Source organism: Seriola dumerili, unplaced genomic scaffold (assembly GCF_002260705.1).
Source record: "Seriola dumerili isolate Sdu_G_001 unplaced genomic scaffold, Sdu_1.0 BDQW01000138.1, whole genome shotgun sequence".
In the NCBI taxonomy this organism is placed as follows: domain Eukaryota; kingdom Metazoa; phylum Chordata; class Actinopteri; order Carangiformes; family Carangidae; genus Seriola; species Seriola dumerili.
The window spans coordinates 705490-769805 of NW_019174393.1; the positions used below are offsets into that span (position 1 = coordinate 705490).

The 64316-nt window shown below is 40.6% G+C and overlaps 4 protein-coding genes across 4 annotated transcripts; 3 read left to right on the forward strand and 1 right to left on the reverse strand.

Moving 5' to 3' along the window:
• The first annotated feature begins 10559 nt into the window (after positions 1-10559).
• myrfl (myelin regulatory factor-like) lies at positions 10560-22030 on the forward strand. The gene is made up of 23 exons (XM_022749085.1): positions 10560-10632; positions 11216-11309; positions 12101-12162; positions 12290-12725; positions 13737-13952; positions 14062-14257; positions 14367-14443; positions 14568-14678; positions 14775-14865; positions 14968-15168; positions 15320-15428; positions 15522-15631; positions 15759-15904; positions 16599-16760; positions 16870-16941; positions 17765-17811; positions 18222-18383; positions 18516-18563; positions 18645-18729; positions 18833-18907; positions 19576-19687; positions 21254-21325; positions 21938-22030. The coding sequence occupies exons 1-23, from the start codon at positions 10560-10562 to the stop codon at positions 22028-22030; spliced, it is 2850 nt and encodes a 949-aa protein (XP_022604806.1).
• An 8561-nt stretch (positions 22031-30591) lies between these two features.
• On the forward strand, positions 30592-36854 carry cct2 (chaperonin containing TCP1 subunit 2). The gene is made up of 16 exons (XM_022749760.1): positions 30592-30645; positions 31568-31642; positions 31783-31848; positions 32137-32248; positions 32745-32821; positions 32965-33077; positions 33307-33509; positions 33600-33700; positions 34006-34133; positions 34227-34330; positions 34832-34951; positions 35047-35175; positions 35494-35597; positions 35875-35974; positions 36189-36330; positions 36426-36854. Exons 1-16 carry the CDS (start codon positions 30643-30645, stop codon positions 36454-36456), a joined length of 1608 nt encoding a protein of 535 aa, XP_022605481.1. The 5' UTR covers positions 30592-30642; the 3' UTR covers positions 36457-36854.
• A 1306-nt stretch (positions 36855-38160) lies between these two features.
• On the forward strand, positions 38161-42168 carry LOC111224749 (cathepsin E-like). Its single transcript, XM_022749372.1, has 9 exons — positions 38161-38234; positions 38563-38743; positions 38971-39088; positions 39336-39454; positions 39718-39917; positions 40616-40741; positions 41035-41179; positions 41308-41406; positions 41990-42168. Exons 1-9 carry the CDS (start codon positions 38161-38163, stop codon positions 42164-42166), a joined length of 1239 nt encoding a protein of 412 aa, XP_022605093.1. The 3' UTR covers positions 42167-42168.
• Positions 42169-43140: 972 nt separating this feature from the next.
• On the reverse strand, positions 43141-52533 carry best3 (bestrophin 3). The gene is made up of 13 exons (XM_022749086.1): positions 52382-52533; positions 51453-51547; positions 49433-49520; positions 48855-49000; positions 48172-48326; positions 46596-46673; positions 46279-46431; positions 45252-45332; positions 45008-45159; positions 44662-44752; positions 44152-44287; positions 43744-43999; positions 43141-43516 (listed from the first exon to the last, which is right to left on the reverse strand). The coding sequence occupies exons 1-13, from the start codon at positions 52531-52533 to the stop codon at positions 43141-43143; spliced, it is 1959 nt and encodes a 652-aa protein (XP_022604807.1).
• Positions 52534-64316: the final 11783 nt, after the last annotated feature.

A 64316-nucleotide genomic window follows, 5' to 3' on the forward strand; every position in this document is an offset into this window, starting at 1 on the left:
ATTAATGAAAATATTAGGTAGAAATGCCTTTAAATAATAAAAAACATTCATTTATAAATCCTTTATTGATCAGATCATGCCAAACGTCTTCTGTCAAAGGTGGAGAACTTGTCTGAAATGACCCTTTGTGAGTGTATGTATGTAAAATGTGTTGATGCATATTGTTGTAAATACAGGCAACTGTGACAATCTTATCTTTCTGTTATGTCGACTGTGAGAAATATCTTTGCTGAAATAAGGTTTTTAATGTTTGTATATGGTAAAGATGCAGCCCAGAAAGGTTTTTCTTTTATCTTTTCTCTTTTTGTTTTGTTTTTTTTATTTGAAAGTTTTTCATCCGCATGATTCTGAAGATTTAACTGAAATGAAAGACCTTTATGAATTTTGTTGCATGAACATCATCCACAATCTGCATGAGCTTTTACACAAACCTGATGTGCGCTTTGAACAAGTAGGTTGACAAATTAAAAAAAAAAAGTCTTAACTCAAGTTCTACTTACTAGCTTTCAGCCACATCTTATGATCTTCATCTGTGGATGGAGTTTGCTCACTAACACGTGACCAAATATACTGTGACTTAGTGATAAGAACTGAGCTGTCAGCATGACACCTAAACATCCACTGAGGAGGATGTGAGATCTGGTTGAAAGCTCCAGGAAAAAGTTAATAAGTGGACCTTAGGATAAGATTTAGTTTGAAGAAACAAACTTGTGAATTTGTATTTGTAAAAGCACATTTACCGTGTTGTTGTTTTAGTTTCTAACAAATTATAACAAAGTTATCATGTTGACTAGCAAAATGTGGGGGCGGAGTCTTTTTCTGAGGCTCCGCCCACATATGCAGCCATGGCAACAGGAAAAAAAAAAAAAAAAACATCGACTGCTTGAATGTCCGCTGTGTGTGACGGTTTAACTGCTGCACTTTCTGTGATCAGCACTTACAATCTTTAAAAAAAAATAATACGTTCATAAGCTTTTGTTAAAACCTGAACAGTGCAAACGTCATCCGTCCATCTGTTCTCTGTCTCTGTTGTAAAACTTTTGTAAATTATCTGAGTGTTTTGAGTTCTTTTAGTTATTTGTAAAATCCAGAGTGAAGTTTTAGTTTGTGGCGTATATAAAACAACAGCGTGGCTGTAACCGCTCTGTGTTCTGTCTTTTATTTCGGCAGCGACGTAGGTTTGATTTCAGAATATATATGAGCCAAAGCATTACGACCAGGTAGGTGACCAGCACGTGTAAAGACGAGCTATCACCCACCGCCCCACCCCCCTCAAATAAACTACTTAAAAAGATTAAATAATCAGATGTAGAATTGAATTGAGATTTTAATAAAATGCTATCCAATCCCATCCCCACAAAAAACACAGTCATCCTCCATCTCTTGAAGTGAAGTGAGAAAATTAAAGAAGCTATTTGTAAGTTCTGCTATTGCTACATAGCCAGCGTTAGCATTAACAGCTTTACTTACCACTCTTGCCAAGAGCTTTAGCCATTGTTGCGTTAACAAGACAAGAGGTTAAAATACGTCTTCTGAGCAGCTACTTCTTCAAGGGCAGACTGGACACTAGAAACTCAGAAAGTGACAAGACAGTCCAGCCTTGGCTAGCTGGTTAGCATGCTAACGTCAGTAGAAGAAAAGAAGCGATAGAAATAGAGTTTGTGTTTCTTTCCACCCCTGGAGACAGCTCTTGAGGAGCGAAGGAACGAAATTTGATGCTGAACTTGCAACATTTCTTCTAGACTGGTGAGCAGACAGCTGCTAATGCTAACGCTAGCTACGTAGCAATAGCAAAACTTACAAATAGCTATTTTAGCTGTGCAATATCTAATAGAAGAAAGAAAAAAAATGTACTTTTAACCATAAAACACACAGGCATGTTTAGGGTTTCCACCTTCGACTGATCATTGATAAACTTCTCCAATCCACTGGTTTGGTTTTACTGGACTTTACATTACATTACATGACATTAAACTTTGAGGACATAGTTTGTAAATTAAATGACGTGTACACAAATACGGGGCTAATCGTGTCTGCAGCATTTTATTTTGAAATATGGGATCGTCCCGTAGAGCAACCATAGTTATAGTGGAAGTACTTATTTGCCCTGAATTGTGTCCGCAGGTTTTACTGTCAGGCTACATACACCTCCAACAGCCTCTGGAACCAGTACAGGAAGGCAGGGTAAAGCTCAAGCAACATTTGATAATAACAGAAGACGACTAAGGCGACCCTAGTACTGTCCACCACCCCTCCCTTCCCCTCCCACCCCTGCAGAAATTACACCCTTGACAGTGAGTGTTATGATTCATCCATATCATCATCCATCAGTCAGTTTGAGTCTGAATCCTTAAACACTGCTGTGAGTCATTGTGGCTAAAAAAAGGTTTGAATTTAAACAATTGCACAGTGATCCACGGCGACATTGTGCGCTGAGCGGTTTCCGTTGTCGGCGGCTGAGTCATGAACTCATCGTTCCACATCAGCGGACACTGACACGTGTCTGAGGATTTAAAAGACGTAGGTACAGACGCATCATGAATATGTGAGGGCATCCCGACCTCTTTATAAGCTACAGTAGCTTCAGTCTCATGTCAGCGCTCAGTAACATTTAATTTTCTTCAACAAGGTCTTGTTCATCTGTTGGTGCATCAAGGAAGTTTACGTCAGCTGCACATTATAACACAACACCTGTAAGTGTTTAAGCCACGCCCACTGCACTGCAACCAAATGACCTGCAAATGAACAAGCATTAGCCAACTAGCCGGCCCAGATGTTAAAGAAATGGTTTGACATAAACTATGCTTATTTGCCTTCTAGCAGAGATATTAGATTGTATGTTTGAAGCTACAGAGAGCAACTAGTTAGCTTAGCTTAATAATATATGACAAAACCAGCTCCTATTCAAAGGCAAAAATATCCATAAGTTTTTGTGAAATAAAGTTAGGTGTTGTCAAGGTTGCTAGGCAATAGGAGCTGCGCTTTGTGAAGCAACATAAAGGCGGGCACAGCTGTTGATGTTGATGATGCCCTTGAATTAGGACACAGCTACAGACTCTCTTCAAATTAAGCATGTCAGTTTGTTTAGTGTTCACCTGGACGTAACAAACTGGTGTGTACACGGACGTCCACACCAGAGCCTCACATACTTCCTCAGATGACGAAATTTACTTTTCAACACTTTTCAAGCAAAAGTAGGACATCCAAAGTGCTAGCACAATTTCCAAAGTTTCTCAAAACTGGGATAAGGGCTTATCCAGGTTTCTGAAATCAGGACCCTGATCATAGCCACGATCCTCATGACGAACTGACTGACTAATTACCATCCCACTGGAGGTGATGATCCACCTGTGTGGCCTCTCATTAGAGACCAGCTTCAGGTGTTGAAGAGTTCTGGTCTCTGGTTTCTAGAAGTTCACCATGAAGAGTTCTTGTTGTTTCTTCAGCACGACAAACTCTGAAGTTTCCGTCACCGGTGACTCAACCGTCACCGAGGAGGACGCCGGCTCAGTAATTCACTTCCTACTCGTGACACATCCTTGAAATAAATTCTCCGAAGGCTCGGATTTTAACTAGTGAACTTGAACTTTTTGTCGCTGGAGCCCAGAGGAGCAAAACCAACCTGAAGTGAGTCACACTGAAATTATTCTTAAGCAATCGCACAATTACCCAGAACAAACCAGAGCTCTGACTCACTGTTCGCTTACGTTGAGGTGAATTTGTTGAATGTTAATTATCTTCAACGACTGTACATGACTCAGTGACTCTCACATGAACCAGAAAAGACTGAAGGTCTCTGTGCTTCTTCTTCTGTAGCTGCTGAAAAGTTTTAAGGTTTAATTCGATGTTTTAACAATGATCATTTAAGCAATATGTCCAATGTTTTCTCACTAATTCCCCTTTTACTATATATATCTGAAATCAAAAATCCAAGTAAAGGTCAATAATCTTAATTTTTTAAACCTTATTTATGCATTTATTTTTAAAATGTAGTGTTTAATTAATGGAAAAAATCCTTTGTGAACCATAAGATTTTAAGTTTGATGTTTTGCTTTGCTGAAACAATGAAACTGGAGCTTTTGGAAATTTTACACTCTTTGTTTTATCTGCAGCTCTGCTATCTTGGTCACGAATGCCTTGGAAAATAGGAAAAAATAAATAAGTGCATCGGGTCAGTCTATATCAGCTACACATTACAATAAAACACTTGTACGTGTTTAAGCCCCGCCCACTGCATGAGCACTGTTTGCTGAGGAGAAAAACTGTGAAAAATAAATAGATATTGATATTTTTTGAGGAAAAATTCAATCAGGACTGCCAGAGAAGTTAAGTGATGCTGAAAGACAAAAAGGACTTTCTCCAATAACTTTCTGAATATATATATATATATATATATATATAATGATGCGCTGCCTATAGAGTGTAGGTTGTATCACTGTTTAGATGGGGCTCTGGCATGCAGGTGGTTGGCACGGTAACGCTGTTGTTGCCGTAATCTGATTTCCAGGTCACTGATAAGAAACTCAACAATGATACAATGATAACAAAGACAATGGTGTGTGTGTGTGTGTGTGTGTGTGTGTGTGTGTGGAGTAGAGAGAGAAGAAGAGAGAGTGATGTGAGTGAGAGAGATAAGAGCAGACAGAAGAGTTATTGTGAAACGGAAATCATTTTTATGTTTCTGCTGCAGCTGCTGTAAGGCTGAACTCTCAGAGGTCAGAGGTCAAGGGAACATCACAAAAGATGGAAGCCACAAATATTCGGATGCTGTCGTCAGTAAGAAAAAACCACAACTTTGTTTGTTCATTCGCAGAAAAATGTTAACATTACATACGCTTATATTCAGAACTGAGACCTGAACCTTTCAGACCCAAACCCCAGTTTTTATTTTCTTCTTCAAAGACACAAAGTTGCGTGTCTTCTTTCTTACAAATATGAAATACATAACTAGTCTGAAAACAACACTAATTGGTATTTTTGCAAATTCAATTCATACTGATTTTACTCTGGTAAGAGTCTCCAGGAAATGCCTGTGGATATTACCCCTGATTCCTGCTTCCTGTGGACTTCAGAGAGACAACTTCCAGTGCTTATTAGTGTTAAATAACTATTATTTAGTTATTTATGTTTGATTTAAATACTTTTATTTTTATTTTTATTACAATAATGGCTTGAAAGATACAATACTCACCTTATAAAGTGTAGTGGAGTTAAAGTCATAAATTAAAAAAAGAAAAGTAAAGTACAGATAGTCGGATAATAATAATAAATAAATACTTAAGTACAGTACTAAATACAACGCACACTGTGGCCACCCTTGCCCAAACAAGACCTCTGAAGGTTCCCGTGGTATCTGGAACGTCTGGAAGACGTCGGCAGCAAATCCTTCAAGTCCTCTAAACTGCGATGTGGTGTCATTACCTGATTTGTGTCGGTGCCCAATCTGATACGCTTTTCATAAATGTAGGTCGAGTCTTGTTTTCTTCCACTGTACCTACATTTAAGTACCAGTAAAGACCCGATTCATGGTTGAAATTACTCTCTAAATCACATTGGTCATTTATTAAAATTCCTTAAACAATCTATGTTTTGTTTTCCTGGCATATGACACCGTGGCCAGGATTCAGCTCTCAGACATGTAATTATTTTATTTCTAGAGTGACCTGTTCAATTAAACTTTCTGCAAGTTTTAATTTCAAATGTAGCAGATGTTTTAAGAAACTCATCTGTAAATCAACATCGTCTTTATAAACTGACCGGCTACAATAACATTCTCTTTCTCTCATAATTTGTACCAGATTACAAAGTTCTTTCCAAGAACTTCCTAGAAAATTGTTAGTAGTTTTATGGGCTCGTAAAATGAAGCATTACTGCTCATTTCCCAACATAAAAATATACAAGCTGTTTCAAAGCTTTCTACGCACTGCCAGGAATTAAATTCTGGTGGAGAAATATTAAATGCATTTTTTCTTATTGTGTTGGACTTAAAGTGAGTAGAAAGGAGATCAAGGTCGATGACCGGGTCAACAAGGCCACAGCAGACCGCTGCTGGCATTTAGTCTCTCACCAACAGTCGACGGCGGTTTCTTTTAACCGTGGCCGTAATATTTCCCCCGACACTGACCGAGTACTTCTTGTGTGAAAACCTAACCAGACTTAAACTGTAGCAGCGTCAGGAAACTGTCATGTGAATCATTTTTCTGACTGCTTTGTGAGGCAGTGACAGATGACTTATTTTATTGTTTAGTTTGGAGCATGTTCTTTTTTTTTTTTTTGGTGCCAAAAGCAGTAAAATGTCAAAGGGTCTTTTTTTTTTTTAAAGCTGCTATAGTGGATATTTTTATAAAAACATATCAAATGACAATGACAAGGGATGAACCTTCAGAGAATTATCAGCTGAACCTGCAGTTCCCCTCGGCTTCACAGAGCTTTAACATAGTCGGGTTTCCATCGCAGTTTTGTGCAACATAAGATTCTTTTCGAAAAAGTCGACAAAACACAGTTGCTAATGTTTTGTGTTTCCATTGAGTGATGTTATGCAATTAAAGAGGGTTTTTTCCCTGTGTGATATTGTTCCAATTAAGCATCACAGTGGATTTGCAGCCTCTCAGTCAGAACAGCTGGAAATGGCAGACGCCACCAATTAAATGCACTTTTCTTACAAAATATTTGTGGAATTTGTGGAATAGTCTTAAAAAACCACCTGATGCAAGCGTATAAACTTTTTTGTGGAATTTGAGAATTGTTTTGAAATTCGCGTGTTTCCATTATTCGTTTTTAAGTTTGCGATTTTTTAGACTGTGCATTAAGCAGGTTAGGACTTTCAGCTCATTGTTTATCTGTTTGGACACAACTTTACTTTTCTGGTTCACTCTCACCGCAGCAGCTGTTTTCAGAGAAACAGCTGTAACAGAAAGAGCCACTGTCCTCAAAGTCAAACAGAGAGAAGCTGGTCAACATGCTGGAGCGTTTAGCAGCTAAAGAGTCGGACATTTCCCTCAGGAGCAGGTGGAGACCAAACACTGAGCTAAAAGACACTGGACTTAAACACCACAACACACTCTGTAACTGCTGGAAGTGGAAATGAGCAACATTTCTATTATCAAAGTGTCATTGATTGTATATGTCCAGTCAGGGCCCAAATCACCCATGAGGGGCAAATGAGGACAAGGACAGAAGAGAGGACTCCTGTCATGTTGCACCATCTACTGGACAGACGGAGACTCACATTCACCAAGTGGGAGTTTTATTTTATTTAATACTGTTGTTTTTACAAAACCAATTCTTACTGGATTAGCATATTTATGTATTTATCTCGTTTTACTTATATTTTAATTTATTATTCTGCATTTGGCAGCAACAGGTTTCTACCATTCAAGTCAATGAAGAAACGGAACTGAAGCCTGTACTGCCACCTGCTGGCTGAGGACTTCATGACATGCTTCACAGTGAGAGGAAAAAAGGGAAAAGATTAGGCCGTGGATAAACAGAAAATAAACACATGATTACATTTAAATCAAATTTCCCCTCAGGACTAAATTAGATGACCTGAGTGCTGTCTTGTTGCAGCTGTAATTACATTTACATTCATTGAGCTGTTATACCCTCGGGAATCATTTCATTTATCTTTAAATGAAACGGAGTAACTGCTGGATTGACTCATCAAAGGCAGTTGTGTGCAAGAGTTATATTCTGTATTTTTGAGGTGAATCCAACCTCTGCAGTCTTTATTCAATTGTTTATGTTTCTGTTACTAGCAGAGATTTTTATATTCTTGATGTAGGAAATCTGAGCTACTTTGACTTTTTCCCGGCCGTCCTGCACACAGCATGTTTCAGGTGACATTTGCTGATATTCAGTGGAATCTGTTCCTCCCACTGTCTGTGCGTTGTTTCCTGTGCCGCTGTTTAAAGTTAGGGATAGGTTAAGATCAGGTTTAGTGGCTGGGGGATGTGTTGTAGAAATGAGAGTGTGTGTGTGTGTGTGTGTGTGTGTGTGTGTGTGTGTGCACTTCCAGTATGATGACAGCCTGGTTTATGGCTTCACCCCACACACACAGGTGTGTTATATGCTTGTGTCAGGTGTGTGAATGTCTTTCGCCTTTTCCTGTTCAAAGCTCAAAGTCCAGGGGACAGACAGAGACAATCCACGGACGCCACAAACAAGAAGAAGAAGAAGATTTAGCTAAAAGGAAATAATTCTCTCATTTGAAGCTTTAAAACGAAGAAGAAGAACAATCGGACATATTCGGAGAAACTGTTGGGATCTAAAATCTGACTCTCCCTCACAGATGGATTATACCTGAGGACGAGCTGCTCGTGTAAATCACATAAATCACTGCTGATCGACTGACCGGTGGCCATCTTGGAGAGACGCACAGGTGAGTTTGGACAAACATGCCTGCTGCTGTTTGTGTTGAGCAGGTCTGAGCTGCTGTTTCTGCACAAATCAGATCCTGAGTGTCAGAAACAAAGTGTTTATTTCATCAGACGTGTTTTAGTTCAGGTGTTTACAGGTGGATTATCAAGAAACAATGAAGAAAAACAGCAAAACTTAATTCAAAATAATATTTAAATGTGTTTTTCTCTGATGTTCCTCTATGAGTTGACGTGTCTCTGGAGGAAAAGCACAGGTGTAAAAACTGAAATGAATGATGGTTGAATTCCATTTAGCTGCTTCAGTTTCATTATTAATGTTATTAGTGACACCTATGCACTTTAAACAACATGCAGGAGTGAGGTGGAATAAACTGATCTTTTCTTTAACTTAATCTAAATGGGTAAGTTTCAAGTTAATTCAACTGAAAATGTCTAATTTTACTTTTCAGGCTTATAAAGCTAGCGCGTTGTTAAATTTGTTTTTTGTGACAGAAGAGAGGACCGTAGGTTTGTTGCTAAGCTAACGAGGAAGGTAGTGTAATATAGCATAGCATTTTAAAATTATACATCCAACCGAATAAATCCACTGTGCTAGCTAACTTGTCTTTGTGGCTTTAAAAGCCTTCACACGTTGTTCGGATAAATACCGTGATACAGAGCAAATGACGAAAATAGCCAACTGTTGCTACAGCTGCTGTTGCTAAGCTAACATACAGACGAGCTACAGACAGCGTAACAGTGATTTAACATTATCGTACATACAAATGCGACTTGCTTGCTCACTAACCAGTTGGGGTTAGTTTTCACAAACATGAGCAAACAGGACAAAACAATACTGACTTCCTGGCTCTGGGGAACGTTACCCACCTGTTGAGCGGCAACCTCTGCCTCCGTCTTCATGCCTTTAAACTCTCTGAGGTCTCTCCACCATAGTCGGACTCACCCTTCACTGTGACCGGTGAAGTTTTAGAGGTTTCACCGGCCTCATCAGTCTCTGTTTGCGCCATTGGCGGTGTAGGCCAGTCCGATTAGCCGATAAGTCCAGGGCTGAACAAGTCAAAATGTCTGCCGTGAAAAGACCAGTAACATCTGTTCACTGTGGAAATGGCTACAGTAACTTGTTGCACAATAGTTATAAATTCCAGAATTTCAGTAATTTGCAAAGGGAGTGTCAATGCAAAGGGCATCATTTTTGTTTGCTTTTTATTTAATGTGTGCTGATTTTTCGAACAGTTTGAATCCAATCGTACAAACACGGTGGGGAGAACAACTTGTGGGCTAAACATGCTGCCAGAGGTGAACGATGTCTTGAGTCTATTTGATTTTATATTTTTTTATCTTATGACATATTTGGTTTCCCCAAGAGATCATGTGACCCTGGTTTTATATTACTCAGATTAAATGTAACATGCCTGCTTTTGTTATTCACAAGCACGAATGAATGAATTCAGAATATTTCTTTTTCAAATGTAGGTGACATGTAATTTTAAAGCCTCTGTAGTTTCTTAATGACTTCCTAGGGAGGTTTGCAGGACACAAAAACACATTTCTGAGACATTACATAGAGCATTAGCACATAGAGTCTGTGAGCAGTTGTTGATTTCTAGATTCATTTAAATGCATCTGTAGGAAATGTTATTCTCTATATTTGTTTAGTACTGAATTGTTTGTTTGCCTTCAACCTGCACAAAGGCAAGTTAACTGGAATTAATAGAAAGTAAACAGTGTCTCCATTACAACCAAATGACTTCTTTCTAGGAAATTAAAACGACCCAAATAAATAACATATCTTTGTGTGGCTAGGAGGTTTTGAGTTAAGCTTTCTTTCCTGTGTGTAGTCGGTGGTTTTGACCTTGAACTTTGTATCAGTATCAGATTTGACGCTAATTCAGCATCATAAACCTGTTTTCTTTCCTCGTTTCACCTACAGTCAGCTGTAGGACAATTTAAATAAAGAAAACAGACCTGTTTTACTCATTTAAATTATTCTATGTATAAGTTATTTTAACAATATTATAATTAAATAGTCTTCAAAACATCTCTGTATTTATTAATTTATTAATTGTTCCTGTTGTTGTTCATTCCATCAGTGTCTGTCTCCAGCCCTGCAGCAGCTGCTCCAGCCAGGGCCCCTCCTGATCCCTCCACTCTCCCCAGCCTCAGTGCCCCCTGCTGGGCAGCATGGAGCCTGGAGTCAGCCGGCTGCCTCTCCAGGTCCTGGGAGAGAACGAGGCGCTGCAGCAGTTCTTCAGTGGTGAGCTGTTGCATGTCGTCAGGGTCTTTAACATCATATCATCATCTTATACTACAGACTCTTGTTTATACCTTTTTATGGTGTGATTTGTCACAGCTTTAAAATCTGAGAGAGAATTACCACTTACAGTGAACAGTTCCTACACATTTTATATTATATTGTACATTCACATAGAGAATTGGCGCCTGATCACAGAGGACATACTTTATATGCTTGAAAAGATGCTAGAAGTGCATTAATCTGCTTTTATTTTGAAAAGCATACATCAGCAGAAGCACTAGCAGAGTTTTGTGGGTTTATTAAAGATGTTCCTAAGGATGTTTAGGAAGATCTTCAAGTGGTTTCAAAGTTCATGTCATCCCTGAAGTGGTCCTTCGGGTAGTTCCACGGATCCTAAAGGATGACATGAGTGGTACTTGAGGAGGTTTTGTGGTTCATGGGGAGGTTCAAGAGCATATTTCACATGTCCGAGTTGGTGAGGAGTTTCTTGGTGAAGGAGTCTGAATACTTTCTGAAGCCTCTGTATTTGAGTCCTGTGGATTTTGGCGGATTCAGAAACAGTATTTAAAATGTGCATGTGCAGGTCAGGATGTGAGCGGTGTGTTGGACAGCTCTGTCGCTGTGGATACGAGCATCCTGGAGCAGTACCTCAGCAATGACATGGATCCCAACAGCTTGTAAGATTCACACACACATACACACCCCAACCATCACCTAACTCCAATTCTTACCCTGACCTTAACCTAAACCTGATTCTAACCTGAACCTTAAAATCCATAAATTCCTGCATTGTATCCTTATTGTTATTGATCAGTCGAATCCAATTTGATCAAATCCAGTAAGACAGACTAGAAGATGAAACATTATGGAAACAACCTTAAACAGCTCACTCTGCTGGAAACAAATCCTTGTTTTAACATTTGATTTTATATTATATTATTATTTTATATATCCAACACAAAGATTGTTATAGTAGGTGAACCAGGAGTTGAATTAAATATGTTTTACAGCTTTAAAAGCAATTGAAGCAATAAAAGTAATAGTAAGAGAGGTAGAAAGAGTAATAGTAGTAGTAATGAGGAAAATTTCCTGTTATCTTCATTCGTTGACACACATACTGTTATATAACATGCATAAAAACAGCATTGACCTAATTGGTTATCAGCTAACCGAAGGTTGTAATTACTGAGCACAGAAAGCAAATCAAATCAGTCTTTACTGAAGGGAACTGGTTCAAACTAAGAAAATCACAAGAAAAAAGGCAGAAATCTAAAAACATAAATTTGTGATGATTATATCAAAGGTTAATCAGAATAAATCAAATGGCAAGTAATCAATGAGATTAATCACATTCAGTGTGAACACTAGGCTAACCATGTATTTCACACCTCTGTCTTATGTCCAGTCGTGTCCAGCTAACCAGACCGTGCATCGTATCTTTTGTTTGTTTCTTTTCTTTTTTTCCCAGCATGCTCCCTGAGTCTCCTCCTGACTCGAGCTCGGAGGCCTGTTCACCTGCACGGATACCAGGTACTGTTCACATCTTCAACCACCGAGTTTGTCAATGGTGCTGATAAAAAATAAATGACATATACACCCAGTGAATAGTTGTTTATAAAGTGTGTCTGTTGCTTATATGATATTTTCTAACTAACAGACTTCCATCACGAGCCGCCATATTGGTCCAACCAGCAGACCACCCAGGAGGTTTTCCAGCCCGCGACACAATCTGCTGCTTCTTCATCCTGTAGCTTTAAGGATCGAGGCTCTACCCACACCCACTCTGACTTGCTGACCCACAATCAGCTCCGCAGTTTGGGCCTCACTAACACTTACATCAAGACTGGGACACCGCCCATCCCACCTGCTGCACCTGCTCCCCTGCACCAGCATACGCACCACTCACCTGAACACATACACTACCTGAGTCCACAGAGCTGCTCACAGGTTTACACCCCACCCACACCTCCCTCCCCGCCCTTACCTCCCACGAACAGCTACGTTGCACCCTGTGCTGGCCCAGACATGGGCCCCCATTTAACTACGCCTCCTTCGGCCTGTTTGCTGGGCTCCGCCCCAACGCTACACCCCTGGTAAGCAAGACTCTTACATTGTCACTTTACTAGTTCACCATTTCATATTTTTGTAACTGTCTGAAGAAATACATGATATGAAGGGACTTATACATTGACACTGATGTAGCAGTCTGAGATCCTCCTCCAAAGCAAGGGAACTTTAATAGCAAGGACTCTGGTCCTTGACTCTAACTACTAACCTGGATCCAAAAATAGCCAGGAGACCCTTCCCAGAGGACCTCGAGTTTCCGTCCAGTTCGTAATTGGACAAGAGTTCACAGATGTATTTTGCATATTGTTCGGCTTGAACATAATCAGTAATCAGCTGCAAGAAACTGTGGGCCACCCAACGCTCACAGTAATCTCATTTAGGCACTTAATGAGCAGAACAAGACTTCAATTGTCACCAGGTACTATTGGTAAATACAACAGGGTATCATAAGCATAAAAAAGTAAATTGATATTATATTTGAAACTAATGTCCTTAAGAGGAAGCATGACAACAGAAAACAGTAGTGGACCTACGATTGAGCCTTGTGGGACACCACAATATGGGCAGAAGAGGATGAAGCATTACAAATAGCACCAGAGATCACTCTTTGTGGCTGAGGTGGAATCCAGAGTAGAGCTATTTCAGAAATGACTACCCACCCATCTTCAGATGAATGAGCAAGATGCTCCACTCATTTTAAGTCCACTGTATCAAGGTTAGTGCAAAGGTCCAATAATGACAAATAGGAGTAAACATTAGATGCAACCAAAGGGTCATTGGTGACCCTCAGGGTAGTGTAGTTCTTCACCAGGAAATCAGAATAATCTCTCTTGTCCCGAAATTATATCTTATTTATCACAGCTCCTGACATGCCTTTGAATCATATCTACACCTGCCATAATGATGTAAAAAACAGCTTTCACATTAACAAAGTTTGTGCAGATTTAACTTTGGTTAAATCACATAAATACACAGAACAGCAACTCAGTCAGTAATTAGTTATTGGGTCTGAATCCTTTTGTCTTGTCGTGCTTCAGCTCCCCGCAAAGTAAAAAGAGGAGGAGATCAGAGTGTGAGGAACCAGCGGGAGGAATGGATGCTTCCTGCAGTGATGCTGATGGGACTTGTGGTGGCAGTGCAGGGAATGGCGTAGGTGGTGGTGGACTAAATTTGGGATCCTTCCAGCTTCTGACCTGGGAACAATATAGGCTGGGACACTGGAGCACTTTGTACGACAGCAGCTACCAGACACTGTGAGTAAAGAAACCAGCTGTAGTTTTAAATTTTAAATCTGGACGGTACTTGTTGAGATATCTGGATGAAAAGTGTTGGACACCAAGAATGGTTGTTTTTGGTTTCCAGGTCTCCTCCTGCCTACCACGTCGACACAGATAAAGGCTTCAACTATTCCACAGCTGACGAGGCTTTCGTTTGCCAGAAGAAGAACCATTTTCAGGTCACCATTCACATTGGCATGGCTGCAGAGCCACAATATGTCAGGACACCCAGCGGGTCACAGCAGGTGGACCACTTCCTAATAAAAGTGTTTGGGGTCAAGGTGAGTACAGGACTCTCAAACCTCTCATAGGCACTAGAAGCAGGAGGAAATTGTTAGTTACTTTTTGCACTGCACACGGTACCTTTGGTTTCCTCCTATATACTTACAGCTGGAAGCTCCAAGCCACCAGGTGACCATCGAACAGTCCCAGCCCGACCGCAGTAAAAAGCCCTTCCACCCTGTCAGGTAGGTAACAGATGAAGAGTCCCTGCATGCACCAGCAACCAGCTGTACCGGCTCAAACTTTGTACATTTAAATTAAGCTTGTAAATTTACAAAAGAAAAATAACAATAACTTCTGAACATCCAGGGTCAACCTTCCCAGCGGTAAGATCACAAAGGTAACGCTCGGCCGGCTGCACTTCAGCGAGACGACGGCCAATAATATGAGGAAGAAAGGCAAACCCAACCCTGACCAGAGGTATGTGAGAAAGGGTTATTCTTTATGAATAGCGTATAAATGAATGAACCGGTCAGAGAGGGGCTACATGCTAACTGTATCTGTGTGTGTATGCAGGTATTTTCAGATGGTGGTCGGTCTATACGCTGCAGTGGGAGAGGACACCTTTCTCCTGACAGCTCTGGTGTCAGAAAGAATCATTGTCAGGGTAACAACACCAATTATGAACCAATCAACTATAAATCAATAAGTCAGCGACCCTCATTTCAAACATAGATCTTTGAGTCTAATAGTCATCTCCTTCCGCCAGGCTTCAAACCCCGGTCAGTTTGAGACAGATGGGGATCCCCTGTGGCAGCGTGGGGGGGTGCAGGACGCTGTGGTCTGTCAGGGTCGGGTGGGCATCAACACAGATTCCCCTGATGAGGCGCTGGTCGTGTGCGGTAACGCCAAGGTGATGGGCGCCATCATGCAGCCATCCGACTGCCGTGTCAAAGAAAACGTACAGGAGGTAAGACAATTAAATTATGAGGAAATGATGAGTTTTTATTATTGAATTTTACTCATTTTAAATTCTTTGTCAAATTCAGTTTTCTGATTCTGCACTTTATCAGTTAATTTACCAATTAATTACCTGAAATTCTCTCATCTCTTTGTTTCAGGTTGACTCTGAGCAGCAGCTGAAAAGAATCACTCAGATGAGAATAGTCGAGTTCGATTATAAACCAGAGTTTGCCTCCACCATGGGAATGGACCACACCCACCAGACAGGTAACTGTCATTTATTATCCCAACAGGTGAGTGTGATGATGTGTAAATTGTGATTAGTTTGAATGTATTATAATAATAATGTTGATATTTCAGGTATAATAGCTCAGGAGGTGAAGGAGCTGCTGCCGTCAGCGGTGAAGGAAGTCGGAGACGTCACCTGTTCCGATGGAGAGAGGATTCCTAATTTCCTCATGGTAGACAAGGTAGTCCTCTTCCTTTCTTCTTGCCCCCGGACTGTGTTGTGTTTATCTTTATTACTGGTTAAAGTTATCAAGGAATTTGTTTAGAATCTGTATTCCCTCTGATGGCTGCTTCCTCTTCCTCCTCCAGGAGCAGATCTTCATGGAGAACATTGGGGCGGTGCAGCAGCTGTCGAAGCTCACCGACAATCTGGAGACTCGGATCCAAGACCTGGAGGTCTGGAACCGCCGATTGGCTAAACTGAAGAGCCTGACGGGAAGCCTGCGATCCACAGAGTACTTATCTTTTCATTTTCCACCCCTATTATAGATATAACATCTACGGGTGTCGACAAAATAACAATTAAGTATTGCAGCAGAGTTGGCATCATATTTAAAAACCAACAAAAGAAACCTATAAACGAACATAAATGTCTCATTACAACCACACAGAATACAGCGCCATGGAAAAGTACTGATGAAAAGTGTGTGTGTGTGTGTGTGTGTGTGTGTGTGTGCGTATGTGTGTGAGAGTGTGTGTGTGTGTGTGAGGGTGTGTGTGAGTGTGTGTATTGCATAATAGCGGAATTATTGTGTTATGCAAATCACAGTTCAAGGACAACCAAGGTTTTGAAGGCTACTGTGTGTGACCTAAGCGCAGCGGCTTTAATTGACCAGAAATCGTTTCCACTACAAAAACAGGATAAAGTTATAAACAAAAAACACAAAATGGTCACCTGCTGAGCTGTAGTTTTACCTGTGGCTTGTCGAAAGGCGTTGTGATCTGAACTGTGCTCAAGATCACAGACTGTTTGAAAAGTGTTGAAAGTTACTCACTGATAAATCTTTGGTTAAAACGCTTCACAAAGCACATAGGAATTAACTGCATTAATTTAGTTTTAGTAAAAAAACAAATAGAAAATATCACTGGATCCATAAGTGATTTCAAAATAAAAGCTTTAATTCTTGTCCTATGTGTTTTCTCCAATAGGAAACCCAGAAGAAACAGCAGTGTGTCGACAATGCCGAGTACTGACACTTGTAAGACTGGGAAAGTCCAGAAGGAGGGCTGCAGTCAGAAATACAGCCACTGTCTGCAGCATAGGGTCTTCCAGGCCAGCGCCTACAGCCTGCTGGCCACCATGGCTTTCTGGTGAAGCTTGATGCCACTTACTGATTTTACTAAATAGTTAAAAAGTCAAATTGAGAGAGAAACATTGATTAATATTAATTTAAAACAATTATGGTGTGTGTGTCTGCAGCATCATCTCTATCACTGTTCTGTACCTGCTAAATTTGAAGGAGGAAGACTTGAATGGCTTTCCCGACAACAGGTAAACAACCATCGTTTTTACTGTAATAAGCCACAGGACTTATGTAGACATACTAAAAGCCCAGCAATCACCAAATTACACTTAGCAACCACCATCCCCAAGCGAAAACCTAGTAACACCCCTACAACCATTAAGAGTCTCCTAGCAACCCCTGACAAACACCTTCGCCACCACTCAACCATTAGACAAACAAACCTGTTTCTTGTTAAGAAACACACAGTTACACAACATCTACATGGTATCTTCCTAGTAACAACAGACAGTCACCTGGCAACCACTCAGCAACACCCTATTTTTTCCACCTAGTAACATTTTAGCAACCACTGTCAGTTGCCTGAAAACCACCTAGTAACATCTTACCATTCGTATTCCTTCTGTAACCAATGGTAGTCATCTGGTAACCACCTAGTAACATTGTGCCAATAGTATACCCTTAATAACTATTGGTAGAGGAACACTTCAGCTACTAGGCCCCTAACAACCATCTAGTAACATCCTAGTCACTACCTAGTAAAATCCTAGTAACCATTGGCAGTCAGTTTTGTTGCAATTATCTAGCAACGCTCCCTTTATAACCACTGAGAGTCACCTCGCAACCACCTTGCAACACCCTAGCAACCATCTGGTAACACCCAACCCTGTAGGTTCCTTAGCAACCACATAGTAACAATATTATCATTGCTCCATTCTGGAATTTTAAATGTACACTTTTTATCAAACTATTTCCTAGCTTGGTGCGTGTTCAAATTTTATGATAACAACTTAATTACATGACCTCAGTGTTCTGTGTGTTGTTGTGCTGATTGGTGTTTCTGTCTGTCAGTAATGGGAGCGTGGTTCCTATGCAGTCCACAGCTTGGACCAGCACAGGTAAAGTACAGCCTCACAAAACTGACTTGTTTTTACACTGCCATAGTGACATAGAGGATGTAAAGAAATGCTGTTCCATTCATGCTCACAGGTAATATGATAATGATTATTTGAATAATGATTATTCAGTATCCCGTGTACATGGATAACCAGGAAAATCCAGAGTCCAAAGTAATATTAGATAACCTCTGAGTAAAAATAGCTACTGATAATGAATGAGTTCATTCATTCATTCATTCATTCACATTCACTTATGCTAACTTCTGTTCACCCCGTAAATATTGGTCGTACTGAAAAATAAAAGAATCACTAGAATTAATTAAATGCTAAAATTAATCTCATAAATTTGATAAAATTCCAACTTTTACTTCACAACTATTATTTTTCCATGTTCCCAATCTTTTTTCCAGTCCGGCCAACCAGCCCACCCGGCCCCTGGCCCCCAGAGGTTGACTTCTGTGACCTGTTTTACTGTGACAGGGTGTACTGCTGCCCTTCACCAGCAAAGGGCAGCACTGACTTCAATGCCACCGCCATTGAATCAGGTGGAACAGAAAAGCCTGATATTGCAGGTAATCACGTGCTTATTGGTGTTAACACATTATTGAATACTTTAAGTTAAGTAAATTTATGCATGACATGACATAACATGAGTTTGTGTTGCTAATTTCTGGCTTAATGTTTGGTGTGTTTTTCCTCCTCAGAAAATAGAAAAGAAAAACTTTATCGCAAGCTGAAAAGTGCCAAAGACTGTAAGTGTGTCTTTTAATTAATTAACAATTTAATGAAAACTTTGGAACATCCATATCATTCACTGTCTCCCTCTCTATCAGGGACAAACACCACCATCCATTCTTTCAGGATCAAAGAGAACCAGCAGCTGATTGACAGCAAATATTGTCTAAGAGATGAATGTGGGTAAGTACAGAAAGACAGAAAAACTACACCATAATTACTGTATTATCAGTATGATACGATGGGTTGAAAACATTTTTTTATCATTTTGTTGTGTCTCCTTCAGGCCTGGTAGATACGCCTACAGAGTTCCCATTAGCCAGTTTGTCCCAGTCAACATGAGAGTTACCCTGCTCATGAAGTAAGTGTTGACTGACCAATCAAACTATTATCTGCTCTAAACACCCCCACTCAAACCTAAAAGTATGCAAAACAATATAAATCGGCTTTCAGGTGAGCCATGGTTAACATGTAACAATTTAACATCACCATTACGACCTTGGATTATTTCATTTTTCTTTTAATTTTAGTTATATATATATATATATATATATATGTATATATATATATTAAATGTAAGAGTAGCTAGCTAACAGTAAAATGTTCCAGCTGCTTCATACATACAATTTCTAGTTGTGTTTTGAGTCTATAATGCTAAGTAGAATCACTTGTTTACAAGGTGTGCTAACTAACGTCAATATTCATCACACTTTCTGAAATACTGTACATTATAATTTCTTGTAGTCACTGTTAACATGTAGTTTATAGTATTAATACACAATATATGTAACTGAGACACAGTAAAACCATTTTTTTTCTCACTTAAGCTCTAATGCAGCTGATTAGCACACTGGCTAATAGCTCTTTGAAACTTCTGTTAGCATGTAAACATGAGTCTGCTGGCTCCTGAGCTAGCTAACAGTTTGGGTAAAACAGAACTGATTCTAATCAATTGTGTTTTAAGTAAAGACTAAAACTTAAAATATTAAAGTAAATGAAAATGTTTCCATGTATTTTGTTTCTGTGTAGCTCTACGGAGCTGCTGGTGGTCCATCTGTGTAGCTTCGATGAGTCAGCGGCCTGCTCCTCTCTGCTGGATGTTAACACTGTCACAGGGAGCGTATACCCGTTAAACACACAGGTAAACAGATCAACATGACCAGTGATTGATTGATTATTTAATATGTAATCCAGTAATGTAAACTGACACTGTATATACACATTTTGCTGTTTCTGATTAATTAGACATGGTTGTATAAAGCAAAACCATGCACATATCTTTGATATCTGATTTTTGTTTGTAGCAAATAACTTCATTAATTTTATCCTGTATTTAATTCAGAGCTTCTTTTTTTTTGTCGGACAAAAAAATATACATTTTGCTTATGTTGTTGTTAAATGATAGAGTTTTGTAGAAAAACATACTCTTACTCAAGTATTTAAAATAGATACTGTATATTTTGTTTTTGTCATTAGCATGGATAGACAACACTTAGCATTAAAAAAGCTTTATAATTTCCCATCCCACTTATTCTCCAATTTGACAGTGATTTCATAACAGCAAATTAAACATTAATGCTTGATAAAATGATGGAAAACACACGCACATGCTTAATCAATTTGAAGTATAAAAAGAGGTAAATTTGGGGTCTTTGCTGGATTTGGGTGGAACTTGGGTTTTGCAGGAGTCATTAGAAAACATCCCCAAAAACCTAAGTTGATATCATTGTTGTAGCTGTTCTACCTTTGTTTGTCCATATGTCTGTGTTGGTTTGAGAGTCACTGAGGTTCCAGTCCACTAACCCAGTTACCATTACAGTTAATAATGCAGGAAGAGTGGGGAAACATTAATAATGGATGTGTGGCAGGGTTTTCCTCACATTAGGATGACAACATGCTAATCACAGCCACGCTCACACTAATCCAGGACACAGACACCAATCACACAGTGACCCACATGTTAACAGACTGTACATACAATGAATAGCATCATAGACAAAACACATATATAATAGGGATATTTTTTTAAGGCAAATTTGATTGTTCTGTTTTCCATAATACTATTTTGTCTGTCCCAGTTTCTGTAAAAGTGCAGATTGTATTCTGATTTTACAAATATTTCTAAAGGACAGAGCTGCCCAGAGAGCAAAAACAATTCAGCACTAAAACTTTATGTCTATGGTTTCAGTCTTGATTTTTATTTGTAAAGTTAAAAGGACAATCAGTCGATAAATAGAAAAGTTTTGACAACACTTTAAATGTAATGTCTTTAAGTAGAAGTGCCAAACATTTTCCATTTCCAACTTCTCATTTGTGGGGATTTGCTGCTTTTCTCTTTCTTATGTAATATTTTTATGTTTTGGACAAAGCGTCACTTGGGCCTTAAGAAAGTGTGATGGATGTTTTTCGACGTATTATAGGCCAAACAAATAATTGAGACAAGAATCTGTGGATTAATAGATAATATAGTTGCAGCCCTACCATGTATTATGGGTTTGGAAAGGGGAGTTTGACAAGGATGTGTCTGATCTGACAGATTTTAATGTAAATTAAATAGCCTTAACAAACAGGCTGTGCAGCCAAATATTGTTCAAACCCACAGAACTTTGTTTTAAAATCTAGCCAAGATCCCAGAGTTTAAGTGGAAAACTGTATGTTTAGTTAGACATGAGACCTTATCGGTTTGTTTCTTTGTCTGTTTCTACAGGGAGAACATGAATGGCCTCTCCACGTGGCTCGTCTTTACCACAGCTCATATCACTTCCGCTCCACAGTGGCTGTAAGAAGCTGAAAACTATTTTTCTTTCCTCCTGTCTTTTCCTTCTATATAGGAGGCTGTCATATGACTGAAGTAGATATTGATATTATTGATACTGAGTCTGAGATTTTTACAAAAGTCCTTAAGGATAGGTCTGGTGATATTCTATATTTTTCTCAAATCAAAACCAAGAGAATTTTACTCAACACTCTCTGACTTCACCACCATGTTTGTTGCTCTCAGCTCGAAGCCCATTGGTTCCTAGCGAAGATGGAAATCTTTAAAAACAGTTCACAAATTTTTATTTTTTTAATTTTTTTTTAAATGCTCAGTAATTTCCACAAACATCTGGACACAAGTTTTTACTGAACAAACAGGGGGAAATAGCACATTTGTTGGGGACTATTTTGAGCGCCGTATTAATCCACATTTTGGAAACAATGGAGCTAAAGCCAAACAAACTCTGTCATTTTGTTAGCTAATAAAGCTGAGTTTACTGAGTTTTTAAGCTGCATTTGGAAACATTATCTCATCCACTCTTACCTGAAACATTACTGATTATATCTACAGACACACAACAACCTTTATTTTGTAGTATTTACTATATTAATATAAGTGTATGTCTTTCTCCAGGGTCAAGCAGACTGCAGTACTGACCATCACTTCTCGGGGGCGCTCTTCACTGACTACATTTTCCACTTCTACAGACACTGCACAGACTCATAGACAAAGTAAACATTAAATTTGAATATATTAAATGTAAATATATGAAATATTTGCTTTGTCCTCACAAAGATGATAATCAGAGAAACTGAAGCGGACTGCTACTGAAGAACATCACTTCTGCTGTTGTATTTTGAAGATGCAAATACATTTTTTATTGTGATATATACTATACTACATCATTTTGAAAATTGTTCAGTGGAAGTTCAGCTCAGATCAGATAACACAATATTTCCTTTTATGTTCTTCAATTTACTGTATTTTATTCTCATGTGTTTCCTGTTTCATTAGATAGTGTTAAACTAGTAGAGACAATAGACAAACAGAGCAACATCACGATGGAGACTGAACTGATGAAAAGATTAGGTCAAAGTTTACCTCTAATAATTCAAGACATCAAAGATTAATTTGCAGCACATTGAAATTCACTATATTGACAATTATGTACAAAAATCAGTAAATGGAGCTCTAATTTTATTCACTATAATTGATATTAATGTAATTAATTAAATTGAAAGTTTTGTTAGTCTTGATTTTTAGTTATTTGCTAGTTTGCTGACATTTGTAGACTTTTTCTGTGAAGCAGTATATCTCATTATTACGGAATAGGATTGTATCTGTGTGAAAAACACAATGAATTCTGAGATTAATCTCTGAACTCTAAGAAAACTTTGAGAACTTCATGAGATTTCTCTGGATAAAACATGAATTTTGATCTCATCATTTTGGCGTTTAAACTTGTAATTTTGAACACCATGTTTCTAAATGTGAAGCCCAAAATTTAATTTAAATTTAAGACTGAGAAAATTAAATCACAGTTATGGACGTTAAGCTTTTCTTGTGTGAACTCTGATAGTAATCACCGAATTTAATTAAAGAGCAGGTTAAGAAAATAATGCTATAAACTCCAGCAGTAACAACAGTGGTCTGACTGAAGCAAAGTGTTAAAGTTACTTGTTAAAAACTAACATTGATATGGTTTGTGTGTGAAGCTGTTAAAATGAATATTTTCTATGTGACTGAATCCTGACTGCTCTGCTTTATGTGAAAAAAGCTAATAAACAGTGAGGTAGTTTAATAAAATATTTAAAATTGCATCATATCTTTGTCATATGCTTTATTTGACTCTAACATTTTGATATTTATCATTTTACGTAGCAACGAAGTGACTTCTTTTGCTAGCTTAAGGCGATATTAGCTGAGAGCTAGTGTTAAATTGGTAACTTTCCAAACATGAACTCTGGTGGTAATAAGATCTTTGGATACAAGATTTGGTAGCCAAACGCTGTCTTTTAAAATCAGTAAAAATCAGCAATGTCCTTATGGGGACTTTATCTATCTGTCATTAATAGTTGACAGCAGAAACATTAGCTTGATGTAGCTGCTGTTCCTACTTCCATAATTACTTGCTCAAGACCCAAAACACAAAGTTAACGACTTGGCCTTGATTCAGGACTTCATTGCAAAGACTTGAGACTTGCAAGTAACTTGCTAAACAATGTTTTTTTTTAATTTAAATTCATTCCCCAGTGTCTTACCCTGAGCGTAATGTAAATTTCATTCTAACCATAACCCTAAAACTCTTGTACACACGAAAAAATTAAAGGGACATACTCTTTAATCCCCAGAATCGTGGTGTGTCCCCATAATTCTGTGTAAATTCAGTGTCCCCACAGTGCTAGAAGGACTTGAACTTGACTTGACTTGGTCTTTATTTTTGTTTTCTTGCACCTCTGTTTACCTTTCAGAATCTATTTTTTTAATGTCAAAATGTTCTCATAAATGAACTGTATCACCAGAGAAGAAGGTCCATCTTGATATAGATTCTGCATGACATCACTGAGGATTTGTTGTATACGAATGCAGTTTTTAGGAGATAGGTCTGTTTTTTCTTTTTCATGTGTGGTCCTTCAGCTGACACAAACACACTGATGACTAATTCAGGTGGAGGAGGTGCAGCAGAAACACCAAACTAATTAGGTGTCAGAGACAAACAGATCAGCTGCAGAGAGGAAGGTAAAGTTGCAGGATGGAAACACAAACATACACAGAGCAGCAGACAGAGATGGACGCTCAGCACAATGTAAGTACCTGCATGCAATACATATTACTTCATACGACAGTGAGCAGCTCAAGAATTGATTTTATATTACTGAATGGAGATTTTTTTTATTAAGAAACATCTAATTTCTTGATGGTTTAATTACATGTTTTTATCAAGAAACTGAATAAACATTGGTACCAAATTTAACTGTCAGATTCTTTTCAATTTTGTACATTAAAAAAAGCACATATAACTCAGCCGTGAAAGGATGGAAAACTATTTCAATCAAATTATTTGCTGGGTATTTGTATTTGTATTTGTACATGTTTTGCATGTTTTGCATGTTTTTACAGGTTAAAACCAGTGGTATAGCCATTTTAAATAAATGGCTGACACTTGTATTCAACCTAATTCCTTACCCTGAAAGCTGAAGCTCGTGAGCTGGTTTAATGTTTTCTCTGACGTTATGAGCTTCAGGTCTGAAAGGGATCACCTTTACTTAGACGGTGATATCATAATGTCATGATTTAAATGCAAGATTTATACCAGAGGAAAAAGTACATATCAGGGGATGTATTTTAAGATAAAGCTTGTGCTTTAACAATTAAAGAATAATTGTACAATGGCTAACATGCTGCGGCAGTTAAGTTCAGCATAGGGAATCATTCTGTTTTCAACTTGTGAGTATTAAACACTGCACCACATAACTTCAAAACTGTAAAGAATAAAAATTGTCCACTTTTATCTGGAATGCCTAATGCATTTCCCTTTAAATTGTTTTGAAAAAATTCAGAAAAATTAAAAAGTGACCCCTGGCATGTTCTGTCTTACTTGCGATTTCAGGTCACAAACAACAATTACATGAGACGTGTTTGGCAAATTTGCCAAATTTATACATGAAATATGATTTTCATGGTGGCGCTTTGATTAGTTGAGACTCAGTGAAGGATTGGTTGGTGGTCACCTGGAAAAAGAGGATCACACATTAGTGGGTGTTTTTCTTCACACGTCCCTGAGTGAGAGGTGACTCATCAAAAACACTGATACCTGATGGGCCATATGAAATGCTTGTTGGATGGTTGGATACCTACGGAAATCCCCCCTCCCCATATGTTTCCAACATCGGATTAGAAGGGTCTAGGTCCAAATATTTCTGTAAGTTTCTAAAACATTCATGCCCATTTCACTCAGTGGTTGGTTACCTGTGAAAAAGTGAGAAATTGGTTTGAATCTTTTCTCAACTCAATGTGGCCATTCGGGAAAACTATCAAAACTTGATTTCGAATATGGTCGGACAACAGGTCGTACCAGTTTAAAAATGTAAACTATAACGGTCCACACCGTCGTCTGTCCAAGATAACTCTTAAACTATTGAAAAAACCTTCCATTAAATTTGCTGTGGATAATTCTGATGCCACCTTCAGGACAAACATTTTCCTTTTTTTGCTCTAAGAATACACAAGTTATCAGTTTGCTTTTAATGTTAAGGGCTGTAATTAACATAAAAGTCTGTGGGGGGCGCTAGATGAGCTTCATATTGTTTATCTAAGTTTATATGAATTTGTCAAATAAGAAAATACACAGAAACTTTCTTTATAAACTTGGTTGGATCTTTGTGGATCTGATGGAAACTGACAATCCAGACTAAACTACAACCAGGTGTAACGTTCCTAAGCTGATACAGGTAACTAATCTCTACTCAGTTGTCACAGTGTGTGTTTGTGTGTGGTGTCATCTGTCAGCCCGGAGACTGACAGATGTCTCCTGTCACCACGGTAACTGTCGTCGAGGGAAACTGTCTTTGTCCGCCACTTTCCAGCTTCCGTTTGTCCACTGAGAACATGTAATTAACTGACACTCTATCCTCTCTGTGTGTTGTGTGTCTGTGTGGTGTGTGTGTGTGTGTCCGTGTGGTGTGTGTGTGTGTGTGTGTGTGTGTGTTTGTTGCAGGGCAGGATGGGAGCTCGACATCTCTCCAAGATTAAGGAGGAGTCGGACAGCAGGGAACACAGGTAACAGAGCAGCTGATTGGTTGGAAAGTAGCACAGGAGTGATGATGCATTCATGCCACACAGTTTAAAACCCAATCCACTATTCATGACTGTATGAGAGGAAATTTTCTGATAGCTTCAAGTTCATAAGTTGTTACTTTTTTATTTTTCTGTTTGTTATCTGCTTGTTTGTAAACATGACATTGGGAATTGGAAAGAAATTGAAGACAATTCAGTATTTTTTGAAAGAGAGTAAAGGTACGGAGAATAAGTGATACGGGGACGCCTCTCAGTCTTGCCCCAGTGGCCACTCGTGGTATTGCAACATAGAATCTCCATTTTCTCCATAGACAGTCATTATAACTTGGTGAGCTACCTCGAACTGCAAGAAAAGTCAAATAATTCAAATTTTTTTTAACACATGGAGGTTTTATATTTATAAGTCTAAGAAAGATATCTTGATGTACGTGACTTCGCCTATGCTGTAGCTTCATATTTAATTTGCAGACGCGATAGTGGTATTAGACTTTGGGTATTAACCCAAATTGTTAACTTGCTCATTTAAGGTACAGTTACTGAGGTCATGTGACACATAGAGGATATTGAGTTCACATTTAAATCATGGTCAAGGTCAGATGAAAAACAAAGGGCTATAATAATAAATATAATGCTTATAGGTTTTTACATTTGTTGACAACAGTATTTTTTTTGTATATAAATAGAATAAAATGTAAAACAAATCATAAAAGTTTGAATGGAAACATTGCTACTGTCTGCAGAGGAATGGAAACTCAGTCTGAATGGATCAATCTGATAAGAGAGAGAGAGAGAGAGAGAGAGAGTGTGTGTGTGTGAGATACTCTCCACCGAAGCGCGACCTTGGCAGAGGGATACGTTACTGTGAGCAGACACCGACCAGACTGTAAACAAATCTGAATGGAAATTAGGTTACATGGAAGATCAGTTTGTGTGTGTGTGTGTGGACTCCAGGTATTACTCATGTTGTGGGGACCTAAGTTAGTATTGACACGTTATGGGGACAAAACCAAGTTTCCTTCATGTAAATAATCAAATTTTAAGGTTAGGACTTGTTTAATGTTTAGATTTAAGTTAAGTTTAGGTTAGGAGCTCTGGAATTACAGGTCCTCACGAATACCGTAAGACAAGAATGTGTGTGTGTGTGTGTGTGTGTGAGCGTTCATTAGCTCTACCACTCAGCTGCTGCTCGACAATATCACAACACGATGAGGTGAAATACGAACTCATCACTCTCTCTCCCTCTGTCAGCACCTGTTTCCTGCCTCCAATCGTCCAACAGCAGCAGCAGACAGGTGGAGCAGGTAAACCAGGTGTGGACGAGGTGGAGAGACGGGTAGTGAGGTGTCTGTCTGATCCGGCATCTCTTGCTTTGCACGAGCAGCAAAGGAAGGTGGAGGACAACAGGAGTCTGCTGGAGGAGGTAGGACTTAAAAATAATTACAATCTCACCACTTGTGGTTTGTTTTACCTGAGGTGTGGCGTCGAACGGCTTCCTCCTGAGGTCAGAATGAAACATTTCGTCATTACCTGAGCAGATAATACAATCAAACAAACTACAGTTGAAATGATTAATCGATTAATCTGAGGATTGATTGACAGAAAAATGTGATATGTTGATAATCAATTAATCATTGTAAGGTTCTCCAATGGGATCATTTGCTCCTTTCTCTCAGTTTTATGTAATTTTAAGTTCAATATCGTTGCGTTTTTGACTGTTGGTCACACAGAACAAGCAATTTCATGATATTTCTTTGGTCTCTGCAAAATTTGTGTTTGACATTTTTCACTTTTACTTTACTTTTTTACACTTTATACGCCAAATAATCAATTGATGAATCAAAAAACGGATCTGCAGGTTAAATGATTATGAAAATAATCAGTATTTGCAGATACAAAATTTTCATGGTGCTTTGTTGTTGTTTTTTTTAATTCTGAACTATACATGTATAGTTTTATATATATATATATATAAAATATTTCAATACCTGCTGTAATTGTTTTTTTCACAGTTCCAAAACTTGTTTTCATCTACAGATATGTTTTTAACATAGTATTTTAATGTAATTTGGATACCAAATTTAATGTATGAATAAGAAGCGTAAAAATATCCTGCAACCTTACATTGAATTAACCGTTAGCTAAGCCCCTCTCCGTTAGGCTAGCGCTATACTTAACATATTCAGGAGTATGCAAAGGTCAGAGTAACGTAAGTTTTGTCATCAGAGGGAGTATGTGAGGCTCTGTGTGGACCTCCATGTACCCTGGGTAGAGCTGTAGTATAAGAAAAATATTTAATATTACCAAATAGCCACATGCTACATAACAGTCTCCCACGTCGCCACGTTCAGATCAGAATTTAAAGCTTATTATTTCTGTGTGTGTGTTTCAGTTGGGTCGTATCGAGGCGGAGCTTCGGGAAACTCTGCGTCTGGATTTGGAGCGTCAGCGAGAAGCTGAATTCCTGCGTCAACAGGAGAACAAGCAGCTATGGAAAAACCTCTGTTACCTGAGTCTGAGCCAGCGTGTCGCCAAGTACACACACTCAACCACACATTGGTCTGACTATATTTGTGAGGACATTTGTTGACATAATCCATTCCTTGTAGCCTCTTACTACGGTAGCCCTTAAGGACTGAGCACATGCAAGAGAGAAAGCACAAATATTAATCCAGAAATGCAACAAACACAACAGCACAAACGATTCTGATCACAGTGTGGGGGCCACTGGGGGGTTACAGTATATTTTATTCCAGTGAAGTTGATTAAAATTAGTGAATTTATCATAAGATAACTGCAAAGCTGAACCTTAAACAGAATGTCTGCTGCACATTTACCCACTTAACTCGCATGAAGAATTTATTGATTAGTTTTCTTGTCAGTTTATGTTCATTCTGTTAGTTTAAAAAGTTTGAAGAGCAGCAAATGTTGGAGTCAGGGTGTGAGGGACCGAGCTGGCAGGCAGAGAAAAAAGGAGTTTTTATTTACCCGAAATGAAGAAAATAACAGTTTTCGAAATATGCAATAAAGTTCTGGGCCCATAAAAGAGGTCAACTGAACAGAACGAGACTCAGACAATATTAACTTTGCAAAAACTGAATAGAAGTGAAGAAAAAAGACGAGCTGACCTAACAAACTGAAATATACACGTATAACGGCAGACAATGTGGCAACAGCAACAATTAATCTATTGGTTTAAAAAATCTGGCAACTAAAACAAAACAAATTGTCTGCAATGGAAGTAACAGAACATGTGATAATTATGTGGGTGAGTGAAACCTTAAACCTTCATTTGTGTCAATGTCATCACACAGGGACTTTGTTTTCTGTTGTTATCTCCCACAGACCCTGGGTCAGCAGCTACTTCAAGAAGTTCCCCATGCACATCTACTGTCTGCCCGTCCAGGCTGCCAATCACAAAGGCAGGAGACGGGCGCTGAAGAAGAGGGGATGATGTAGAAATATCTTGAAATTATTTCCGTTTTCACTTCTTTCTCTCTTTTTTTACCTGAAAATAAATTTGGTCTACTCCTCCATCTAAGGTCCATTATTTTCTGCTGCACTCCTCAAAGAGAGATTTCTGCAGCAGAATCCAAACACGAAACTTTTGTTTAATTTTGATTCCACTTTTTATGTCCTCATGTGACTGCAGAGGGAACAGTTGAAACCACTGGACTGACTTTAATGCTGCTGAGTCCACAGAAACAGATGGAGTGGTGGCTTTTATAGTTAATTTAACTGGTGCCTCTAAAGTAACAACTGGCCTCTGACCGGACTCTGTGGTTTTAAATGGTCTGATGCTCCTTTCCAAAAAGCATTTTAAGGCTAAAATCTATTTTATGAAATGATGGCAGATTAACAAGGTCTTAATGTCAGCTCAAGGAAGACTGACAGCACCCCCTTTTGGAGTTATTGTGGAATACATGTCATGTGGATTTATGCTGACTTCTGGTATTTGCTGAAACATAAATGATATAATAGCTCCTCAATTACAAAAACAGTAGACATATTCATATACTGTTGAAGATTCCGTGGTATGAGCCAAAACAGCTACTAAACACTGAGATTGTATATATTTATTTTGTTACGTATACCGAGCATCTTTCTCAATTTATCTATGGCCTGATTAACAAAAACCGGTTCTTATATTTGAATATTTGCTAGTTTCACCAGTTTTATATGATTGTAACCTCAAAATGTTGTGATTTTGACTGTTGGTCTGACAAAATGGGTATGGCCTTTACACACTTTTCCCAGTTGGTAATCCAGCATTGTTCTTATCATCACTTCTATGGAGAGGAGGAGGTTTAGAACTCTTCTAAGTTATTTAATAAAAAATATATTTTAAGGAAAATATATTGTGTTACACAGGTTCGAGCACTGTCTGAAAACAAAATTTAGGCTGTTTTTTGTAACAGACAGTGGCAGCGTGTTTTCCCTGATCTGCCCTGAACGCAGCATTATGTTTGTACGTAACTACGTCACTCCCACGTCCAGCCCCTCCTTCTGTGCGTGTACGGCTCCAGCCCAGAATCGCAGACATCATGGTGAGTATTAACTTTCATTTACTCGTTTTTCAAACGATAGAAACAGTTTTAATTCAGTGCTTCACATCATTATATATCAGAGCTCTCAAAGACTCATTAAGATAACATATACGTACTGTTTACGATGTTTGTAGCGTCCCATTAGCTCTGAGCTAACGGTGCTTACCGGCGAGAAAGCACATGGGCGTTATGAATGCGCTAGCGGCTAAGCTAACTGCTTATACGCAGCTGCGTTAGACATTACACACGGAAACAATGGTGCTGTCGACTGTAGTGCACATAACGTTATCTTGACTGCTGAGTTTAAAATGTCAGTTGCCGGAGTTTGGGCTCAGTCTGTTCTCATTGTTCGTAGCAAGCCTGTTAGCATGCTAGTTTAGCTTGTCATCTGGGCTTTGTGGCTGTCATAGAGGAACAAATCAGTGACTGTGGGCCTTTATTAATAAAACATGCAAAGAAAAAACACAAATACAATATGTCTGGAGCTTTACATAATCCCAACTTCATCACCAAACTTTATCTGTCTTTATTCTTTTTAACCGTTTTGAGTTTTTTTCTCAATAGTGAGGTTGGAAGCTTCTAGCGGGTTCCAGGATGACAGGGGCGGGTCTCCATTGATGCTGCTTTCAGAGCGGCTTGGAATAAATAGTTCTGTCCACGCCTAAGCTGCGTACAGTTGTCTACAGTAGTAGTAGTAGCTATGATATAATTTTTTGACCATGGTGATTTATGTAATCTGACAGATCAATGAATTTTGTTTTTTATTTAAATTATTTTTAATCAGTTACAAATAATTTAGTATGAATTATGGGTAATAGGGCTTGAACTTTTTTGTGTTTAAAGAGCATGAATGTTACTTTTTGTTTTATACTGATTGATGGGTTGATTGTTGATTCATCAACACTGCTGTCTCTCTCTGTAGGCGTCCCTATCGATGGCCCCGGTCAGCATCTTCAGACATGGAGCAGATGAAGAGAAAGCCGAGACTGCACGACTGGTGTGTGAATTTATTTGAGCTTTAGGTTTTTATTTTGCTGTTAACTGCTTGAAATAATAAATTAGTTATCCTGCTCTTTAATTCCACCCATGAAGATTCATAGAAACCTCCGAAACTGTTTCTTTTTGTTTTCTCTGCAGTCCTCTTTCGTTGGTGCCATCGCTATTGGCGATCTGGTGAAGAGCACTCTGGGTCCAAAGGGGATGGTGGGTTATTTCAATACCAACAAGTGTTGTTTAGATTTTACAGATTGCAATTTTTCCTTTTAGATCATTGAACCCTCGTTTTTATTTCTGGCGAGTATTTAATCAAGAAAAGTTGTTAAACATAATGAGTCATGCTCTGATTCTTTTGTGTTAAAGGGTAAAATAAAGATGTGTTCAGATTAAACATTTCCAGTTGTTTTTAACTTGAGTTGGAAGCTTATCATTAGCTGTGTGTTTGGAGACTGGTATTCTCAGCATCTTTGACTTTCTTCTTCTCTTTCTCTTCAGGATAAAATCTTGATCAGTGGAACAAAGGGCGCCATAGTGACGGTGACCAACGATGGAGCGACCATCCTGAAAGCCATTGGTGTGGACAACCCTGCTGCCAAAGTGCTGGTTGGTGAGTGACGATGCTGAATGTCTGCTGGACAACTGGTCATACTGGCAGCACTGGTCAAACATAGCTGGGAATCAGAATAAATCTGCAGCTATTGATTATTTACATGATTGATTAATTGTTTAGTCTATACTATGTCAGTAAATAGGGAAAATACTCACAGACCACAAAGAAAAGCCTGAAATCCTCACATTTGTGAAGCAGGAAACAGCAAATATTTTACATATTTTATTTAAAGATACATATTTTCTGTCGATCGTTGCAGCTTTTAAATCAGAAAAAATAAGTATCATCAAAATAATAAAGATTGTTCAGTAATTTAATTAGATATCATCTAGGTTAAAGGACACAAGTACAACAGGAATAATATCACAGCTTTACTCAACAGAAAATAAACTGAAGCTAAATTTAATAAAAACATAGTTTGGAGTAAATTGATCAGATTTATCTGATATTTATCAGATAATTAGTTATTTCTAATTTCTGTTTGTGTTTTTAGACATGTCGAAGGTTCAGGACGATGAGGTCGGAGACGGGACGACGTCCGTCACCGTACTGGCTGCCGAGCTGCTGAGGGTAACTACCTGTCATTCTGCCTGTTGTTACACTGTTGCATTTAAAATCAATTACATTGTGTTTAAAGAGTCGTTTCACGTGACATTTCTGCTGAAAGCAAAGAGAAACTAGTCGCTCTTTTACCGTCACCGTTTCCATCGCAGGAGGCGGAGCTCCTGATCGCCAAGAAGATTCACCCACAGACCATCATCGCTGGCTGGAGGAAGGCGACTCAGACGGCCAGAGATGCTCTGAGGGAGGCTGCAGTCGACCACAGGTCAGACAGACTTATTGATTTGTTTTTCTGTTTTTAATTTTTTTAAAAAAGACTTGTTGTAGCTTTGTGTCATTGAGGTAAAATCAGTTTGTCTCTGAACTTTCGTTATAATAAAGTTTAATTTGAATTCAGCTGATGAAGAGAGAAACATGTCTGTAGCACCAGACCCTCAGTCACTGTATTAATTCTTCCTCTACCACCTCCTCCCTCCTACTCCTTGTCTCCATAGCAACGACCAATCCCGTTTCCAGGAGGACCTGATAAACATCGCCCGGACCACCCTGTCCTCCAAACTGCTGACTCACCACAAAGACCACTTCTCCCAGCTGGCCGTCGACGCCGTCATGAGGCTGAAGGGCTCCGGGAACCTGGAGGCCATCCACATCATCAAGAAGCTGGGAGGCAGCCTCACCGACTCCTACCTGGACGAAGGTGAGGACAGGTGTCTTTACAGCTCAGGCTGGGGTCTTCTTCTTCTCTGATTGGTCGCTGTAACGCCACGTGTGTTTGTGCTCCGTCCAGGTTTCCTGTTGGACAAGAAGATCGGAGTGAACCAACCGAAGAGGCTGGAGAATGCCAACATCCTGATCGCCAACACCGGCATGGACACCGACAAGATCAAGGTACACCCCACACACACACACACATACACACACACACACACACACATACTAACCAATGGCTCTAATACAGTTTATCCTGCAGCTGCTTCACAGTAAAATCACTTCACAGGAAGACTTTTATTGTGAAACAGCAGCAGCTAAACCATTGAACATTAAAGGGGAAGTCGCATTAAAGTCCGTCTGTACAAACACTTGTGATGTGGCCTGAGTCCACGTGTGTCTGGTCTGAAGACACAGACCTCTGTTGTTCTTGTTGACTGTGTGTTGGCTCTAAGCGTGTGTATGTGTGTGTTCGTGTGTGTCAGGTGTTTGGCTCCAGGGTTCGCGTGGACTCGATGGCGAAGGTCGCCGACATCGAACTGGCGGAGAAAGAGAAGATGAAGGAGAAGGTTGACCGGATCCTGAAGCACGGCATCAACTGCTTCATCAACAGGTACAAAGACGTTTGTTTGTGTGTGTGTGTGTGCGCGTGCATGTGCATGTGTGTGTGTGTGTCCTCTCATTGAATCTGTGCTTCTCTCTGCAGACAGTTGATCTATAACTATCCAGAGCAGCTGTTTGCTCAGGCCGGTGTCATGGCCATCGAGCACGCTGACTTCGCCGGCGTCGAGCGCCTTGCTCTGGTCACCGGTATGTACACACACACACACACACACACACACACACACACTCACACTCAGTGTGAGGTTGCCCGACTTTGCAGTAAAGTTCTTGTTACTCTTGTTTTGTTTTTTTCTGTACAGACCTTTTGTTGTTGTCTGTGGTTTGTCACGTCCTGCAATTTCAAATAAATTCACAAACAGATACATTTTTGTTACTATTATTACAAACTTCAAGTATGAAACTAACTAAGATTAAAAGTGGAAAAACAACAGATTTCACAGAACTGACTTAAAAAATAAGAAAAGTTAGTAGAGATCTTAAACTGAGTCATTTACAATTCTTAAATTTGCTTTTAGAGCTTAAATGTTGGTTTGATAAACAATCAGTCGATCCACAGAAAAACAACTAGAAACTACTTTAACAATCTGTGGATTTATGGCAAAAAATGCTCCAAAGTCTTTTTTGTCTGTGGCAGGAAGTTAGATGTTTGTCAGTTCTCAGTGTTTCCTGTTTTATATACCTGTGTAGGCGGAGAGATCACCTCCACCTTCGACCACCCGGAGCTGGTGAAGCTCGGCCACTGCAAGCTGATCGAGGAGGTGATGATCGGAGAAGACACACTCATCCACTTCTCTGGAGTCGCCATGGGTACGAACACAAGAAGGTCACTGCAGCTGATGTGTGTGCGTGTGCTTGTCACTGAGGCTCTGACCTCCCCCTCTCCCTCCCCTCCCCCCCCTCAGGTGAGGCGTGCACCGTCGTCCTGCGAGGAGCGACTCAGCAGATTCTGGACGAGGCGGAGCGCTCGCTGCACGACGCTCTGTGTGTGTTGGCTCAGACCGTGAAGGAGCCACGCACCGTCTACGGAGGAGGTACACACACACACACGATGATATTTACATGATTTTAATTTTAATTTTAAAATAAAACAAACATTGAAATCACTGAATTAGAAATTATTAAACTTAAAATCATGCTGGTGCTTCATCAGTGCCACATATTAATTGTTTTATTAGATCATTGAAATAAATTACATATAAATTATTCTTATCAGCTGGAGATAATTTATATGAATGGGAGGTCACGGCTTAAAAAGGTTAGGGGAACAAAGTTATTTTTCATGTGGCACTAATCGCCCCTCATACATGTACGCACCCACTCTGACCTGCCTTGTCCTGGCTCCTCCTCAGGCTGCTCTGAGATGCTGATGGCGAAGGTGGTCACTGACCTGGCCAACAGGACGCCAGGGAAGGAGGCAGTCGCCATGGAGTCGTTCGCCAAGGCTCTGAGGATGGTACGGACCTGCCTCTGTTCTCTTTCAAAAGATCATACAGTGGTTTTACTCTCCTTCCTGTTAAGTGCGAAAAATTTAATGGGAACCAGCTTTTATGAGGATCGATCTTTTAGTCGTTTCACAAATGTGTTTCGGTGTCTTTTCTGATGAATTGTGACATTTAATCAGCGGCTCGATCTGTTATTTTAGAGTCCACTGAGGGAAGTACGACCCTCGTACAGTTTGGAAGGTTTTTGCCAATTTTGATGAATGAATATTTCTCCGTTTCCTCCTCCAGCTGCCGACCATCATCGCCGACAACGCCGGCTACGACAGCGCCGACCTGGTGTCTCAGCTGAGAGCTGCTCACCAGGAGAACAAGACCACCTTTGGACTGAGTGAGTTTCCACCACACTGTATATAACTTAATATCAACGCCACAAGTTCTAATCTGTGTCTGTAAAGTCCGTTGTCACCGTGGATTTGTGACGTTGGACGGTTCAGCGTCTTGAAGCACTCAAGCCTTTTCTTCAACAGACACATGAACCCAGCAGATTAGATCCTCATCAGCCGGTTTTAAATGAACGCTGACGGGTTTGTGTTTCCCTGCAGACATGTCTGAAGGCACGGTGGGCAACATGGCAGAGCTGGGGATCACAGAGTCGTTCCAGGTGAAGCGCCAGGTGCTGCTGAGCGCCTCCGAGGCCGCAGAGATGATCCTGAGGGTCGACAACATCATCAAAGCTGCACCCAGGTCAGTCCGTCACCCGGGTTTCATGTGTCCTTCATGTCCTCCGTTTTGCTTGCTTGTTTGTTATGTAGTTCTTACTGTTGTTGTTTGTTTTGTAGGAAGAGAGTTCCCGACCATCATCCCTGCTAGAGGAAGAGGAGGATGAAGAACGGGGGAGGGGATCAGTTTTGTTATTTATCACCTCTGTGTAGTTCAAATTTAAAGAAACGCTCCGCTGTTTTTTTTCTCTGTTGTTAAACTCACTGTGGAAGCACTGTACAGGCTAGCTGGCTAACGCTAGCTAACCGTCAGACACAACCCTAACCGCAGCGGCTCTAATGCTAATGCTAGCAGGACAAAGTGGCTAAGTGTGAAACTTATGTAAAACGTTGGTCAGTACAGTTTGTGATGCTAACATTAGCTGAGGTCGCAGCAAGTGCTGGAGGCTGGCTACGCTAACGTTAGCCAGTTGGTGCCGACGACACTTAGAAAGTACGTTTGGACGTTGTTTTTGTTTACTGAAATAAATGAACCAATCTTCATCAGTAGATCTGTTTGTCGTCTTCGTTTTTGTGAAGTTGTGTTCAGATATTTGTCACTCAGGACCGACGCTGCCGTCCCTAAAGCCTGAAGAGAAACCAGTGTGACTTTTTTTTTTTCTCCAGCGTTCAGAGGTCAGAGTGACCGAGACCTCAGAGTGTCAACACACTGAAGTTACTCAACCGGCCTCTGCAGTCCGTCGTCAGGGGCTCAAGAGTTTGTTGAACCACAGTCGAAGGGAAACAGAAACAGACACGACTGAGTAGTTACTATAGTAACTTTAGCTCTGTGAAGCTAACCTGCTCGTTTTCCTTCAACAAAGTTTCTCTCTGTCTCCTGCTGCTGAAGAAGCTGCTGACACGTTTTATTCTGAAAAGTCAAATAGGCTAAAAATATCTCTTTATAGATAAGACACTGATCTATGAAGTGTCACTTCTCACAGGATTGGACCATTTGTGATCACATGGGAGATGATGTGATATTTCAGAGTGTGGCTGAAAAAGATTTAAAAACTGAACAAAACGTTTTATAAATGAGATTTTGAATATGTTTTAACATTTGTTCACATTTACTATATGTTGAAATATAACGATATATAAAATATGCTGTTGAGCAGGATTTTTAAATGTAAAATAGACACCAAAATCATGAGAGTGCTACTGGGTCAAACAGGTTTAATTCGTAGGTTTGTAAATATCAGGGAGCAGCACTTTGTCCCCATCAAGTTACAGCTGAAGAAATCTATTTTCAAGTTTAACAAACAGTAACTTTATCCTAAGTTAAAGACATAGTGCTGAATAATAACTGATTGAACTACGCTGAATAAAAGGTACTCGTTTTAATGTATTGACTCTTCACAGCAGATTTTTCAAGATAAATGCATTAAATTCACACATTCATATTTCAGGCTGGTGAAGTTCAGCTTGTTAAACCTGTTTTCTGGAATGAGATGTTAGTTTGTCCATAAAAGCGTTAGTGGCAATGGTAATTTTACTTATATTGCTCATTTAATTACACGTAAACTCAATGTCCTTTACATTGAAGACAAAATATATATTGTAAAATATAATATTGCACTGGTGACAAGTGCTAATATCAAGCACACAGACTTTTTTTTATTGTTTTATTGTGGCTTTTTATTCAACAGAAAGTTTCAGATGCATCAACTTTAAACTTTGTCTTTAAAGAGTTTTTGGGGTGGACTTTCTCACACTGACTCAGATCCAATCAGAACATCAGTGAACCCTGATAGACTCCTCGACATGTGCCGAGCTCCAGTGTGACCGACCGACCGACTGACGGAGGAGGACAGACATGTTCAGGCTGCTGGTGCTGGTGCTGGTTCTGGTTCTGGGGCTTTGGACATGGATGAGTTCAGCACTTATCAGGTAGGAAAAAATACACCTTTAATGACATCAGTGTTTCTCTTTATAGACCAGTTGTTGTTCCTTATTTATCGTTCCAAATTATAGATTGAACTTGAATGAATGAATGAATGAATAAATTGAGTTCAAGACTCATGTCAGGCTTGTGACTCATGACTTTACTTTTACTCTCTGTTTAATTTCAAAATCAAAAAATTCAAGCTTGAGTTTGTTTGTTTTATTCCACCAAATCAAAGTTAGTTTTTTAAGGTATTTTTCTGATTTAAAATCAACACTCAAGCCAGTAATTTCAAATCCATGGTACTGACCTATCACCACCATCCACCCTCAGGGTCCCTCTGAGACGGGTGCGTTCGATTCGTTCCCAGCTACGAACCGAAGGCTTGCTGGAGGAGTTCTTGAGGGATCACCGCCCTGACATGTTCAACCGCCGCTTTGCTCAGTGTTTCCCGCCCGGCACGCCGTCGCTGCGACTCGGACGCTCCAGCGAGAAGCTCTACAACTTCATGGACGTAAGGACTGCTGAGGGCAAGAGGTTGCTGGTGTAAACTTGTTGCAGTATCTTGAATTCCCCACCGGTGGTCAGTGTTGTCATTTTCTTAACGTGGATTTGTTGTGGGGACAAGATACAACTGGTGTTAAATGAGGGTTCTGTGCCTTGCTCAGGGTCTCCTGGCATGAAACCGGCAACCACTTTGTTTACCCCAAAATCACACTGTGGGTCTGTGTTGTGTGTCAGGCTCAGTATTATGGAGACATCAGTTTGGGGACACCGGAGCAGAACTTCTCTGTGGTTTTTGACACCGGCTCAGCTGATCTCTGGGTGCCGTCGTCCTACTGCGTCAGCCAGGCCTGCCGTACCACAACACAACACAACACAACACAACACAACACAACACAACACAACACAACACAACACAACACAACACAACACAACACTGTGTGTATCTGTATTTATATATTTGTAAGAGTTGTGTTTGTTGGTCAGGACAACATGACTCTGGTTTAGCATGTTCCAGACTGTGATAAGAAGTTCAAGGTCTGTGTGTGTGTGTGTGTGTGTGTGTGTGTGTGTGTGTGTGTGTGTGTGTGTGTGTTTCACAGTACTGCACAGGCGTTTCAGGGCGTTTGAGTCGACTACGTTTCGTCATGATGGTCGGATGTTTGGGATTCACTACGGATCGGGACACCTGCTGGGAGTCATGGGCAGGGACACACTGAAGGTCTGTTCTAATCTACTCTACTCTAAGACTGTATTCCCTTGCAGACAGTTGCAAAAACACTAACTTATTTATTTGAAAACATCTGGTCTAGGAAATCACCTTAAAAAAAAGAAATGTATATGATGTACAGCTGATTCTGGAAATCTAAAAATGTCAGACAATCAATTCACAGTCCAATTTCTTAAAATCATGCCAACTTCAGGACTCAACCTCAAAAGATTAATTGTTTGTGGGTAAAAGCAACGAGTTGTCTTCTGGTCCAGGTGGGTACACTAACCACCCTCAACCAGGAGTTTGGGGAGTCGGTCTACGAGCCTGGTACCACATTTGTGATGGCCCGGTTTGATGGTGTGCTGGGGATGGGATACCCATCCCTCGCAGAAATCCTCGGAAACCCTGTTTTCGACAACATGTTGGCGCAGAAGATAGTGGATGAGCCAGTCTTCTCCTTCTACCTCAGCAGGTACAACTTCACCAGACGAATATCGTGACTGTTTTGAAGTATTTATACAGGGACCCAACAAGGCAACCAGTCTGGGTCCAAACGGTCTAGGACAGTACGGGAAATGAATCTGCTGGTGTACTTGGTTTGATTGATATCCTGCAAAATCTGAGTTTAGCACAGTTGCGACACATTTGGTTTTAAAAGGTTTGACCGAAATCCAAGAAGTGCATGGGGTCGAGGGTTTTCACAGGAGTCAGGGGGTCATAGGAGGTCCAGGGGGTTTTAAGGACCTCCGAAAAAGATTTTCAGTGTTTAAGGAAGGTCGAGAGCAGATATCAAACCATCTGCCACAGAAGACTGAAAGTACAGGTTTTCACCCCAACCAAACTCCAAGTTTTTCCACCACAAGTTGGTTTTTCCTCTCTGATTTAGCGTATGGAGATGAATGAAATCTGCTGGTATGAATTTTGATTGGACTGATAACCTCCAGACTCTGTGGAAATGCTGTGAGACATTTGGTCTAAAAGGGATTCAGGGAAATCAAAGACTTGCACGTGGCAAGTTTCAGTGATTTTACAGGAGTCGGGGGAGGGATTCAAATGCCTCAGTGGTGTGATAAGAAAATGTTTTGGTTTCCTTGACTGATCATAAACTTAAAAAGTACAAATTCCATTTCAACTCAAGTGTTTTTTTTGTTTCTATTTTTATCTCTGCAGGAGAACAAGTAGTGGCAACCCAGAGGGTGAATTGTTGCTAGGTGGAACAGATGAGTCGTTGTACATCGGACCAATTACCTGGATTCCAGTGACTGCTAAGGGATACTGGCAGATTAATATGGACAGGTTTTATATGTTTTTACTATTGTGATTCTGACCAATTAATGTTTATTTATATTGATTTTAATCTTAACCCCAAGTTGAAGCTCTAACCCTGCACTAACAATCAGTGCTGATTTTCAAAATGTTTTTTTTCCCTGTTTTTGGTGGCACCTTTGGTGACGAGCAGTAACAGCTGTTGACCATATCCAACATCGCAGTTGTGTGTTGTCATAATTTATTTAGGGCTCCAATTCATGAAAAGAAAAACAAGAATTCACACACCACTAAAAAAATATTGATGTCTACGTATGTTTCAGTGTGGCAGTGCAGGGTACGAGTTCGTTTTGTCCTCGTGGTTGCCAGGCGATTGTCGATACAGGAACCTCCCTAATTGCCGGACCGACCAATGACATCCTCAACCTTCAGCAGCTGATTGGAGCCACACCCACAAACATTGGAGAGGTACAAAGAAAAGAATTAGATAGATAGATACTATATTTATTTAGGGGAAATTCATGATTAACTTGTATAATCTAAATCTCATATCTGATGGTGTATAATCTAATTTGACCTTTACGTGTTTGTTTTAGTTTCTCATCGACTGTGTCAGGTTGTCCAGTTTGCCTCATGTGACATTCGTCCTCGGAGGAAAAGAATACACGCTGACTGCTGAACAATATGTTAGGAAGGTAACTCATTGTCTGTTTGTGGCTGTCTCTTGTCTTTAGCCAGTTATCCAAATATGCTTTTTATTTTTGTGCTAGCATGAGGCATTAACTTTGAAGTCCACACTGTCTCCAAAGGAGTCTTAGATCCGCAGGGTTAGGTCTTTTGGCAGTTCCAGAAGGTTGATCAAACTTTTGTTGCATTGACACCGTAGCTTTGAAACGGTCCTCCAGTTAGTATTTGATCTGCTGACCTTGTCTCTACTTTTAAATCAGACCGTAAAACACATTTTTGCGTTCATGTCTGAACACTAGGTCTACTATAAAATCTATGTTACCACAGGGTTTCATTTATTTAATGTTTTTATTGAATGTCCTTGTCTTTGCAATGTTGTCATATTTACTCTTCTCATACTCTGGTTATTAAAAATTCTTTATGGCATGGTCTTTGAAGAGTCAAATGTTTCAGGTTGTCTAAAATTGGAAAAATGTTCTTTCCTCAGATACAAACTCAAGTATTTGAAAATTATTTGTTCTGTAAATACGGGTAGCATTTAAATTCTTAAAAAATATCGCTCTCTCTCTCTCTCTCTGTCTTGGTCTTCAGGAAATGCTTGGCGACAGGGAGTTGTGTTTCAGTGGATTCCAGGCTGTGGACATTGTTTCCCCTGAGGGCCCTCTGTGGATTCTGGGAGATGTATTTCTGACAGAGTACTACACTGTTTTCGACAGAGGACAGGACCGGGTCGGTTTTGCACCTGCTAGGCACCCAACCGAGCAGTAACCCATCAATACCTGACAGCTGTGTGATCAATAAATATATGAATTAAAAAGAACTCAACATTCTGTTGTACTTCTTGGTAAGGCACCAACACAAATTGTTTACAATTAGCTGGCAGCCTTGTGCTTCAGTCATCCACCATTTTCTGAACTACTTTGCGACCTTCAGCCCAATCATCGTTGGTGATCCATCGACAAGTCAGTCATTTTATTTAAAAAAGTAGCTTTTGTTGATTCAGCAGCAGCAGCAGATAGTGTATATTCATTACTTCAGTCACATTTACAAATACAGACAAAATAACAGTCATCACATAAAGACAGAAAATTTTGTTCTAGAAAATATTTAGTTCTAGAAACCCGTTAACAATCCTGAGCACCAGTACTTTATCATATTGGCATTCACATCAGTTGAGTCTTGGAGTCAGTACACAAGTGTGTTCACCTGCGGCTCCTCTAATGGCCACTGGGTGGTATCCAAGAAAAATCTGACTGTGTTGAAATGAATGGGAAAGCAACCAACAACCAACCCAACTTTTGTCCAGAAATACAAAGTCAACAAGTTCAGCTCACTGCTAATTTCACTTCTTCTATTGACAGGTGTCTCAGCCTTTCTTGCTAAGGTTGTTGCTTGCTCTTCCCACCTCTTTTGCCCAAGTTAGGATTTTTATGAGTGTTATATTTCACTATAAATGATTCTTTTGTATCTTTTGCATTCTTTCGTATACTATCTTTGGCTTAGAGTTAAGGTTTTTTGTCTCCAATAACAAAACTGGAAACAAGTAGTAAACTGAAATCCCAGGCAAAACAGTCATGGTTGGCATGTCCAGCTTCCCAAGCATTTGTTGGTTCAAAACAGCAAAAATAAAACTTAGAGCATTCCTCTTGGTCAAAGGTCTCTGAGTATTTCCAGTTTCCAGCTCAATGAATGGCTCTGTTTGGTTCTGTTTGGGCAGTTTTATGTTACTGAGTGAGTGGTTCTCATTTCTTTTCCGAACTCTGTGAAAGGGAGTTGTTGTCTTTGACTTCATCGCTGTTGTTGGTTCCTTCTGCCTCACTATCCTCAGTCCCTGCCATTCCCTGGAAGTTGTGGTCAGACTCAGGGTCAGGGAGCTGCAGAGTGTCAGTAGGTGGACCGGGTGATCTTCGGGATTGGAATCGAGCCAGGCCTCGTCTCCGCCTCCCCAAGGCCTTGGGGCTTGGCAGGCTGCGTACTGATGCCTTTGACGACTGTCTGGAGAACTGAAGGGAGAACTGCCGCCCTCGTGGCCGAGTTGATGGGGGATTTTGGGCAGTCGTCCAACGAAATTCCTTTGGTCCCAGTTGAGTGGGTGAATAACAGACCGAAGAGCCGGCCCTGGAAATGCACAGGAAGGGGAAGTCAAGGGATTGGATGGGTAGGATTTTGAGATTCTAAGGAGCAAATAGAAGTATACTTAAAAAAGAGACCAGCTGTGGTTGTTGTGGTGTCATTTCTGTAAACCCATTATCTGAAGACCATAGCATAATGGTTTCAGTATCACCAGAGTTGGACAAACAAGGGGTGGTCCCTGGAAAATAAGCCGAATATAATGAATGAATCACCTTGGAGTTTCCAAGCCTGCTGCGTCCTCAGTGGGGGAATGATCCAGCCCATTCTGAGGTTTTTCCACTTCAGCGTTGCCGGAAGAATCCCCATTGTGACGGACATCACAAAACGGCGGGCTGACGATGAGCCGGGGGAAAACAGCAGAGGGTGAGCTCTCAGGCGATGGTGGGTTGCTGCTGACCTCCCTCAAGGTGGACAAGGTGTCCATGGAAGACGGGGGTAAGACCAAGGAGGAGGGAGGAGGTACGTCATCTACACCTGGATTGAGCCTGGATTAAGTGAAATTAATTTCAGAATGACCAACAGGAAATACAATATATCAAGTATTAACTACAGATGTTAGCACAGGCAGAAGCTGTTAATTGCCTGAAGACATAACTGCGGTGGAATGGGAATTGGCCAACGGGGACCAATGCTGCACCTGAAGTCTGGGAAGAAAGTTCCTGTTGCATCACTGCTGTGCCGTTTGAAGATGGGTCGAGGGGGTCGGAGGTCAGGAGGCTCCTGAACGCTCAGCAGCCGTCGGACTCGACCGAGAACCTGCAACATTAAAAAAAATAGGGCTTTGTAAAAAAAAACTGAATATAAACCCTGTCTTTATTAAACCGGACGAAGACCATGTGAAGAAGACATGTCCAACTGACACAATAGTTTTTATTTAACAAAGAACAGAAAGCCATACAATTCTCTACATATTTCTATTTTAATTATAAATGTATATATATTTATATATACATAAAGTTTAATAAAGCATCATATACTGATAGACATAGTGATAGTGATAGTGACATGGTAGGTTTATAAACAATTCTGCATCTACCTCTTCATGGTTGTCTTCTTTATGAATTAAAAAATATATATACAGGAATAAAAACATAACCTTGTTGGCAGAGTTAGGAAAAACGTTGTATTACCGACTCTTGGCGACGAGGCAGAGTGGGGTCGTGTGGCCGTGGACGACCGTCGCTGATGTCACCGTCATCAAACTGGAGAATGTCCGAGAGTCTGGAGACATTGGATAAAGTTTTTCATTGAAACAGCCAATCACATTGCGACAATACAACGTTACTGAAGCTTGGCTTGAGATAACCAAACCCAACAAGTTCACTCCATAATGATGATGAAGAGCACGCCCTCTAGAGGATTGTAGCTTTACTACAACAGTTACCAAACCACTGATAATTGGCTTATACCAATCAACTTGCTAGGTTAAAATAATCCAGTGTGTTTTATGTAAAATATGTGAATGTGTGTGTTCACCCCATGTCGGTGGTGGAGCCAAGGAATGAGGGGATGCAGTAGTCGGCAGCAGCCAGTGTGTACGGCGGGCGAGCATCGCAGTCGTTCCAGTACATGTCTTTGGTCATATGAGGCAGGTTCATGTGCATCTCATCCACAGCCAGCAGAGACACCTGGAGGATAGATAGATAGATAGATAGATAGATAGATAGATAGATAGATAGATAGATAGATAGATAGATAGATGCAGTGATCGGCTGCTAACCTGAAGGTTCCTGTCGATGATCCAGTTTGCTTCAAAGTCGTCGTCGTCCTCTCCAAACGGGTTGATCAGCTGCTCTGCTACCTAACAGTCACACATAAATCATAACTGGTATTCAAGCACTTGGTGTAAAGATGTGACCCCACACACAAGTACGCATCGTTTGGAACCGCTCCCATGTTAATGAACAATATATCCAAAGTTTTACAGGCTAGATTTCATGTTTGTCAGAGGTTGAACAACTAATTTCTTTCAGTACAGTCTGTACAACTTTAGTCTCAGTACTTGTGAGGCTTTTTTTCCGCTCAACCTCATCCAGTGTGTGGCTCATATCCACCACATAAGTTATTAATAACATTATATGGTGTGTTATTAATATAACAGAACAAGGTTGAGACATAGGTCAACCACCGGCCTGTTTATGTCTCAGCAGGAAAACAGGATAGTCATCTGATTTGCTGGTGTGTGATATTCTGACATTTTATTTTCAGATTGTTATCTGGATCTGCACCAAACTGTACAAAGTCATAGATCTCAACACCGTAAATATGTCTGATGTTCTAGATCTACACATTATTATATGTCTGTATTTCACAATTTCAAGGAAAGAGATACAAATTTCCTTGATCCACCACTTTAACCAGATTGGTACCAAAATTGAATGGATTCGTCCCCGGCCTACGCCCCATCCCTGCATCCGGTTTGGCAAAAATCAGTTCAATACTTGTTGTGTAATCCTGCTGACAAACAAATAAACATACAAACAGACAGTAAAAAATGCTCACTTAACAAATAAATGGAAGGAGGAAAGAGGAAATCTAAAGCACTTTGTGGGAACTATTTTCAGCGGCGGATTAATTCACATTTGGAGTATTTGGTGCAGAAATATAGTGTGTGTGTGGGTGTGTGTGTGTGTGTGTGTGTGTGTGTGTGTGTGTGTGTGTGTGTGTGTGTGGCCCAGACAAATGATAAATGTCTTGTTGTTGTGGGTCTGCTCGTGGGATTTATTGGCAGATTTTGTTAATCTCACCTTCAGCCAACCGGCGTAGAAGAAGAACTGCAGCAGGGTGAAGACGGGGACGTAAAGGTCCAGCTCGTGACCTTGATGACGCTGTGTGGGGTCGAGAAACTGTCGACCAATCAGACAAGCCAAGAAAAAGGTGTAGACAGCAAGAGTGACGACCTGAAGGTAAAAGAGAAAGAGAAAATACTGTCCATCCGTCACTCTCTCCCTCCCCTCTCTCTGAGGGAGATTCAGAGCTCTGATTCAGTTACACTAATGATGGAGGATGATTGCTGATGTGATTAGATGAGCTACATCCGTTTTAAACATGATACAGGGCGGACCTGTGTGTAGACCAGAGGGATGCCGACCCAGTCGTAGCCGAAAAGAGTTGCACACCAGGTCCTGAACCGATTCATCTCCTGAACAGAGAGAAGAGACAGAAATTCAATAGGGTTGGAAGTTTGGCACCAGCTGCCTCACCCCAGATTTCTGTGATTCAACAGGCTGATTGGAAAAAGAGTCTCACCCTCCCCTTTGGGAGTAAGCTTGGGTGTCGCATTACCTACATGTCTGGTTTATGCGGTCACAGACTAACAGGGATCGGGCTCTAAATTGGCTTTGAAGGATGGACAAGTGTGTGTTTTGAGTGCTTAAGAGCCTCTTTCTCTCTGACAGGATGTTTGTACCATAATGGGACACTTCACTTTTGCACTAATCTCATGCCAGAGTAGCACTTGGGGACTGAAGCACCTACAGCCAGCCCAGTTATGCCCCTACAGTCGGCCCTTTGGTTGTCCCAAATTACTTTTTTGGGTAGTTTAATTGCACTTAAGGCAAAAATGAACCCCAACCCTAATGGCATAGCTACAATGCTGACAGACCAGACTACAGATGATTGATACATGTCATTTCAAACAAAACTCTGGGACCTGTACCTGAGATCTGTACGTTTCCTTCACAAAACATTCACATTTATTTTTAATAAAGCATTTGTATTTGCATTTCCAAAGAAATCCAACCTTGAAATGGTGATTGAACTTTAAAAACTGCACCAAAAAAGCTGAGGACTCAAACAGTCTTTTAGTAACCCATCTGGCAGCTGCATCTGCAGCCTGATATCCTGCAAAGTGAAGCAGGTTTAGCAGATAGCGCCGGTGTTTTGTAAAACTCATAAGTCCTGTGTGTGTTTGGGTGATAACAGCTGTTCCACATGATCTGCATACAGAGTAAAAATCCTTTGTAGAAACAGCCCGTTTGCAGTTAATAAAATATAATCCAGTTCAGGGTCGGACTCTTTGGCTTTAGAGTTAATTTAGAGTTTTGTGTCTTGGTTTTCTGTTAATAACTTTTTCTTGTGTTACAGTTTTTTAAGGAGCAAGTGTTACTACAGCAAAGTGGACTGTACTTTTGTTAGCCTAGATATTAGCAGTTAGCAGTAACAAGCATTTTGTGGTTTACATTCTGACACTGGTCTTTTCTTCATGTAGACAAATAATTTTGATAAACTTTTGTGCACAGTAGTATGACAGGTAGTAAGGTTTGTTTATTTTTAGGCTATAATTAATGAGCAAGGCGTATTTTCTTTGTGAGGGAAGTCCTACTGCTAGCAAAACTTTGCTAGCATACTGATCCGATGTGGGATGTTTAGTTTAATTTTTGACATTGCCCAAATTATTCAGATAAGAAATGTTAATTGTTAAAAAATAATGTTTTATCAACAGAAGTACATTAACTGGTTTTGTTTTGTTCTACTAGTCAGGTTTTATTTTTTTTTGGACGCTATACTATTTTAGGTTCGATAAGCTAATTTTGGTAGCAAAGTCTTTTAAGTTATTTTGTTCAACCCTCTAAATGTCTAAACATTCAAACGTTAATATTTTTGACACAGAATATAAAATATTTGATCCCATTCGTCACATTGAGAATATTCTGCAGGTCGATGCTGTCTTGGATGCGTCCCTCCTGTCGAGCCTTAGACGCCAGGTTGGAGAACCAGACCACCGGGATCCAGTACTTCAGGTGAGGGGAGCGGATGTTGTCAAACACCTTCCTCTCCTCTGGAGTCATAAAACCTACAGGTGAAGAGACAAGCAGGTGGAAAAACTGTGATTAAAAGTGATCAGCGGGAACAGCAGGCTGGAGGAGGAGCTTCGTCAGCGGCGGATTTCGTCAAACTGAAAAAAGATGGATCAGACCACAGAGCTTTACATTAGAGATATTTTAGAAACAGACAGACTCAAGATTCAGGTTGTGTTGTCGCAGTCTGACGTTTTCACTCGGGTCATCACCATCGGCTCTGCTCTCCTGCAGCTCTAATTGGCCGATAACAAGACGGTCCCTGGGGCCACATCAGACGGTTACGGGAAGGACGAGATGCAGTCGGGAAGGAACTGAACTCCATCTGACTTTCTTCATTTCAGACACACTGACACAGCAGGGACCTCAACACACACTGGATACACAACACATCCTGCGCAGGATTGGCTTGGAGGGATTACTGAACTGGTTTGAACATTTCTGTACATGCACAAAACTGAGTCTGTTGTGTCATAACCCGCCCGTGTATATCTGGTTTCAGTCAAACTTTGCTGAGCACACACCTGCCTCCACCACGTGGTCCATGGTCGGGAAGCGTTTGCAGACGGCCGTGCTGACGGAGCGGAAGATGAGGAGCGAGGTCAAGTTGACGTAACGCACCATCGTCCTACGCAGCAGGCGGCCATATTCATCTTTACCCTGGACACAGCTGGAGGAAAACGCAGCGACATAAACAACATGGCGTAAATACCGGCTCGGTCTATTGATACGTGCTCTTCTCTTCATTTCATAAATGTGACCTAGTGACCGTCTGTGCAGCTTTTAACAGGTGGTCTCTCTAAAGAACGTGATCCTGAAGTGAAGATCGTGTGGAATTTGTTAGACAGATAAGCAGCCTCTGATGTCGCTAATGTTAGCCTCATAAGCTACATAACTACCTAATGTTTAAATTAAATTACCCTTGCTCATTCCACACTGTAGATCTTCACCTTCTGAATGTAGTAACATCTGTAGATCACATTCACATTGAAGCTGTGGTGGAGAACAGGCATTTGTTTCACTCGTTGCTCTTTTATATCTTAACGGTTTTTAAGCCAGTTCACGAACCGCACATCTTATTCTGAGAGTTGTTATAAAATACCTGGAGATGTGGAACATGAGTCTGTCAGGCCAGGGCAGGTTAACAAACTGATTCCACCATCGATTCACCACCAGAGTCACATAAAAACCTGAAACACAAGCAATAAATTCATATTAATTCAAATTAATTCATATCAGTGAAAACTATATATATAATCAATTTAAATACACACATTTCTTATACTGTAAAACAAGCAAAAAACATTTTGATATTTTATATGTATAATAATAATATTGTATGTTAAACGAGCACACAGAGACACAGAACAACCACAGAGATGCAACTACTGCAAAACGGCCACAAACAATTCAGCTGCATCGGCCCTGGGGGGTTCCTATATAGGAGGGGTGGGGGCTTTTTCCATGTCTGTGCCCGGGGACTCATTGTCTTATAATCCGTCCATGTTTGGTAGTTGTTTTGTTTCGTTTTTTTTTACAGCGTATTATGACTGAACATGTATCATATTATACATTTTGTTTATTATACCGGATGTTTGAAGTTATTTTCCCCTTTGCACTGAGGGAAAATGAGGCTGTTTTCACATGAGGGAGCATACAGATAGTGTGTGTGTGTGTGTGTGTGTGTGTGTGTGTGTGTGTGTGTGTGTGTGTGTGTATGTATGTGCGTGTGTGTCTGTGTGTGTTCTCTCATCAGCTACACAAGCACTCATCCTGCTTTTAACCCCTATCTGCTCTGTAATGATCTGTTTCCATTAGCAGCCTGCTAATGAAGCAAACACTCCATCTATCTGTTCCTCGTGCTTCTCAGGCGGAGAGCAGAGTCACAGCTAGATTTTTGTTTTTTCGTAAACCTCTAATTTACATCCATTTTCCTCCACTTATCCGGGTGCGGTCGCAGTGGCAGCGGGCTAAGCAGGGTGTTCCAGACGCCCCTCTCCCCTCCTGGGGGATCGTGAGGCGTTCCCGGGCCAGAAGGTCATCTCCCATCGCCTGTATTTTATGGACTTTTAATTCAGTTCAGTCGTTAGTCTTCAGGTAGTTTTTGATCACCACATCCTGAAGTATCCAAACACAACACTCATTTGTCAGTGAGTGTGTAGTTGAGTGTTTAGCCCTGGTCTCAGAGGACTAATATTAGCCCTTTCTTTTTCTGTGATAATTAATAACAACACATCCAGGATCACCTGGGATCACCTGTGGGACGCTGTGGCCTTGACTTGCAAAGTATTTTAGGATCCTCACATCACTGCGACAGCTGTCAACACTAAATTAGTTCAGACTTGTGGCTCCAAAGTGTTTTTCACACTAAAGCTCCTACTGCAGGCTTTATGTTCCCTTGTTTATTAAACCACAGGTGTTAAGTTAACTACCTGGTCAAAATAACTTCACCAGGGGTTGAACCTACAACCGTAATGGACGATGATTTAAACGTACCCTTCTTGCTCTTCTGGTAAGTGGTGATGGTTGAAGATACACCCAGATGTTTCCAACATTAACATGTTTTTTAATGTTTTACTGCATCACATTTTAGATTAGAGTTGAATACTGTGAATTGAGATCCAGGTATGTCCAGGGAATTCTTGCCCAAACCTGTTCCCTTTTCCTTAATCCATAAATACCTGCGTGAAACCAAGATTTTTGTCAGATTTTGTGTTTGTGTGTGTGTTCACCTCGGACTCAGACTTGTGCAGTTACTGAAACAAAATGGTCTTTGCATTTATTTTAAGAGCTTTACTTACTAGTGACATTTGGTGAGTACTCAGTGCTCATGGGTCAGACTACATCCATCTTCGAAGTTCGATTCTTCGTGGTTTGCACCTTCGTAGCTCGAACTTTCGTAGTTTAAAAACCTTCAAAGTTCGAACTTTAGTTGTTCAAACCTTCGAAGTTCAAATCATTTTCAACGTATGAACCCTTGTAGTATGAACCATTCCCAGAAGCATGTTATTGCTTCTGATTATTTAACTAACTGTTCAGTAAGAAATGAGGATGACAGTGTAATACAGTCAGTTCTATGACATACAGAAACATCTCTAGGTAAGTCAGGAAACTGTACGAACCCAGGACGAAGGTGACGGGGATCTGCTCTGCATATTTGTCACAGTACATGGAAAGTTTCTCAAACAGTCTCTTCTGATTGTCAGAGAGGACGAACCTGGAGGACGGAAGACACAGAGGTCACAACCAACAGTAACTCATGGACAACCAACTGCAAATAAATAAATCAAAATGTTGAGCATCTATTTTTTACATTGATTTCTCTGTTAAGATTTTAAGAGCTCCGGTGATGGAAAGCAACCCCCTTTTTTTTGCTGTTTCTATCACTTTTTTACTTCTACCAGGGTTAGCATGCTAACCAGCTAGCTCTGGTCGGACTGGCCCATCTTGTCACTTTCCGATACCGAGTCATTGCAGCGTCCAGTCTGTCTTGAAGTAGTAGCTCTGCTCAGACGACGTCTTATAACCTCTTGTCTTGTAAATGCAACAATGGCTGAAGCTCTCGGCCAAACTGGTAAGTTAACAGCTGTGTTATGCTAACGCTGGCTACGTAGCAATAGCAATACTTGCATTTAGCCAAAGCTTACAAAAAGCTTACATAAACAAGAGATTTACCCTTTTCAAGTATTTATTATCATGGTCTTATTTCGTTACAAATATAAACCTACAGCTCTGACAGTGAGGTGATAACAGTGACACAAATTTACATGGATCACATGCTGCATTGAGTCCTGTGAATCCCTCATGACCTGAGCACTACAAGTACAAAACTACAAAACTACCAGACTGTACAGAGAGATAATTACTGAGTTAAAAGTAAAAAATAATGCAGACCCTAGAGGGATCACAAATGGAGTATTATAACTTTAAAGAAAACATTTGTATAATGCACAGATCCGATGTGCTCCCTTTCAGGGGCTTCTCTTGTGTTGTGTACTCTTTGTGTGTGTGTGTGTGTGTGTGTGTGTGTGTGTGTGTGTGTGTGTGAGACCTGTATACGAGGCTGAGGATGGTGTAGAGCAGAACAAACAGGGTGAACTCTCGGTACAGCAGCTTGTAGATGCTTCCCTTCCAGCGCAGCAGCAGCCGGTGGAAACTGAAGAAGGTGGCGTTGGCAACTTTACTGGAATAGGTGACAGTCATCCTGAGACGACCTGAGACGGACACACAAACAGATAAATCTGAACAGTCTCTCTTTACTCTGATTTTCCAGTGGCAGCCTGGGTAATTAATTCCTTATTGTAACATTACAACAATTGTTGTGAATCTAATCATTCATTGTTGTTATATTCCTGGTGTTTTACTCACAGAAAAACTCACAGACGTCTTCGTTTTGCCTCAGCGGTGCTTTTCATCAGGCTTCTTCTTTCCTGATTTGTTTTTGCCAAGTGCCAACTAGCCACTGCCGCCCCCCTCCATCTCTCTCTCTCTCTCTCTCTCTCTCTCTCTCTCCCACTCTCTCGCTGATGCTCTCTCTCTCACTGTTTCTCTCCCCTATGATGCTGTCCAGTTGCCCAGTAATGCCAGGCAGCACACACACACACACACACACGCACGGGTTCAGAGTTATATTGATGAGCTGGCGAACTAAATGTAGTCATGTTTCAGCTGTGTGCGTGTGTGAGTGTGTTGGCATAGAAAGCAGTTGAGGTAAACATGTATAAACAGAAACAGAAGCGCTGTTAGACATGACATGATGTCACACCAGTAAGTTCAGACCAACCAATCAGAGAGAAGCAGCATCATTAATTAATTGTATTTTGTTTTTACTTTTCAAAACTAACAAAAGAAGGAACATAATAGTAATCAAAATCTGGAAATAAAACAACGAAGATATAAAGCTTCTGCATCAATGGAGTCAAGTAGACATATCCATTGTGTCGCTAATGTACCCGTGCTAACTGTAGGGCAGTGGTAAGGAAACAGCGATCTGCGAGCCAAATTTGGTCCTCAAAAAATACAAAATACTATCTAATAAAGAAAGTTGTAATTTGATGATCAAGTAACACCACTGGTCAGCTCAATGCCATGTGACTTAGTAAAGAGATTACACCATTGGTCGGCTGGCTGAGTGTTGGAGTTTCCCATTGGTTGTTGCTCTTTCAAAACGATTAAGTGCAAATTTTCATCTTTGTTGCTAGATTTATTGACTATTCAGACCTTCCTTTAGAGAGAGAGAGAGAGAGAGCGCGTGTTAAACTTGTTTTCTTCACAATTTTTGAATAGAAAATCACATTGAAAAAAATATTGGGAATCTTATAAAGATCATTATTGGACATGTGCAGCACCTTTTTTTTTTTTTTTTTACAAAAGTTAAATTCTTGGTTTTTGAATTTCGCTATTGTTAAAATATAATGCAGTATTTTTTATTATTTCCCATTTAACTATGCAAATGCAAATTATATAATAGAAACGATAAAATAAAATAAAATACAATAAAATAAAATAAAATAAAATAAAATAAGAAAGTCAGCTGTTTGTCCACAGGTTCCCTTAGCCTCCAGACCAGCAGGTGGCGGTAATGCGTCATTTCTTTGTTTCCAAACGCCCTCACAACATCAAGAGGAAGGATGACGGCCCCCCCCCCCTGTAGGTACGTGGCTCTGCCGTGTTTCAGCGCTGTTCTGCGGTCAGTTTCCTCTCCTTCCCCGCCTCCCTCTGTGCGGTGTCGGCTGCTCTCAGATCACCGTTGCTCCGCCCCGGAGGAAAGCTTTGGCGGTAAAATCGAGCCGTGACGCAGAGTCCGTCAGACTCGGGTCAAATTGCAGAAGCCAAGAAATCAGGTGAGTCAGCCCGGTTTAGTCTTTACATGTTTATTTGTGTCGCTGTTCGTGTTGTCATAAACGTGTCTGCCATTGTTAATACACCGTTAGCTGTGTGGAAACACTGGCACTGCAGAGTTATTGTGTTAGCAAACAATCAATGATGCGTTAGGTTAGAAAACACGTTCCCACAATGTTAAAACTAACATGTGACTTATCCGCATTAAAATATCTCGAAACGACAAGTCTTGTGTTAAATATTTTTTTGAATTTTATTGACATTATCCCCGTTATTTTAATCACTATAACGGTCCAGTTTGATTTGGTCGCCTATCAATGACGTCATATTCCCTTTACGGAGACGTCAGTGTTGTGTTTGGGTGCTTGGAGCGTCAAAATTTACTTTTTTATCCCGTTTTAAGTCACATTTTAAAGATACACGTTTAAGAAATTGGTTGTTTTTAACTTTTGTTTGTCTGTTGATTAAGGATTTTAGTATTCAGACGTTTGGATCTTAAGTTATCAGAGAAACAAGCTGAGTAAACACTCGGCTACACCTAACAGCATTGGAAAAATAGATAGATAGATAGGTACTTTATTATAATTACTGATTTTTAACATGAAGCTGTTTTATTCAGTGTTTTTACTTTTAATTTAATTACCAGGTCTGCTTGTTCAGGAGAGGAGAAGAACTCTGAATAATTCAGCTCCTGGTAAAAAACCTCCTGAACATTTGGATCATAATTTATCAGAGAAATAAGCTACGCAACCGTCAGCAGCAGCTCAGCTCGCAGCCCCTCCAGGACGAATTTTAACATCAAACTATTTTATTTATAGTTTTTTTTACCGGTAAAAACCTGAACGATTGGCACTGAAAGAATCCTAACCGGGAGTAGCTGGCTACAGTGACAGTAATAGTGGTAAAGACAACAACTCCCATGATTCCACGCTACTTCACAACATCACCAAACCAAATGATTCTGGAAAAAGTGGCCCTCAATTAAACTGAACTGTTGACCTCTGCTGTAATAACGCAAACTGAGGTTGATGAAAATGTACTTAAATTACTAAGTCACCTGCTTAAATTTCATTATTTTTATTTTTCAACTCATCACTTCTTCTGTTTTCTCTGTCCTGCTGTTTTGTCTTGTTCTTCTACCAACAAAACAAATTTTGCCAGACTTCAGTTTATGCAAATGAACAAATAAAAATCTGAAGGATCAGTAAACACCTGTCTGACGACCTGTTCTTCCTCTGTTCTGCACATGCTCAGAAGAGCCATGCCGTCCAACGTGGAGATCAAAGCGAAAGTGAGTGACATGACGCAGTTTGCTGAGAAAGCGTCCAAGCTCAGCCAATCGGAGGGCACGATCATCAGGCAGCACGACACCTTCTTCAACTGCAGCCAAGGACGACTGAAGCTACGAGACTTTATGGTAGTTTTAATGACCTGCTGGTTGGGCAAAAAATTTAAAAAATAAATTAAAAGTAAAAATTAAGGAAAACTAAGAAAACAAACAACTTAAAAAAAATAAGAAATAAAATTATGAAATGCTTATACATAAAGATGAGAAATTTAAAATAATTACATAAAATAAATACAAAATAATAATAGATAAAAAAAACATACAAAGTTATTAGTCTAGGTGTAATACTGACTAATTTGTTTGTTTGTTTGTTTGTTTGTTTGTTTGTTTGTTAGAACGGCTCAGGTCAGCTGATCTTCTACGAGCGTCCGGACACTGATGGACCCAAACTGTCTCGTTACTCCATCAGTCCGACCAATGACCCACAGAGTCTGCGGGTAAAACGCTAACCTGTGTGTGTTTCAGCAATAATATGTGGATAATCATTCAGGTTACTCAGTGTGTGTGTGCACGCGCGTGTATGTGTGTGTAGAATGTTTTGTCAGATGCCCTCGGGGTTAAAGGCGAAGTGCGGAAGGAGCGTCGGCTGTTTCTGATTGGTCAGACCAGAGTTCACCTGGACACAGTGGAGGGACTGGGACACTACATGGAGCTGGAGGTCAACACACACACACACACACACACACACACAAATGCTAAAACAAGTTTGATAGTGATCGCCATCTTGGCAGTGCCCGACTCCGCCCCTAACTCCCGGCTAATCCAAATATGGGCAAAGAGGAGGGGCATGTGTGAAGCCAAGACTTCGGCGCATGTCAGCATGTCAGTTTGTGCTCACCCACCTGTCACTTAAAGAGGCCACGCCCCCAATTCTCCATAACTGTAGTCCTTCATAAAATGTAAACAGGTGAGTTATATAAACAGGTGTCATGAAGGAGGAAATTAGCTCTAGAGACCAAAACAGTTTTTGTACCAGGCTGTAAACATGTTTATTTCTGCTGTAAAGTTGGACATTTTAACATGGGAGTCTATGGGGACTGACTCACTGTTGGAGCCAGACTCTAGTGGCCATTAGAGGAACTTTGACTTTAAGCTGAAATTGTGTGAGATTTCCCAGTGGAGGCGAGAACACAGGGAGCAGCAAGTTACAGAGCCGAGTCAACCAGAAAGACAAAGCAGGTGCGGAGAAACTGTGTGAACCTGAATGCAGCAGACTGTAAACCGACCGACCGCCTCGGTATAACCTGTGTGTGTTTGTGTGTTCAGGTGGTGATGCGACCGGAGCAGACTGTTGAAGAGGGACAGCGGGTGAGTTCAGACTGTGCGTTAAAGAGTCTGTGGTGATGACATATGAACCAGGAAGAAGGTTTGATCAGCGTGTTTCATTTGGTGGTGTGTGTGTTTTTTGTTGTTTTTTTTTTAGGTGGCGGAGGATCTGATGCAGCAGCTGGGTGTGTCTCAGCAGAGTCTGGTTACTGGAGCGTACATGGATCTGTTACTGAAGGGACAAAAAGACAAAACAAACACTCACCTGAACTGAAGACGGCGTACAGCAACGACTGAACAGTATGTAGAGTAAACTCATCATAGTACAGTATTCATACAGTTACCTACAAGCTGCGTCCCAATTCGGGGGCCGCATCCTTCGGTCGCTGCACTTGAGACCCATTACGTCACAGCAGCGCGACACATTTCAAAGGCTCCTTCAAAGAGTTGGGTTGTCAAGGTTGCTAGGTGACAGGAACTGCGCTTTGTGATGTAATGGGAAGGGCGGGCCACAGCTGGTGACACAAACCGATGATCCTCCGTAGGCTAGAACGTTTCATTTCGCTTCGGCCGCCGTGGACCGCGTCCCCCGAAGGATGCGGCGCCCGAACCGGGACGCAGCTACAGTAATCGCACTGTAACCAGAGCAATGATTATAGTAGAGTCTGCTCTGCTGTAGGAGGATTAGAGTATTTAGTTTTTATACATTCTCTAAATGTTTTCTGACATCTTTAAGTCTGGAGATAAAGTCCTGAAAAATGTTTTTTTCTAAATAAATGAGCTCAGTGTTCAAACAAAGATCCGTTTGTGTTTGAATTTATTCAACTTGAGCAGCTTTCTTGAACCCTCCCACCAAGAAGTAAAAGGAGTCTCTTAACATGTTATTTTCATGTGTCACCAGATGAAGGTGTTGTTTAAAAGCCCTCTTCACACTGTCAGGAATAATATTCTAATATTTTCTGTTGATGTAAAAGAAGTCAAAATGTAAATGTGTTGCATTTGGAAACAGTGGAATCAGCTAATACAATATTCACAATGTTCATTTTTATTTATGGAAAAGTAACTAAATAAATAGTTTGTTAAATCTTGTATCTGGTGACGTGTTTAAGTCCGACTCTGCTGTACGAGCCGAACAGCACCTGAACACACCTCAGATATGTACACGCACGTTAAACAGGTCTTTAATCTCCTGCAGGTGGGCGGTTGCCACGGTAACCATACAGTCAGGCTATCAGTCGGTGTGTTCAGCCTGAAATTAAAAATGTAAATCCCCCCCCAAAAATCCAGATCTGCAGCTCGGTGGGAAACTTTGATCCAGCAGAGCTGAAATCTCCCCCGCAGAGGAGAGGAGAAACAGGTTTGTGGTTTTAATCTGAAAGTCATATCCTGTTTGTTTTATCCTGTAAACACAAACGTCTCACCTGCAGGTTGTAGATGAAAACACTGACTGATGATCAACCTGTGAAGTTTGCTCTTTCTTTGTTGTATTTAACTCACAAACCAAACTTTTAGGAACCAAATATTGAGCTGCTTCAATCCACCAGAGGGCGCTGTAACTATGCAACAGGCAAACAGCACTACAGCTGAACAGGCTGTTTGTAGTGTGTGTGTGTGTGTGTGTGTGTGTGTGTGTGTGTGTGTGTGTGTGTGTGTGCAGCTCTTGATCTGAGTTTCATCAGGAAAAAAATTAAATTTTCTGTTTCGTCAAGCGTGCTGAATAATTGATAATTGATTGAGATTGATAATTAATCGGTTATATTTAAATTGATTAATCCATCCATCCATTTTCTGCTGCTAAACCAGAGCCATGTCATGTTTAATGATTAATTCATGATATTATTATGGATTATTGTTAGGTATGGCAGCTGAGGAGTGACAAAAATGTGATATAAATGTTAATATGTTCATAGTGCTTATAGTTCCTGTTGGTTTTCAGTGATAACGTTCATACTTCAGATGGTGAAACTGGGATTAAAGTGCATTGTATGATATTAAAATGTCATAATTCGCTGTTGCAAGACTCTTCAGTGCCAGCAGGTCCACTTTAAAGAATGAATGCATTTCTATTAGTGCAAGGCAAACTGCACTGTGGGTTTTGTGGTTTATTTTCTCTGGGTAAATCTACTGCAGGTCAAGTTACAGTTAAACCTTTTCACGTGTATAACACCTTTCGATAATACTTGAGTAGAAATGAATAAAACAATGGAACAAAGTTGCAAAACAATAAGTTTGAAGGGAAACTAAAAGCTGATGGACATGTTAGTAGCTGCGTTTCCGTTCGGTTTTGTGCAAAATAGAAGCGATTTTTAGAAAATACAATTGCAAATATTCTGTATTTCTGTTGGATGATGTTATGTGGATTCTCTTGCAATATCATTCCAATTAAACATGGTGACAGCATCGGCTAAGTTTTGGGACGATTGCATCCACCGCAGTCGGCGTTGTAGTATTTAGTAGTATTGTAGTATTAATCAAAGGCGACGAGGGCGTCTGTTGCACCTAATGACCAAAAGACAAACCTGGCAGCGGACACGTCAGGGATTTTCGGTCTGCAATGATTTTGAATGTCATGTGACTACTCATGACATGCTTTGTTGAATAGTCTGTTTGCAACTTCAAATTGCGCATTAAGCAGGTTAATGGAAACACTGGTAGTAATAAGAGTCTGAAGTCATGTGTAGCCAATATCATCAGGCTACAGTCGTTGGTCGATGTTGTGCATGTGTTGTCAAATTGCTGAACGTTCGTCTTCATTTGTTCCCACTTTATTTAGTTTTAAGTTTACGTTGATGGCGTGCTGTCAAAGAGGTTTTCTTAAGCTTCAGTTCACTGAGCTCTCGCAGCCACTTACACTTCACTGTGTCACAAACCCGTTGTCTGTTGTCATTGAGAACATTTAGCCTCCATCTTCTCTCTCTGTTGTCTCAGTCCATTCAGGAATAAATGGATTTTACTTTAACTGTCACTTCCTCTCAGTCACAGCTGATGTCAGCAGTAGTTGTGTAGCGGAGAGAAGCCAGAGATTAGAGGTTTATTGCTGCTGATGCTTCACTTGTGCAGATGCACTGACACATGAAGAGCTGCACAATTGTTTGTTGTTTCGAGCCCTTGAAACAGGAAAATAAGAATTATTTGATGTTTTTTTCCCCTTTTTTTTTTTTTTTTTTGTGATCACAACACAGAAAAACTGTCAGAGTTTTCCCATGATCACGGTAAAATTACTTCATCATCAAATCAAAGCTGAAGTCAGTATTAATGCATGAAATGTCCCAATCACAACAACTTTCCATTAAATGTGCTGTGGATATTCAGCTTAATAATTTCGACCTTTCTCGTAACGCAACCATTGGGAGAACTTAAATTAGGTTTAAATAGACTTGAGTGCTGACATGCCTGTTTACGATGCAAATTTGAAGCACTCCAAGGAAAATAGTCCCGGGGGGGGGGGGGGCTCGTTGGCTGAGGGGTTAAGGAGCTTAAAGAGGTGCATCTTATTTGGTGAATTAAAGGAATCTTATTTTTAAATGTATAAATGCTTTTTTTGTCAGTTTTGTTGGTTTACAAGTAAGAACATGGTACGCAACCTACGGAGCGCATTGTACTACAGCTGCAGGTCGGCTGAGTGGATCAGAAAGTGGCGTAATACAGTGAACTTGTGCGTAGGAAATACGGTAGTTAGGCAGTTGAAAAAAAAAATGAGAGTGCCAAAGGAAAGTGCTGTTTTCACGGGAAGATAAACCGCTGAAAAAATAAACATGAAGCGACCATTGAAACGGATACTGGATTGTTTCGGTGGGCGTTTTTAAAAGTGTCTAAAACGATCTACTAGATCTACTAGAATCTATTCATGAGTACCTCACACGTACCCTACGTCAAATGAGCCGAACTACCCCTTTTAATGCTAACGTTAGCTACATAGCTTTAGCAAAACTAACAAACAGCTCCTTTAACGGTGACTCTGAGAACTGCTTGGAGCTGCATTTCATCTCGGTGTCTCCTGCCCTCTTGTGGCCTGAAAGGAGCACAACACCCAGCACTCTTGACTCTGTTGAAGACACCTCGAGCTCGGAGACCTGCAGGTTAACCGGGGCGACGCACCTCGCAGCCCTGGTTCTGTCTGGGTCTGCATGAACCTGTGAGGAACACGAGTGTCAACAAGTCGTCACTCTAACAGGTGTACCACGTCACATGCTGCCTGTGTGCGGAGGGCTCAGCACCATGAATGAGGAGTTGTATAAGGCTGATTATCGCAGTCGGCGTAAACACAGCCAGTGATCCTCAGCCTCCGACGTCTCTCAACGCCTGAGTGACGGGTGAGAGAGGTTCACATGTGGAGAACGCTCGGCGTGTCATGTGACCGCTGCCACGTGCGCTCCGAGTGGTCGGCTGCGACTTTAGAAGAATGTCGTTAAATCGAACCTTTTATGAGATACGATCAAAATCAGTTTTTTGTTTTGTTTTGTTTTTTTTTCCTTCCTCTTAAGCACCAACGCTCATCATCATTGGCCGACGATGATGATGATGCTGATACTTGGATGCTGAGCCCCCTTTTTTTTTTTTTGCTATTGCATCGTTGCCATGGTGACGGGGCCGCTCCTCCACACCCACGCTGCTTACCCCCTCTCTCTCTCTCTTGCTCCCTCTCTCTCGCTCGCAAGAGAGAGAGAGGGAGAGAGAGTGAGAGAGAGTGGTGTGTTTTCTAACCCACGCATTGGAGTGGGAGACAACGTGCGCACTCACATGTGCACGCACGCACACACACACACACACACACGTATGCACAGAGTGTGTGTCATGCTTGCAGTGTGTGGGCTGAACCGACCAGCCTTCCACTCATCCTGCCTCTCCCTCTCTCTCCTCATCTCTCTTCATCTCTCTCTCTCTCTCTCTCTCTCTCTCTCTCTCTCTCTCTCTTCTTCTTCCCTCTGTCTTTTCGTCTCCGGATACACCTCCTCCTCCTCCTCCTTCTCTTCTTCCTCTTCTTTTTTTTCCCATCTTCCATCATCTCTTTCTCTCTCTCTCTCTCTCTCTCCATCAGTCCTTCCTTTTCTTTTCAGTTTATCATCATGGAGAACGAGTCGGTGATCTTCTGGGTGAGTCTCTCTGCAGCTCTGTGTGTGTGTGTGTGTGTGTGTGTTTGAGTGTGTGTGTTAAAGGGAATGCATGTGTGTTTGGCTAATGTTTTTGCTGATATGTGCAGCTGTGTGTGTGTGTGTGTGTGTGTGTGTGTCACTTGCTGCTGGTCTAACTTTAAAAGTCGTGACTTAATTTTCATTATACTTTACCTTTTTTTTATACCTCCTTTCATCTTTTCCTTCCTTCCTTTGCTCTTCATCTTCCATCTCTTTGTGTCCTTTACTTCTCTCCTTACTTCCTTTCCTTTTCTCCGCTCCTCATTCATTTACATTCCTTCTCTCATATCTTCCTTTCCTCTATTTTTCTTGCCTCCTCTCTTCCTTTCCTTCCAATTTCCTTTCATCTCTCCTCCACTTTCCTTTACTCCTCATTTCCTTTCCTCATGTCCACATCAGTGTCCTTTTCATTCCTTATCTATCCTTGCCTTTTTATTTCCTTTCCTTTTATCCTCGCTTTCCTTTCCTAGTCTCGTCTCTTCTCTTCTTTTCTTTTCCTTCCTGTTTTCACCCCTTTCCTTTTCTTTCTTTTCCTCCCCCTCTTTCATCCCTGCTTTTCCCTTCCTCCACTCATTATTGCCCTCCCTCCTGCCCTCATTTGGCTCCTTTCCTCACCTTCCCATGCCTTATCTCCTCCTCTCCTTTCCTTCCTGTTTTGATTCTTTCATTTTCTTTCCTTTCCTGTCTTTTCCATTCCTTTTCCTCTCCTCCTTACTTCCTTTCCTTCTCCCCTTTTCTACCTTTCCTTTCCCTCTCTCTTTTCCTCTTCCTTTCTTTGCCTCCTGTCTTTTCTTCCTTTCATCTCTTCATTTACTTCTTTTTCATTCCTCCTCTCCGCCTGTCTTCACTTTCTCACCTTTCCTAGTCTCCTCACTTCCTCTCCTCTCTTTGATCCTTCCTTGATTACCCTTCTTCTCTTATTCTCTGTCTCTCCATTCATTCATTCTGTCCTTTCTTCATCTCCTCTCTTCTTTTCCTTCATGTCCTGTCCTCTCTCCTTTATTTCCTCTGTTTCTTTCTTCCTCTTCTCCTCTCCATCATTTCTTCCTCCTCTCCTTCCCCCCTTTCCCCTATTTGCTCGCCACTTCTTCTCCTTGCTTTTTTTCCCCTTTTATTAGTTTTATCCTCTCTTCCTTTCTTTTCCTCTCTTTTCGTTTTCCTCCTTTCTCCCCCTCTCTCCCTCGTTCTCATCTTTTTATTTCCTGTTTCTGTTTCCTCGAGCATCACTTTACCGTCCTCTGTGTGTTAGTTATGTAAGAACAGCAGAGAGTGTGTAGGCCGTAATCTCAGACCGTCTATCTAAAGAGATGATCTGCCCAAAAAAAAAAAAAAAAAATCAATCAATCAAACACTTCAAACATCACGTGGTTGTCACGGCAACACGTTAAGCCTCGGCTGAGTGACTTTACCTCTGCGTTGATGGTCAGAGGTTAAACTGCTGCGTTAGCGAAAGCTGGGAGTGTTTTTTTTTTTCTCTCTCTCTCTTTTTTTAAATGCAGTTAAACGGTGGGTTCACAGTTTTTTCACGTCTGCCTTAAAAACCACAGTCACGTGTCCAGGTGAAGGTTTTTTTCTCGCTGTGATCGTTCGCTTCCTCTTCACACTGGACATTCACAGATCTGTCTCTGATGTGCTTCTAGTGTAAGCGATAAGGGACAAAAATCCAACAGTCCTTGATTCCTTCAAAAGTTTATCTGGAGCTGATGTGAGCCTTCACCTGTTTAAATTAAACAAATCAAGAATAAAACTCCCTCTTGTGTTTCCATGGACAGTTCGTCCTTGTTGAGCTGCAGAGGAAGGATACAAACAAATGAGGCGAGGTTGTACTAAAAATACTCCAGAGTTTTTACAGAAATACGTAATTTATTTAACATTTTGACACCAGAACATTGTATGAGAGAATCAGGGAGTTCAGTGCTGAATTAAGTGAAATGAGAGAATTAGACAGGATGTAATTTAGTCCTGGGGGTTACTGAGGACCCATGGCGTTTTAAGGGTGAAAACGCAGTCAACCGGATTTCACCATAGTGCTGCACTCATGTCCCAACTCAGTGCAGATTCATTCTAGCATGAAGACCTGCAGCCACCATTTTCCCTTCATGTCATGCTCAGATAGTCATCACCCGAGCGTACGGGCCGATTCATCCGTCAGGGCTACAGTGCTGTGCAGAAGCTTTAGACACCAACAGTAAAGTGAGGACGTGTTCAAATGTGACGCCTTTTAACAGCTTTTAAATACCTAAATCAGATCAGTATTTGCTTTGACTTTCCTTTGCCTTTAAACCAGCACCAGTTCTCCTTGGTGCACCTGCATAGTTCTTCAGGTACGTGGCAGGTAGGTTGTACCAGCATCTCGGAGAACCTGCTTTGGATTCAGGCTGTCCCAGTGTCTTCTGTCT

What these genes read in the sequence shown, in the direction of transcription:
- myrfl (XM_022749085.1), top strand. Translation starts at nt 10,560, where the DNA reads ATGGAGCCTGGAGTCAGCCGGCTGCCTCTCCAGGTCCTGGGAGAGAAC. An exon ending in GACAGCAGCTACCAGACACT is followed by an intron (nt 13,953 to 14,061) that starts GTGAGTAAAGAA and finishes TTTGGTTTCCAG; the next exon opens with GTCTCCTCCTGCCTACCACG. An exon ending in TAAAAGTGTTTGGGGTCAAG is followed by an intron (nt 14,258 to 14,366) that starts GTGAGTACAGGA and finishes ATATACTTACAG; the next exon opens with CTGGAAGCTCCAAGCCACCA.
- cct2 (XM_022749760.1), top strand. An exon ending in ATCAACTGCTTCATCAACAG is followed by an intron (nt 34,134 to 34,226) that starts GTACAAAGACGT and finishes TTCTCTCTGCAG; the next exon opens with ACAGTTGATCTATAACTATC. An exon ending in ACGCACCGTCTACGGAGGAG is followed by an intron (nt 35,176 to 35,493) that starts GTACACACACAC and finishes GCTCCTCCTCAG; the next exon opens with GCTGCTCTGAGATGCTGATG.
- LOC111224749 (XM_022749372.1), top strand. Translation starts at nt 38,161, where the DNA reads ATGTTCAGGCTGCTGGTGCTGGTGCTGGTTCTGGTTCTGGGGCTTTGG. An exon ending in TGGCAGATTAATATGGACAG is followed by an intron (nt 40,742 to 41,034) that starts GTTTTATATGTT and finishes CGTATGTTTCAG; the next exon opens with TGTGGCAGTGCAGGGTACGA. An exon ending in CTGAACAATATGTTAGGAAG is followed by an intron (nt 41,407 to 41,989) that starts GTAACTCATTGT and finishes CTTGGTCTTCAG; the next exon opens with GAAATGCTTGGCGACAGGGA.
- best3 (XM_022749086.1), bottom strand. Translation starts at nt 52,533, where the DNA reads ATGACTGTCACCTATTCCAGTAAAGTTGCCAACGCCACCTTCTTCAGT. An exon ending in TCCCTCTGGTCTACACACAG is followed by an intron (nt 46,432 to 46,595) that starts GTCCGCCCTGTA and finishes TTTTACCTTCAG; the next exon opens with GTCGTCACTCTTGCTGTCTA. An exon ending in CAGGTGCAGCATTGGTCCCC is followed by an intron (nt 44,000 to 44,151) that starts GTTGGCCAATTC and finishes ATCCAGGTGTAG; the next exon opens with ATGACGTACCTCCTCCCTCC.